Source organism: Alnus glutinosa, chromosome 14 (genome assembly GCF_958979055.1).
Source record: "Alnus glutinosa chromosome 14, dhAlnGlut1.1, whole genome shotgun sequence".
Taxonomy (NCBI): Eukaryota; Viridiplantae; Streptophyta; class Magnoliopsida; order Fagales; family Betulaceae; genus Alnus; species Alnus glutinosa.
The window spans coordinates 3040224-3095476 of NC_084899.1; the positions used below are offsets into that span (position 1 = coordinate 3040224).

A 55253-nucleotide genomic window follows, 5' to 3' on the forward strand; every position below is an offset into this window, starting at 1 on the left:
AGACTCAAGAAGAAAAAGAATGTTGCTCTAATACAACAACGTCATACATGTAAAAGGGAATCTCCTCTATCCAAACCTTATCTAATACAACAGACTCTTAAAGGATTTATATATAGAGAGTAAAGTAATGTTACTCTTTACACTTATTTATTATATTCATTTTACGCCGACTGATGTATCGTGTTTTAAGCCACTTAAAACATAGCACGCCAGCCGATGTGAAATGTGTGTGAAGAAAATTAGGAAAAATATACAGACCCCCTTTGAACTACCACGCAATTTGCGATGTCTCCCCTCCCTCCCAAAAAAAAAAAAAACTACTAAGAAATTGCAATGCACTCCTTTTGTCCCGCAAAAACACAAAAATACTCCTATAAATTTGAAAAAGAAAAAGCCACATTGGCCATGGGTTATGCATGCACGCAATTTTTTTTTTTTTTTTTTAAATCTAATTTATTATTTTTTTTAATTAACTGTATTTTTGTAATTTTTAACGAATGTGGCATGTTGTCTTTTAATGACACTCTTAGAAAATAGACGTGATACACATATTTTTTGTACATCTTTTTTATTTAAAATTAATTATTGAATCTGTAGAATTTAAAGATTAAATATAATTAACTTAAATAAAAATTACAAATTAACTGTATTTTTTGTAATTTTTAATGAATATGGTATGTTGTAATTATTGAATTTGTAGAATTTAAAGATTAAATATAATTAACTTGAAAAAATTACAAAAAATATAGGGAAAATTGCACCGTTGGTCCCTGTGGTATGCCATAATTATTTTTTACTCCCTATGGTTTAAAAAGTTCATAGGAAGTCCTCGTGGTATGCAATAATTACAAATCGATCCCTGGCGTCAAATTCTGTTAAAATTATTAACAGATTCCGTCAAATGCCACGTCAGCGACACGTGTCGCCAATAAGATGGCGACACGTGTCCATCTTAATAAAAAAAATATAAATTTATTAAAAAATAAATAAAAAATACTTAATTTTTTTTTTTTTAAAAAAAAAGATTAAAATTCAAAAAAAAAAAAAAAAAAAAGTTGAAAGGGTGGCCGCGCTCCACCCCCAATGGCCGTAGGGGGTGGCCTTCGGGCCACCCCTGGAAGATCTGGGGGTGGCCTTTATTTATTTTTATTTTTTAAAAAAAAATAAGTATTTTTATTTATTTTTTAATAAATTTATATTTTTTTATTAAGATGGATACGTGTCGCTAGCGTGGCATTTGATGGAATCTGTTAAAAATTTTAACAGAATTCGACGCCAGGGATCGATTTGTAATTATTATATACCACGAGGACCTCTTATGAACTTTTTAAACCATAAGGAGTGAAAAATAATTATGGCATACCACAGGGACCAACGGTGCAATTTTCCCAAAAATATATAATACATATAAAAAATCATTTCTCTTTAAAAAAAAATAGATAACACTCTTAAAAAACAGCTAGTTTAAAAGAATTCCTACCAACCACCGACGGCGTAATACTAAAAGTCGATAGTAGAAATCATGGGAAATGATAGACAGGGGACGGTTGTCCGTCCCCTGTCCATGTTTTAATATTAAAATAATATATTATATAAACAAAAAATCAAAAAATCAAAAAGGATAAATGAAAAAAAAATATATAATATATTATTTTAATATTAAAAGATGGACAAGGGATGGACAACCGTCCCCTGTCTATCATTTTCCAATAATCACACTTATCCAACTGGAAAAAGAAGAAGATGTCGACTACAGTTAAAAAAAAAAATCCAAGTGAAAAACCAAAAGCAAAAGCAAAAGCAAGTTGCTTGACTTGACTTGACTCGGCCCTCAGACAAGATTTTGTCGAAGTTACCAGGCATTTAATTTTTGCCAATTTTTAATTTTTTGGGTTTGTTTGAAAAATATAATGCAACACCAAAAAAAAAATATAAAATCAAAAAAGAAAAGAAAAGAATGATAGATATGATCTCAAAATATTCATAGTAATCAATGCTCACAAGATATACCCTTATGTTTTTTATCTCATGATTTAATGAGCATAACAATCAAGCCAACATACATTAAAAAAAACATAAATTATAAAACCAACACACACACACACACACACACACACACACACACACACACACACACACACACATATATATATATATCTTCATTATTATTATATCTCTTCACACACTCACCTTCTCGTTCTCATCTCATTATTATCACTTGCTTCCGTTTTCCAATCTTTAAGCCTTATTAGAAAGAAAAGTTCATTGATGGATTACCTTCATTATTTGCTCACAAAATTAAAGATGAACTTGTTGATCCTATCACTGGATCTATTGATTATGAAGACTTAACTTATGGTGATTTGTTTTCAATTATTAAAAAACTTGGCATTAAAATGTGTGTTGATCAGAAAATGATAAGACAACAATTAAAAAATGCTAAAAAAGCTAAGTATGAAATGAGTAATTTCTGTGAACAATTTGGTTTGCCTCCCATTACTCCCTCTAGGAGACATAGAAAGAAACCAGATAAGTTTCTAAGAAAAAGATCACATCATACTAAAAGACGTTATGTTAAGTCTGAAAGACCTAATAAAATATTTAGAAAGCATAGGCGGTCAAAAAATGTTAAACCTTCTAAAGGGAGATGTTTTAATTGTGGTAAAAAAAAAAAAAAAAACACACACACACACACACATATATAAAGGGTGCATTCACATACTTAAAATCACTATTCGCATCTGTACTTGCGAATAGTATTTTTGTTAACCGCATTCATATGCGCGGATAGCAAATACGAGCAGTTAATATCTGCACGCATATACACTCCTAATTATGAGCATCCTAAAATTATTTTAACTAAACATAGTTGCATAAATGCACTAGCAGCAGTTACCCAACCATTTTCTCTAAATTTAGGGAACAAAATTACTTTTTGCTTCCCTATAAAAAAAATTTCACAATAAATTCCCTTACCTTTCCCTATATCAATTAAATACTCTTTTTTACTCTTATTTTACTCTTTTTTCTCTTTCCTACTTTTTGTCATTTTATTCTACCAACCAACTATTTTTTCTCTTTTTGACTTCTTGTCAATTTTTTATTATTATAAAGTATATTGGGTAGCTACGATGCTACCCAATACATAGGGAAACATTGTAACTACCCAAAGGAAGCATGTATAATTAGGACATTTGCTATGGGAGCTATTTTGAACCTTTTTCTTAATTTTTTTTTAATTTTAATTTTAATTTATATTTAGGGAAGGGAATCATTATAGGGCATCTACTACTAGTATTTTAAGGAAATGGTGTTAACGCGAAAGACTAAAAAGCAAATAATGTATCTCTCCATTCCTCGAATTTCTTCATTTCACATTATGCAATGATTGCATTGAATAGGCTCCTCTTTATTTCATTTGGACAATTTTAACCCCCCCCCCCCCCCCCCCCCCACACACACACACACACACAAAAGAAATATGGTAGTCCGCATTTTTTTTTTTGAAGATGAAAGCCACGCGAGAGTTCACATTTTAGTTGCTAAGATAAAATAAATGTCAATGAGCTGTCACATTAATTTGTAAACGTAATAATTGTCGTAATCTATTACATAACGTTGCAATCCACATTTTAGTGTTGCCACATAAACTAACATGTTAATTTATAAATATTTTATAGTAAAAATTGTAATACTTTTAGTGATAATTATGATCGATCTTATATATAGACTCAGAGTACAAAGAGATAATTGAAACTTAAAAACTGTAAATAATATCTCATCAACCCTTATCAAATCCTAAAGATTCTATCACATCAACTAAACCAGACATCTCACCTTATGGTATATACTCTATCATGCTCCATGAAACACACGGTAATTTGCAAGATTAGCATGTTTTTCTTTAAAAAATAAAACATAAAAGAAAAATTGTTGTCGCCACAAGCAACAATATATAGGGCAATAGTAAAGAATTTGGCGGTGGTAACTCAATGGTCACTGAAAAGATCCACCGAAAAAATCAAATCAAAATGATTGCAAATACTCAAATGATAAATTTTGCCGCTAAAACTAATAAATTCTGCTTTTAATAAATAAATAAATAAATAAAAGATTTAAGACACATGTAAAATATTTGAATAATTAGTGATTCTATTGATATGCCTAATATAAAACAGACTCAAGAAGAAAGAGCATGTTGCTCTAATGCAACAACGTCATACATGTAAAGGGGAATCTTCTCTATGTATTATCACCCAAGTTGACCACTGTCATTATGGCAGGATTCTAGTCAGAATGGTCGTCTTCCGGCCTATTGGTTGGAATCCAGACGTTCTGTGCCAGATTTCGGCACAAATGCCAGATTCCAGCCACTTTTACTGAAATCCGGCCAACCAGATTCTGACGAAAACTGTCCGGATTCTGGCTATAGTGGCCAAAATCCGGTGAAAGTGGCCGGAATCCTGCCAATCGATGACGAAATCTTGTCACCAGTAATTTTTATATTATTTTACATTAAGATTTATATGTTCCGCATAAAAATTAATTTTTATAAGTTAATATGATTGAATGAAAATATAAAAAATATTTGTGATTTTTCATACACGCTAAACATCGAAAAATACTTTCGGCGAAAAACATTTTCTTGGAAAATGCGACGGAAACCATTTTACATCGAAACAAACGGAGCATTAATATCTCTTTCCTTGGAAGTTCATGATCAATGCAATGTTTGTGCCTTTGTTCACCTCAAGTTCAATAAGTTTAATTGAAATTGATAATATCTATTTTAGAATTAAGATTTGAAAATTGGTTAATGTATATTTACATTGGTGAGCCAGAAATGACTTTAGTAGGGGTGACATTAAAATAATGAAATAATATTTTTATTTTTATATATTATGTTTTAATAATATATATAAAAATATGATAAATACAATTTATAATAAAAATAAAATATTTTATAACACAATATATCTCTTCACAATATAAAATATTGAGAAAAATGATAGGTACCACTATCTTGCCCGTTTTATGTACATTTCCAAACATTGGATGATCAAATTCAATGATGAATTTGTAAAAATGATGAATAAAAGTGTACAAGCAGTTGATATTGTGGTTGTTACATGTTAATAACCGTTTCGTTATACATTCTTAGAGATAAATAGAAAATGGGTAAAAGAATGATGTGTAACAACTCTCAAATATTTATCCTTTATGAAGCTTATATGACCCATAATTTATTTGATGCTTATCCTTTTATCCTTTATGAAGTTTATATGACCCATAGTTTATTTGATGCTTATCCTTTTATCCTTTATGAAGCTTATATGACCCATAATTTATTTGATGCTTATCCTTTAGACCTTGCTTTATTTTTGTCCACTCAAATTTACTGCCGTCCAAAAACCCTAAGTTTCATTTGTACAAACTCAATCGACCAAATTTACTGCCACAAATTGTTTTAATTCTTAATTAACCGAATTAATTGACTTAAAAAATTCAATTTTTCCCTCACCTATATAAGTCTTTTGAGCCATGATTTTCATAAGATGTGAAGGTAGAGGTGAAACCATACACCCTTTAGGTTGGGGCACTAGCACCCCAAAATTTTAAAATATCTTTTAAATTTTTATATTTTTCAACGAGATGGACTCGATCTTCAAAATTAATTAACTTTTGCCTTCCATATTTTTCTATTTAGTTTTACCTTCCCAAGCCTAAACTCAAACACAAACCTTCCCTTTATACTCATTAAATCACAGAAAAACTTTCAGCCATCAAAGTTTCGAGTTGTAGAGAAAATTCTATAGAAGAAAGGTCAGAATTTTGGAACTACTGCATTACTAGACAATCAAATCGTTTATCGAGTATAAGTCAAGTTCTTTATTTCAAAGGTTTAGTAAGTATAGACGGGTTGCATGTAATTGTAATTGTAATTTATTTTTTATTTTTTATAATTGATAATTCCATGCGGTTGGCTAACACTAGAGTGATATTAATTTCTTTTCAAGAATTCAAGTCAAATCCTGAGCTTACTGCCTTTATTGTTCGTATATTTCCAGTTGAAGATGTTTTGAACGATCTTGGATTTTTTATTTCAAATTTTTATAATACTGGGTTTGAAAAGAGATACGTTGCACATTATTGATAGAAGACTCAGTGATCTACCCATCATCCACCAACGAAGATACTCAAAGATTATAGTAAATTTGAATAATTTGCATAGGCAAGGAGTTCTCCTCTCATCTCCAACACTATCATCCACCTACTACGAAGATACTTAAGATCAGTGTTAGATTCAAAGTTACTTTGATCTTGTGTATCTTCGTTGATGCATGCAGATGAGGTGCACTCCTTGTCTATCACTGAATCTTCAATATAATACACATCATTATCTTAAGTAGATATGGGACGCACAACAACCCCAATCAACAATTAAAAAGATGATGATCATGAATACTACTTTTCCACAACAATCCAACCAAAAGTCAGGACTTGACTTGACCCGGTCCATACGCCTTTTTAATATTATATTTTAATGGCAGATTGCTTTTCCTTCTCCCCCCACACGAAATTCAAAAAATAAAAAATAAGGTCATTTTTTAATAGAAAAAAGACAAAGGATAATTTTGGTTTCTCAATTATCAAAATAAGATTATTTTCAAAATATTTTGGTCAAATTTAATTTTTCATCTAATATAACTGTCAAAACTGACGGATAGATAAAGTTGCAACAGATTGCCAGTTTAAAGGATTTTTTTTCTTTCTTTCTTTCTAATTATCAAATTATAACACTTATTAGTTCACACAAGCTTTTTTTTAATATTGAGTTTGTTAAGTGTAATAGCCTCACTTAACGGCAGAATTTATTAAGCATATAATCCCATTTAAATGCAAGGTTGTTGAGTGTTTATTAATAACTACCACTCAACTACTTGGATCATGAAATAAACCCTTTTCTCAAACTTTTTTTTTTTTTTTTTTCATTTTACAAAACCTATTCTTTTCCTTCTAAAACCTTATTTCCTTTAAAACCTCTTTTATTTCAAAATTCCTTTTTCTTTGGGTAGCAGGCTCCAATTTGGTAGAAGAAATCCAAGAAACGATTGGAGAAATGGCAGCACTAGAGCATTTGAATTTGTCAAGGAACAATCTGAGGGGGAAAATCCCGAGCGGTTTGTTTATGCCAAACAATTTGAGTAAAGTGTACATTTACAATAACAAATTGTCTGGGAAGATTCCTCGGGTGGTTGAGGCTTCAAACATAGATTGTATTGATCTATCCGAGAATTACTTGATTGGGACAATACCCGATGATTTTGGAAGACTTGCCAAATTGTCGGGTCTGAGTTTGTTTATCAATCAATTATTTGGAAAAATTCCAGATAGCATAAGTCGTCTTCCGGGCTGATAAATATTAAACTGTTTAACAACAATTTATCAAGTACTTTGTCTCAGGACTTTGGGAGGTATTCTATGCTTGAAGAGTTTCAGGTGTCATTCAATAGGCTTACTGGCCGGTTGCCAGAACACTTGGGTGATAATGGAAGATTGGTAGGAGTGGTAGCTTTCAACAACGACCTCAATAGTCAACTGCCCCAGTCGCTTGGAAATTGCAACAATTTGATAGTTCTTAATGTTCATAATAATAGGTTTTCGGGGAATGTTCCTAATGGCCTATGGACATTATTGAATTTGAGCATCTTGATGTTAAGCAACAATTTTTTTACAGGTGAGCTTCGTGAGAGATTGTCACGCAATCTTTTTCAATTAGAGATCAATCATAATAGGTTTTCGAGTAATATTCCCACAAGACCGTACAATGTCTTCCTGGAAAAATTTGGTGTATTTCGACGCCAGCAATAACCTCTTAAATGGTACAATTCCTCGAGAGCTAACAACCCTTCCTCTTTTAATAACTCTTTTTTTTGATAAAAACAAACTCTCAGGTAAAATCCTGACTTGAGTGTTTTCCTGAAAGAATTTGGTGATTTTCAACGCTAGTAATAACCCCTTAGATGGCCCAATTCCTCAAGAAATAGCAGTTCTTTCTCAATTAACTTCTCTTTCGCTTGCTAACAACCAACTCTCGGGTAAGACTCCGACAGGAAGTTCTCGACGTTAATAATAACCTCCTAAATGGCACAATTTCTCAAGAAATAACAGCTCTTCCTAATTTTACTATCCTTTTGCTTGATCAAAATCGACTCTCAGGCTCTCTTAATTCCTTCAAATATTCTATCATGGAAATCGCTGACTACCCTAAACCTTTGCAGAAATGCAATCTCTGGACAAATTCCAGAGGACTTTGGTTCATTAGCAGGCCTTACTGATTTGGACTTGTCAGAAAACCAAATGTCTGGTCAAAATCCAGTGCACCTTGGCCGCCTAACAGGGATTTTTCTCAATCTCTCTTCCAATCATTTGACTGGGAGGATCCCAATTGGATTCGATAATGATTAATGATGTATATGCAAGAAGCTTCTTGAACAATCCTGGTCTTTGTGCTTATAGCTCATCAGTAAACATTGACAAATGCAATTCCAAATCAAGCAAAATTTCTGTTCGATTTTTTGTTTTGATAATATGTTCGGTGATAGCAACACTTCTACTAGCTTTATTCTTCGTGATCAGCATTTTCATGAGAAGAAAGCAAGGATTGGATTTGACTTGGGAGCTCGCCTCATTCAACAGGCTGAATTTTACGGGATCAGACATTATGTCAGGAATGACAGAAAATAACGTGATAGGCCGAAGTGGATCAGGGATGGTATACCGTGTTGCAGTGAATCCTTCACGTGATATTGTTGCTGTGAATCCTTCGCGTGCTATTGTTTCTGTGAATCCTTCGCATGATATTGTTGCTGTGAAGAGGATTTGGAATAGTGGAATGCTAGAACAGAGGCTTGAAAAACAATTTCTTGCAGAAGTTAAAACACTGTGTTCCATACGACATTCCAAGATGGTGAAGTTGCTCTGTTTTATCTCCAGTGAGGATTCAAAACTTCTTGTCTACAAGTATTTGGAAAATGGTAGCTTGGATCTATGGCTGCATAGGAAGAGTGGAGCATCAACTTTCTCAGATTCAGTCCAGCAAGTCAACCTGGATTGGCCTAAGAGGTTGCAGATAGCAGTTGGTGTTGCCCGTGGACTCTCCTATATGCATCATGACTGCTTACAACCCATTGTTCATCGAGATGTGAAGTCAAGCAACATTCTTTTAGATTCCGAGTTTAATGCAAAACTCGCTGATTTTGGTCTTGCCAAGATGTTAATCAAACAGAGAGAATCTGCTACAACGTCAACTGTGGCTAGCTCTTTCGGCTACATAGCTCCAGGTGTGTGACATAATAATTTTTAAGCTCTATTTTGAGGTGTTTGTTTCTCCATTTTTTCCATCAGCAGGAGTTGAAGTTAGGTGTTTGATGTTTGTTGTTGACTTGAATGCCAGAGTATGCTCAAACGGGACGAGTTAATAAGAAGATTGACGTTTATAGCTTTGGGGTTGTCCTTCTGGAACTGTCAACTGGAAGAAAAGCTTATGATGGTGATGAAAACACATCACTTGTCCAATGGGCATGGCGACAGATTCAGGACAGCAAGACTATAGTTGATGTCTTGGACGAGGAGGTAATTAGGAAACCCTGCAACTTGGATGAAATGTGCTTCGTCTTCAAACTTGGAATCTTGTGTACATGTACGAATCCTTCTAAAAGGCCGTCCATGAAAGAGGTTTTGAAGAATCTGCTCCGACCAAACCCAGCCCCAAATCGTGGCTCTTCAGGTCCAAATGAACCGCACAGTAGATCGGGCCAAAGGCCCACCTGTCAAGTATGTGGCAGATTGGGCCACCCAGCTTTGGTCTGCTACCACAGGTTTGATCAAACCTATCAAGCTGATGGGTCAATCCCACAGCCGACACTGCTGCCACGGCACAATCTTGGGACCTAAAATGCTACCCGAACATCGGTGCTACCCACCACATCCCCTCCGATCTAAGCAACCTAAGTATTCACTCGGAGGAATATGATGGCCTCGATCAAATTCAAGTAGGCAATGATACTGAACTGACGCAGAAAAATCAGTAGTTAAGTTATCAAATACTGAATTAATGACAAATATTTCAGTGACATTAAAAATAATTTTGGCTTCTTTTTTTTTTTTTTTTTTTTTTTGGAAGTTTAAACATATTTCTTTTCCACCTGTGATGTGAGATGCTAGTTGTCTCTCTTGATTGGGTTTTTCAATTATTAGTTTGTTTTTGTTTTTGTTTATCTGTTTCTTATTTCCTGTAATTTGTTCCTTCTGGAGTACTTATTAAAAAAAAAAAAAAAAAAAAAAAAAGGGCATTTGCAAAAGACTTTCGTATGAAGATTATTTGTTCCCTTTGGAATCGATGCATAAAAAGAATTTTTCTCTGAATTTGGCAGAATTTATTGGTCATAGTAGGCATTGATTTTTGGTGCAAAGATGAATTATTGATTTGTCCTGATAATATTATTTTTGAGGCTAAAGAATAGAAATAGTTGAAGAGGGGCACTTGAACAAAAGATCAAATGACGGTTTGGAAGATTAGTAAAAGAAAAAGATAATACGTTGAACACTATTATTCAAATCACACTTGCTAATTATTTTGTCATGAAATTTTCTTCTCATACATTATTTAGTTTCCTGCATCACTTATTTATAGTGAGTAAAGGGAAAACATATTGGAAAACTGCTATCCGCATATGAGGTAACACCAAAAACGTCATTTTAGTGAATTTAATTAAATATATATTATATATAAAAGGTATGTGAATGCGGTTAATAACTTCATCCGCATACCCTAAAAACTGTTATGCGAACGATTATTTTTGTTAATCACATCCACACATTAGAATAATAAATACGTGCAGATAGCATATGCAAGCAATTATTATCGGCCACAATTTCACTCTACCTAATATAACGTGAACAATGGAAAAGGTGGCATTTAACATTCAAAGGAAAGAGACACTTGGGATGGACTAGGACGGAAGCCTTTGTGGAAACATGGAAGTTCGACAAAAATTGGTGGGAGACTTCAATTCCACGCACTTTTAACTGGCACACGTTTGTTTCACCACTTTTCCAGTCAAATTTTTGTTTGTATTAATACATTTCCAGTCAATTTTCACCTTTCTCCCCCCCTAAAAAAGATACAAAAAGTTAAAATAAGATGACCACTTCTATTCATTCCTTTAGTATCAAAATAGAAATGATTACAATACCCTAATTCTAAAAGTCATATCCAAAAAAAAAGAAAAAAAATGATTTTTTTTTTGAGAAAATGATCTTTAGAGCTATTCCATTTTCAACAGATAGCTATTTCTACCCGAAGGAGAGTAGAGGGTTGCCAAATGGTGCCGATATCTCTCGGCACAGCAGCTTGCAGGAGGCATTAAAAGCAGGGCTAAAAAGCTGTATCAACCACAACAAAATTCAAACAACACCCAAATCAGGAATCAACTAACCCAAAACCAAGCGAGAACTAAATACACAAGCCAGAGTTATAGCTACCCACAAATTAAGCAAAATATGATCAGATATATATACCCTAATTAATTAAGAACTGAAAATACATGTATTAACATAACAACTGACAATAATTAATCTTCATGCACGAGCTAGTGGAATTGTTGTTAGAAAAAAGTTAACTAGTCAAGCACTTAGAAAGAACTAGTAATTCAATTTTCATACCTTTATTTGAGTGTTGAGTCCAATTTGCCACATTCTACACCCCTCGAAATAAAAACATATTTATAACAGAAGATTGAATTGAGTGGATTTTCTTCTTTCTTGATACTAATTAACGGGGCATCATGAAAATGATTAGTTTGTCTTACTAGAAGAAGCCTATTGGCTAGACCCTCCCCGTAGTTAGGGATCCTCAAAACCTTCCAAAATAAACACTTGTGGAATTATTTCCAAAGATTACTAGCACCGGACCAAAGATACAACAACTTGATGTAATTGAGTTATAAGGTTTTGATTTTGGGTTGAGTTGGTGTCAAGTGTGCGCGGTTCAAGAAAATTATAAAAACGAAACTAATGAACTAGGGATTAGGATCTCACATTTGAGATTCAGTTAAGCATTTATATCATATGGACAGTTGACACATTGTGAGCAGTTAAATATAAAGTATGGCTAGAATTTAACAATTTGAGAATCTCAAATGTTTAAAAGATTTGAGGGGATCCTAATCCAATGAAGTAGCTAGGTTTAAGAGAAGCCATTAGTCAAACAGTGAAACAACTGTAATTGAGTAATAGCCAAGAGGATAACGGAATTACCTGGCCAATTAATTAATTTTAAGAAAAGTGAGGTATGCTACATGCATGGGAGCTAGCTAGTGGGTGATTACCTATGAAGTAGTGTTAATTAGGATTAAGAAAAAAATTCAGCTACCAAAGTTTCAAGTAATTAAGAAAATTCTATAAAAGAAAGGATAGAGTTTTGAAACTACTACAAAAGCGGACAAACAAATGTTTGTTGGGCAGAGTCAGTTTCTTTATTTCGAAATTTTTGTAGGTATTGACCGATTGTTATGAAACTTTTTTTTTCTTTTTCAAATGCTTTTTTACTAATGGGTTTCAAAAGAGATACGTTGCACATCATTATCTTATCTTAAATAGATATGTGACGCACAACAACCCCAATCAACACTTAAAAAAGAGGATGAATACTTCTTTTTCCACAACAATTTCCACGACAATACAACCAAAAGTCACGACTTGACTTGACCCGGTCTATAAGCCTTCTAATTAATATTATATTTTAATACCAGATTGCTTTTCCCTCTCCCTACCCCAGACGAAAATAATAATAATAAATTAAATACAATTTAACACTCCTAATACTAACACTAATTTTTCATAAAACACCATGAGCTAACAAATGTTACATTTCGAACATCCAAATTGCCAATTTATTATAACTTAGCTCATTCTATCAGTTTTGACTATTATGTTGAATAAAAAATTAAATTTGACTAAAATATTTCAAAAATACCTTTATTTTGATCATTGAAAAACCAAAATTACCCTTTTATCTTCTTCCTTCTAATTAATAATGAAATAGAGCAATTTTGGTTTTTCAATTGTCAAAATAAGAGTATTTTCGAAATATTTTAATCAAATTTGATTTTTCATCCAATATAATGGTCAAAACTGATATAAAGGGCTAAGTTGCAATAGATTGACCGTTTGAAAGACCAAATCATAATACTTTACTGTTTACACAAGCCTCCTTTTAATATTAGGTTTGTTAAGCATGCATAATAATCCTCATTTAACAGCTGAGTTTGTTAAGCGTATAACGTACCCTTATTTAACCGCAGGATTGTTGAGTGGTTAATAACTCCCACTCAACTCCTTGGATCGTGGAAAAAAAACCTTTTCTCAAAACCTTTTTTTTCATTTCACAAAACTTTTCTTTTCCTTTTAAATTAACTTATTTCCTTTAAAACCTGATCATTTATTTCAAAATTCCTTTTTCTTTTTAGAATCCATTTCCTTCCAACTTATGTAATATACAGTTCTATACATGAACATATTTAAATTCACGTGACTCATTATCACTAGCTAATAAAGTATGCAAAGCAGTACTTCATGGTATATCATATGGGATGTAAAACAATTTACTAGATGTCGGTCAATTAGTTTTTTTACGTACACTTTCGTCTATCTACATCCTCGTTAAACCTTCAACGTACCTGTGTCACGTGATTGCTTGAAATTTATTATATTGCATTATATATTAGTCGTGATTAAATTTCTTAATCCCTAAACAGTACTACTTCATCGCTAGGTAATCACCCTCTTGCTCCCATGCATGTAGCAAACCTCGCTTTTCTTAAAGGCTTCTCTTAAACCTAGTTCATTAGTTTCATTTCTTCATTAAAATTTAAAACCTAATTAAGCTCTAACTTATATATTTTACCCTTTACCAACACGTGTCACGTGATCATGCGTACTAGTAGCTAATTATTACGTTTGTTAATTAGCTAGGCTTTTTAGGTAGCTAGGCCGTTTTAATTATATTAAAATTAAGGGTGTAAATCCGGGCCGGTTATAACTGGACCGGAACCGGATCCGGATCCGGGCACTAACTGAGCCCGAAAAATAGGGAAACCGGTAATCGGGTAGGTACCCGATTTTTTAAAACCGGGTACCCGGGGTACTCGGTCCTGGTCCCGGGTTCTTGATTTCACAAGACCCGATTATACCTGGGAACCCGGGACCGGGTCTTATACTTAATTAAATTTTAAAAAAAAAAAACCCTTTTGTTTCGTCCTTGCACCGTAAAAACTAAAAAAACCTACATTTTCCTTTTGTTTCTTTTGGACCTTACCCCCCGGTAGTCCCTGCGCCGCTCCAGCCTCCAGCACCATTCCTCTTTGGACAAACACACATCATTCCTCTTTCTTCTTTGCTACCGGAACCTTCTTACCTTTCTCTTCCTTCTTTCTTTCATTTATCTTTCTTGCTTTCCTTTGTTCGACTGAGAAAGAGATCAGGAGTGACCGAGAGATTAAGACAGAGAGGAGATCGGGGAGGGAGATCGTGAACCCAAAAAGCAAAAGTGAGACCCGTTCATCCACAGGTCGTCAGTTACCGAAGTAGACGACGCAGTGATGACGGAGAAGACTCGTGACCCGTCGAACACAAGAGAAACCAAAGTAGACCCAATTCTTCAGTGGGTCAAGCCAATCGGCAATGGGTCGACTTCGGTGGAGTAGGGGTTGTGACTTCCGGCGATTCATTCAGTAACTAGTTCAACACATTTTTTGGTAGATTTTCCAGGTAAATCCTCAAAATAGTAATCCTTGTAAAATAGTTGATTTGATTTATTATTGTTGATTTATTTTGATAAAATCCCATGTTTTTTATTGGAGTGGCCAAATGGAGTTCATGTTGGGAGTTGTTGGAATTGTGGTGTTTTGGTTCTCATGGATATGTTAGTCGTGTCTCCCAAACCATTTCCTGAATTGCCTGATCTTATCCACTTCCACTATTTTCTCCACCATCAGGCTCAAGCATTCATGAACGATTGCAACCGCCCGTTTCTCCAATGCCCTCACTCCAACCTTAGAGCTCTTCTTCTCTCCAATCTCCTCATACGGCCCCACATACGGCAACCTCTGCCATTCCTTAATCTTGGCCCTAAAATTTGTTGAGGCAGTGAGGTGAGAGCGGTCGTGCAGGTTCAGGCAATTGGTTGTGGTTTTTTTTAAAAAAAAATTACCCGATCTGGAAAACCTGGTAACCGGGTAAAAACCGGTTAACCGGGGTACCCAGTTCCGGTTCCGGTTACTAAAATCTAATAATCGGGGACCCCGATTCTGGTTCTCAGTTTTGGCCAATAACCAGGGACCCTGGTTCTGGTTCTCAGTTTTGGCCAATAACCGAGAACCAGGACCGGATTTACACCCCTAATTAAAATTCTAAACCCCTACGAAAAGAGTAACGCTAGAAGTTCTCTTTATGTTTCTCTTGTGTTTCTTCAAAAATTATATTTTTTAAAATATTGATTTGTGATAGATCACTATTAAATTTTAATCTAATGATAATTTTAAAAGCCAGCCAAATCATTTTTAGAGAAACACTAAAATAATATAAAAAAGACTTCTAACATTACGTACTCTGAATGAAAACTTCACCACTCTCATGTTCCTTGAAAAATACCCTACTCCTCAAACTTAAAACGGTTTTATTTGAGCAGGTTGTGAATGCAAGGGTTGACTCGTTCGAGAACAAGAAAGTAAACTTTGAACAATTAAACTTTAATTTGCCGCTAAAACTGATAAATTGTGCTTTCAATAAAAATAAAAATAAAATGTTTTGATACACGTAAAGTACTGCTTGAAATAGTTAATTTTATTGATAAATGATAATGGTTTAAGATAACAACAATGAAAAAGCATTCTCCAACACGTACAACATGTTGAACGTGCGGACGTTTTCGTCGTTGCATTTGATTGAAAAAGCATCAAACAGTGGATGTCAAAGTTGCAGCATTCTTCTTCTCTCCATAAACGAGTGGTTGGTTGCATCGGAGCAAAACCTTCAGAACCTCTTTCATGGACGGCCTGGTAGAAGGCAGAGTACCAGCTGTACAAATGATTCCAAGTTCGAAGACACAACACATTTCATCCAAGTAACAGAGTTCCTTCACCTCCTCATCCAAGGCATCAACTATAGGCCCGCCTTCTTGAAACTGTCGCCATGCCCATTCAGCAAGGGATGTGTGTTCATCACCATCACAAGCTTTTCTTCCAGTTGCAAGCTCCAGAAGGATAACCCCAAAGCTATAAACGTCAATCTTCTCATTGACTCGTGTTGTGCGAGCATACTCTACAGTAGTTCAAGTTCACGACAAGAAAAAAAACAAAAACTAAAACTAAAAATCCTGCCGATAGAAAAAGGAGACAAACCAACATCATAATTATCAAAATGAAACTTGGGGAATTTGATGTCACACACCTGGGGCCATATAGCCGAAAGAGCCGGCCACATCTGACATTGTAGCACATTCTCCCTGCTTGATCAACATCTTGGCTAGACCAAAATCAGCGATTTTTGCATTAAACTCAGAATCTAAAAGGATGTTGCTTGACTTCACATCTCGATGAACGATGGGTGGTGAGCAGTCATGGTGCATATAGGAGAGCCCCCGAGCAGCCCCAACGGCTATCTGAAACCTCTTAGGCCAATCCAGGACGACATGTTGGACTGAACCTGAGATAGTTGATGCTCTACTACTCTTCCTATGCAGCCACAGATCTAAGCTACGATTTTCCAAATACTCGTAGACAAGGAGTTTTGAATTTTCACTAGAGATACAACAGAGCAACTTCACTATGTTGGAATGTCGAATTGAACTTAGTATTTTGACTTCTGCAAGAAATTCTTTTTCGAGCTTCTGTTCTAGCTTTTTCTTATTCCATATCCTCTTAACAGCAACAATATCACTTGAAGGATTAACAGCAACACGGTATACCTTCCCTGATCCACCAGAACCAATCATGTTATTTTCTTTGATTCTTGACAAAATGTCAGATTCTGTGAAATTTAGCCTCTGGAATGAAGTGAGCTCCCACGTCAAATCCAATCCATGCTTTCTCTTCATATACTTTGCAACCACGAAAAATGAAGCTGGCAAACCTAGTAGAATTGCTATAACCAAACCTATAATCCAAGCAAGTAATATGAATGAATTTTTGCTTGAATTTTGGTTTTTGGAATTGCATTTGGCAATGTTAAGTGACAGCCTATTAGCACAGAGATGAGGATTGTTCAAGAAGCTGCTGGCATATGCATCATTTTCGAATTCAATTGGTATCCTCCCAGTCAAATGATTTGAAGAGAGATTGAGTGAAGTGTGCTTCAGGAGGCCAAGTTCTCGTGGAATTTCACCAAAAAGTTGGTTTTCAGAGAGGTCCAAAACAGTAAGTCCTGGTAAAGAACCAAATGCCTCTGGAATTTGTCCAGAGATTGCATTTCGGCTAAGGTTTAGAAGAGCAAGCGATTTCCATGATATAATTTCTGATGGAAGGAAGCCTGTAAGTCGGTTGTGATCAAGCAAAAGAGTCGTTAAAAGTGGAAGAACAGTTAATTCTTGAGGAATTGTACCATTTAAGAGGTTATTGCTGGCGTCAAGATGCGCCAAATTCCACAAGGAAGACACTCCCCCCGGAATTTTACCTGAAAACTTATTGTGACTCATCTCCAATCGAGAAAGATTCAATGACAATCTTTCAGGAAGCTCACCGGTGAAAGAATTGTTACTTAACAGCAACTTGCTCAAATTCGATAATGTCCATAGGCCATTAGGAACATTCCCAGAAAACCTATTATTATAAACACTAAGAATTATCAAACTATTGCAATTTCCAAGAGATTGGGGCAGTTGACCACTAAAGTCATTATTGAAAGCTACCACTCCTACCAACCTTCCATTATCACCCAAGTGTTGTGGCAGCTGGCCAGTAAGCTTATTGGACGACACCTGAAACTCTTCAAGCATAGAATATCGCCCAAGGTCTGGAGGTAGAGTACCTGATAAATTGTTACTAAACAAATTAAAATTTATCAGCCTCGGAAGATGGCCTATGCTAACTGGAATTTTTCCAGATAATTGATTGATAAACAAAGCCAGACCCGATAGTTTGGTTAGTCTTCCAAAATCATCGGGTATTGTTCCGGTCAAATTATTCTCAGATAGATCAACAACGTCTATATTTAAAGCCTCAACCACCTGAGGAATTTCACCGGACAATTTGTTTTTGTAAAGGTACACTATACTCAAATTCTTCAGCAAAAACAAATCGCCCGGGATTTTACCACTGAGATTGTTCCTTGACAAATCCAAATGCTCCAATGCCGCCATTTCTCCAATTGTGTCTGGGATTTCTCCTACCAAATTGGAGCCTGTCACCCAAAGATACTTCAGTTTCTTCAACTTTGTGAACTCCGAAGGCAACTTTGCTGGCATGATCGTCGTCATGTAGGCCAATTCTAGTCGTTCAAGATTGGACAAGTTGCCAATTTCTGGTGGGAAAGAACCGTTAAACAGACACGCGAAAAGCTGAAGTGACCTCAGCTCTGTTAACCGCCCGATAGATGTTGTGATGTTACCAGAGAAGTTGTTGGCTCCAAGGTTGAGCTCACGAAGCCGAGACATAAGGTGAATATCATCAGGGATTGTGCCAACAAAGGAGTTCTGCGAGAGGTCGAGGTTTTGGAGATTGGAGCAGTTGTAGAGGGCTCGTGGGAACTCATTAGAGGTCAGATAGTTTAATGAAAGGTCAAGGGTTGTGAGGTTCTTGAGGTCACACATGAAGGGTGGGACTGTTCCGGTGATATTCATGTTTTGGAAGGATAGTCCGGTGACTGAGCCATCGGTGCAGTTGATCTCTGGCCAAGAACAGTGGGAGGCTGAGTTTGACGGGGTCCAGTGGCCGAGAGGCTGTGGGTTTTGCCAGTGTTGCTTTAGGTTCAGTAGGACTGCTTGTTCTTGATCATTGAGCTCAGAGTTTGCATGACTGAAGAGTAGGAGGAGAAGGAGGAAGGAGATGGTGTAGAAAGAGAACTGGATAAGCGGTAATAAGGTTGTTTTCCTCATGTCGAGGTTGAGTTCGTCAGTTCTGGTTTGAACTCGATCAGCTCAACGATGGGCTGACAAGCGGGATAAACCGTAGTATGAAAGGCACAATAAGGAAACCACAGTTCTGCTTTTTCTCTTTCTTTTTTTATTTTTTATTTTTTTTATTTTTTATTTTTTATTATTATTATTATTAACTTAAGGTTTTAAGATGATTGGTTGCCCAACTTACAGTGTCAATTTTTAATTTTTTTTTTTTTTTTTTTTTTTTTTTTGTTTCCTGGTGAGGACGATCGTTGACCAATAAAGCTCTTAAGTCTTGCTGAGCTGATGAATAGGTAGGATTGGAACTTAACTCGGCTGGATTTAACTAATTGAAAAAAATAAAAAATAAAAAATATTTTTCGTATAAAATTAGTAGAGAGTTAATCCAATGTACTAGGTGGAAATCAACTGGCAATATATATTATATTAATGAAATATCTGAATATTTCATTGATCGTTCAAAGATTACGAGTATAAAATTTTTGTATAACAAAATATAAAGTTTTGCAAAATCATAGCAGCGGTCGTGTAGGATATGAATGACACAACACAGAAGTAGATGAATAGATGCATAGTAAAATGACCAAAATTGTAGATCTAGTCAGATAACACCTATAAACAAAAGAAAAAACCAAAATAAAAGGAGATGGTAGAAAAGAAAAAAGAAAGGAGAAAGGAATAGTTCTGTTTTTTTAGAGTTGTTTTTTTTTTTTTTTTTTTTTGTGGCCGGCTAACAGGCTAGCTAATTAATTCCCCTCCTCTACCATTTCGTTCATATGACCTCTCATGTTGAAGTATATTAATTATAATTAGTGTGACAGTTATATTGTGTTGAAGTCCCTGATTTTATCGCAAAAAAAAAAGACTTTGTAGTTCCGTCTTCCGGTGAAAATATGGTGAAGGTTTCTGTTTACTTGAACCTTGATTAGAAATAGAAATTAAAGAGAAAAAAAAGACCTCCCATGTAATTAAGATTAAAAGGAGAAGCCTAAAGTGCCCTTTTTTTTTTTTTTTTTTTGGTAGTTTCAGTTTCGGACTTTTATAATACTTTGACTACTTCAGTCTCTTTCGGGTGGTTGTTGTTGATCTCAAGTAGGACTTTTATTTGTCTAATTTCCTACTTTTTTGTATAAATTTTAACACTGTTTTGGTTTTTTTTTTTTTTTTTTTATTATTATTATTAACTTCAGGTTTTAAGATGATGGGTTGCCCAACCTACAGTTGTCAATTTTTTATTTTTCTTTTTATTTTTTATTTCTTCTGGTGAGGACGATCGTTGACCAATAAAGTTCTAAGGCCTCGTTTGGTTTGCAGAATAGATCCATAGAATAGAATAGAATAGCTATTCCTATAGAATAATCATTCTTATGTTTGATATGAGTTTATTCTTTTACGAAGAGGAATAACTATTTCTTGAGGTAAATGCAATATTTTTCAGAAAAAAAAAAAAAAAAAAAAAAAAAAAAAAAAAAACCCATTTATTTTATATTTTTTTTTATTTTTTTTTAAAAAGAAGCCAAACCTTACACTGGCTGGTCGGCCACCCCATATATGAAGCCGGAGGTGACCACTCCTAGCGCTTTTGGAGGTGGTCGTGGCCACCCCCATAGCCCCTCGGGGGTGGCAAGCCACCCCCAACGGTTATTTTGGGGGCGGCCTGGCCACCCCGATTTGCTTCGTGGGTGGCCGCGGCCACCCCCTGCTCTTGGTGGGCGGCTGACCACCCCAATGGGTGGTCGACCACCCATGGGTTTTCTTCTTCTTTAATAATTTGATTTTATTTTTATTTTTTTAAAAAAAAAAATGTGGGATTTTTTTAGTAATTTTGATTATATTCCAATTAAAATATATAAGTTCTTACCAAACTAAAGAGTAGGAATAATCATTCAATTTCGTCACATTTTATTCTTAGAAATAGCTATTCCTTTTTCTTAATGGAATAGTCATTCCGCAAACCAAACGAGACCTAAGTCTTGCTGAGCTGATGAATAAGTAGGATTGGAACTTATCTCGGCTGGATTTAATAACTAACTGAAAAAAAAAAAAAAAAAAAAAAAAAAAAAAAACTTTTTGGTATAAAATTAGTAGAGTTAATCCAATGTACTAGGTGGAAATTACCAGGCAAGATATATATATATATTTTTTTAATAAAAAATTTGAATATTTCATTGATCAAAGATAACGAGCATAAAGCTCTAATATCATAAAGTATAAAGCTTTGCAAATGCAATACTGACTAACACATTAGTCAATTGCTTCCCCAGTGATACACTTCCTACAGTTTCTCTTATGAGGTTGGGTTTTTGGATGGCAGTAAATTTGGGTGGAAAAAAAAAAAAAAAAAAAAAAGCAAGATTTATGATCAATTTATTTTGGTGTAAAATATTTTTTGAAAAATTTTAATATTTTTTAGTGTTGTGTGGAGGCGAAAATAATAGTCAATCCAAAAATAATTTTACGACGAAAACTATTTTACGTTGAAACAAATAGAGCATTAAAGGACCTATATAAAATTAAAAAAAAAATAAAAAATAGAGCATTAAAGGATAAGCATCAAATAATACGGGTCATATAGGCTTCATAAAAGATAAAGATAAATATTTTAGAGTTGTTACGCATCATTTCTTTACCATGGTCTATTTATCTCTAAGTGAGATTGTTATAATTAAGAGGTGACAACTACAATCGTAACCGCTTACACCAATCATTACTGCTACAAATTCATCGTTAGATTTGCTCATCCACTGTAAGAAAATGTATAGAAAATGGGAAAGAGACATTAATCTGAGTGGAATAAGGACGCCTTTGTTTGTGCCTATGGAAAGTAAGACAAAAGTAGTGGAAGACTCACTTTTCTTGCGCACATTTTCCAGTCAATTTTTATAACGAGAATGGGAATATGCAGTTAGATTCTCACCCATGATCATAATAATCTATTATTTAATCTCGAATATAGATTTAAATAGTAATTTAAAATACTCATTACCTCATATGTGGATTGCAAATAATAACCACATTTAATAAACGCAATAATTGTACGAATGCAGATAATAATTACATTATACAGATGCAGATAGTAATCACATTATGCAGATGCAGATACGGATACCTAAAAGTGATAATCTCATTATGCATACGGATATTACTAATAGCCACATCCGTAGCCATTGGGTGAGTCATCATATTTTGAAACACAAAAAAAAAAAAAAAAAAAAAAAAGAGTGAGGACAGAGAAAGACGAGGAAGGAGAAGAGAGTTTTTTTATTATTATTATTCAATATATATATATATATATAGAGAGAGAGAGAGAGAGAGAGAGAGAGTTGAGACCAGAGAAAAATGTAAAAAAAATTAAAGGCAAAATTTAAAGTGGTCCATACTCGTTCACGTTGAGAGGGAGAGTTGAGAGATTGATGATCCATGGCACGGCTTTTTAAAAAATAAAAGAAAACTTAAAATTTAAAAAATAACAAAAAGGAAAGAAACTTCAATTTTAATTTTGGGAGAACTCCCGCCCATTACGTCCCTTCCCTCCAAATAACAAATAGGAATGTGGTTTATTTGTCACGTGGTCAATTGGCGATGTGGGAAAAAATCACGTGGTTAAAATTTTATATTCTAAAAAAAAAAAAAAAATTAAGAAATTAACCACGTGGCCAATAAAACATGTGGTTAAAATTTCAAATCTTCAAAAAAAATTAAAAAAATTTCAATTCTTGAAAAAATTAAGAAAAATATGAATATTTTAGCCATGTGGCTAATTGGCGATGTGACAATAAGTCACGTGGCTAATTAGCTAGCGAAGTAGAAAATTCACGTGACTAATTTCCTACGCAAAACATTTTGCTGCGTGATGGATTATCTACATGACAAAATAACGATGTGGGTAATTTATCACATAGCAAAATCGCCATGCGGCTACAATATCAGTTACCGTAGCCACATGGCGAAATGTCAAATTTTTTGTAATGTGCTCTTACACATGCCTCTCACCTGGTGTTTTTACAGTTTATGTAGAGTTGTTTGCTTAGTTATAGTTCCCTTGCATCATTTTTTTTATTGCGTATTTCTTTTCACATCATTGTCGATTTGTGGTTACTAGAGATCTTTGTGTGCTTAAGCATGTGTCTATGTAGTTTCTCTTTTACACGGCATTATCTCGGGAAGACATTAATATATATATACTACTTCTGACCTTTGTTTTGTGCCATAAATTTTTTGTAGTCAATATTCATCTGCTTGGACTTGGAGCATGTTTGGGCATCTATTGAATTGTAACTGATTAAATTATAACTGTTTGCGAATGTGGATGATAATCGTTAACTTGGACTATCAGACTAGTTGGAAGTCATAATTAGAAGTTCTATATATCAGTAAGTTGAGTTGAATAGCATCTCCAGAAGACAATATCTGGAACTGTAATGTCTAATAATTTTCTACTAAACAACCAGCCTTTTCTGAATTATAATGGGATATGCCTTGTTAATTTCGAAAGAGTTTTGTATTCAGTTATTTCCTTGGGATTACGTGCTTGTCTCATTTCGATTGAGCTGTAAATTCTTGATGGGGTTAAAAAATAATCAGCGCAGAGAGTTAGATCCAACCAAGGGAGTAACGTTTTAAACATTTTTGTCTCTCAAACGTTTTAAACATTTAGACATGGAGTACTTGCTTGAATAAAAATGTTTAAAACGTTACTCCCTCTCAAGCCGATCCCAATAAGTTGTGTTTATGGCTTAGTTGAGTTGAATAGCATCTCTCGTAGTTTGTATTGTAGATTATTGCTGAGAAGGTGTTATGCAACTATTTTGCAGGGAGAACTTGTTTTTGATGACTTGGTTGTTGGCATCATAGATGAAGCTCTTAAGAAGCCTTCATGTCAAAAAGGTTTCATTCTTGATGGATTTCCAAGGACTGTGGTCCAAGCACAGAAGGTGTCATATTACATTGTCACCTGGATATTGATTAATTTTGCCACTCCTTGATATTTTTCTGTTCGAATGTGTTTGTGTATAATTGCACTTTAACAATGCTTTTGTTTTCTTCTTTATTTAGCTTGATGAGACGATGGAAAAGAAGGGAGTCAAAGTTGATAAGGTACTCAACTTTGCCATTGATGATACTGGTCGCTGGGTACACCCATCCAGTGGTAGAACCTATCACACAAAATTTGCACCTCCCAAAGTTTCAGGCGTTGATGATGCAAGGCTATATCCTTTTTAATTATTTTGTTTCAAAAATGTCATTGATGCAACTAGAAATCTTATCAACATCGAAGGAGCTCTCATAAGACACGGGCACCAATAAGTTTAGTGCTGAAAACACTGAAGTTGTAAAAGCCTCTTTTTACTAATCATCAGTGTATTAATCTGGTTTAGAATGCCATGTTTATTTTAATATGCTCGCCATGATGATTCTTCTTATGAGCTCTATTACTACATTTTAATGCAATATATGAATTTTTATTCGTAAATAATGTACTCTGCAGCTGTCCTCAAGTCAAAGACTGGAGGCATTTCATAAGCAAATGAACCGGTGTACTTTCTATATGCTCTTCCTAGTTGTAAGGAAGCTGCTGTGAAAGCTCTAACCCATGCAAAATCTGCACAAGATTGATGGTCATAAAAACCTATTATTTAATCTTGAATATAAATTTAGATAGTAATTTAAAACGCTGGTTACATCATCTACAAATAGCCGCATTTAATAAATGTAATAACCGCAATGATACGAATGCGTGCGGATATCTAAAAGTGATAACCTCATTATGCAGATGTGGATATTGCTAATAGCCGCATCCGCATTTTCGTCCCTACTTTCAACAATTTCCTTTTGATTTTTTATAAATTTAGGGAACAAAACTACTTTTTAATTTCCTATTCAAATACGTACATTGCACAATATCTTCACTTATCTTTTCATATACCATTAAAATATTATTTCTTTACAAAATACAAGTTTCCTACCTACCCTCACATTTTTTATAAAATTTCAATACAATCCCCAAAGAAAGGCAAAGAGAACACAAAAAAATATTTTGTGTTAAAAAGTAGAACCTATAATTTGCTACAAACTCTTACCAAAACCTAATCGCAAGCTTAACAATAACTCTTAATAGTCCCAGAAGGTTTAACAATCACCATCTATCAGTGTTAGGGATAAAATTAACCCTAGAGACACGTGGATTCAGAAAACATCTCGGAGTTACATCTCGGACATTTGTTCCGCCCAGCAAAGAAAAGATCGTCTAGGCATAAAGACGTCTCGGAGGTATAACGACATCTCGAAGGTATATAAAATATCCCGAGATCTCCTAGTCTGAACGGAGCGAACATATCTCGGATATTTGTGTCTCGGAGTATTAACGCCTCGAGGGTGATGTCGAGTCGGTGCGATATCGCTTCGGGGCGATATCAATTCGGTGTAACAACATCTACGTCTCGGAATAACTACATCTCGGCCTTACACAACCCTGTTATGGTGCGGCGATACCCCGAGATCTCCAAGTCGGAGCGAACATATCTCGGGTATCATCACCTCGGAGGTTGGCTGAAGAAGGCCGCAGTTGTCTCAAAATGCGATAAGGATAGAATCCCAGAAGATCAGGGATAAATCACAATTCCATAATTAATGGGATAAGGTAGTTATTGCTACGAAATCAAGTTTAAAGAGGTACAAACGCAATCGACTTCAGACTCTACAATCCCATTCGAATTCCCTGAAGATATGGTTAAGATTCAACTAAGCTAGGACTCAAACTCCTAATCCAACTAGGCGTCAAGAATTCTGGTAAGATTGCAAGTCTAGTAAGACCGCAAGCCCAGCCTATAAATAAAGATCACTGCACCAGGTATGAGATGACGCATTCTCTGAGCTCTTGAGATTGAAATACTCTTCAGAAAATTGATTTGAACTGACTTAGGCATCGGAGTGGGCGTAGTCGGCACCCCCGACGAGTTGTTTGTTATTTTTGCAGGATTGGAGTAGTAGATCAGAATCCAGTAGCGAATCACCAGGTGACACGTCACCATACCGGAAACTGTACCAACAATCAGGTTATAACGTAAGGGCAAGCATTATCCATTCCATAAAACATCTACAATCGGTAAATTTTTTCATTAAATCTCCTCTTACCCAGTATCAAATCTAACTTATAATAACTCATGGGTTTACAGCTAACATCTCAATATATATATAGTAAGCAAATCATGCAAGCTAGAGTAACAAAATGTCATATATATATATATATATATATATATATATATATGCTTATTGAAACCTAATCTACCTAGTTGTTAACCAACATCAACCTTACAATATTTACCTTAGAAATTAAACTTAAAACCACAAACCTATATGTAAAATTACGAATATACAACTAATTACACAATAGCTAACTATAAGAAAAACATGCTTATAACAACATATAGAATAAAATTGTAGTAGGAGGTTACCTCTCTTGAGCTAAGGGGGCGACAAAATTGGCGTTATTGGATGTAAGAATGCTTAAATAGGCCTCCCATGCACGCACAAAAGGTCTGAAGTGGTGAATTTTAATTGCTTCTAGATCGATGGTCATTCAAGCTCAAGGATCCAATGATCAATGGGAACTATGCATCGAACGTTCGAAGTGGGGTTCATTGATCAATGACAGCTGTACATTGATGGTTCAACTTGGGATTGATAGTTAGGGATTTGAAATTCATTTTGAATATTTATTTTGTTAAAACACTTTTAAAAACAATTTATTATGAAGCATTGGCTTATGCATTGATATTTTAAATATTTTGTTAAGGATTAATTTTTTTTTTATACGTAAATTATTTTAAAATATCTAAAGATCTTGGAGTTTGTACACTATTATTATACGTATTTTTAAATATTTGGTACGTGTCTAAGCGGGGTGTTACAAAAATATGCACGTGTAGCTTATGTATGCCATTTTCGGTTAATGTTAATACCAATAGCTAATGGAGAAGTCCTTCTGCTAATTTGAGTAGCTCGATCAACTTTTATAAATAGTAGCATATGATCTTCTCATTTTGTTTTGATTTTTGAATTTTATTTTTATTTTTATTTTCCCAGTTGTTGAGTGTTTAACCCCTTCCTTAACGTTTTGGGTCATGCTTCTTTTTTTTCTTCTTATAATGAACCTTCTATTTCATTTCACAAGTATTATAAATATTTGGTTATTACAAATCCCCTCTTCACAGCAACAATTTCGCGTAAAGGACTGATAGCAACACGATATACCAGAACCAATCAATCCAGACAAAATGTCAGATTCTGTGAAATTCAGCCTTTGGAATGAGGTGAGCTCCCACGTCAAATCCAATACATGCTCTCTCTTTCTGTAAGTTCTGATGACAAGGGATGAAGCTTTGCTTTAAGCCTTCTTATTGGGTCTCCTTTTATTGGTTCCATTTGCAAAGATAATGGATCAAACTTTGCTTAAGCCTTCCTACACCTTAGGAATTTGTAAACGTCCATAAACTAATGCTGCATCGATATCTGTATGTACACGCACTACAAAAAATTTGCTCATTAGCGGCCAACAAATTTGGCCGCTAATGATGTTATTTTGGGCCGCTAATAGTCCAACGCTAAAGACTATTAGCGGCCACTTTTTTGTGTTCGCCGCTAATAATTGCTTTATAGCGGCCACTAAGTTCGCCGCTAAAAGTAATTTTGTCCGCCGCTAATAATTGTCAACTGAGTCTAAAGTCGCCGCTAATACTAGACTATTAGCGGCGACACGTATGTGGCCGCTAATAGTTAAACAGTTGGATATTATTAGCGGCCACATTTGTGGCCGCTAATAATCTAGTATTAGCGGCCACATGTGTGGCCGCTATATAATACCCATTTGTTTTAACTATTAGCGGCCACACATGCGGCCATTATTACTATTAAAAAAATATATATACTCAGATCCACCCATCCTCCCTTATGAATTAAATCTTTACATGCATATTGCAATATCTACTCATGAATAAAAATATCAGATAAATTTATCTACATAACTCATGACAAACATATAAAAGAGCATAAAAAAGGAAATCAAGCAAGGCGTGCCATGTATGTAAAATATCTACTCATGAACACATCAGCAAGTTGGGATGGGGATAAGAGACAAACCAATATTTGGAGAATGCATTCTTTAGCGTTGAAGGAGATGACTGTCCACAAACTGATGATAATATGGCAAATGGATCTAACTGATCATGATCCAATGAAGCTGTTGTTGACGCCAGGGAGAGTTTCTTAACAGCAACTTCTAGATGTTCACAATCCTCATGACCCTCACTCACTGACACTGCATTTCTCCTTTGAAAATTTTTTGTTTGATTCTTGAGAAAATGCCGAACTACACAACAAACCAAATACTTCCTTGGTCGAAATTCAACAAAAGAAAAAAGAAAGAAACAGAGAGAGAGAGAAAGAGAGCGAATCTCTTTTCGCACCATATATAAATAAATAAATTACCAATGCAAGATGGGCGAGAGATCTTACCAGACTTCATATCCACTCTCTCAACCTTCCTATATCTACTGAAAAGCCGTTCCAGATCAGATGGTCGTGCGTCATACTCAAAATTTCCACAGAAGATGGGCTTCATTTTTCCTGCAACACTATAAGAAAGCACCATCATTATTTGATATATCTTGGACTCAATAAGAAGTAAACTTGGTCAAGCAACTGAAATTCGTGCATCTAACTGAAAGTAAGCATGACCACAGCATAATAACCCAGGGAATATCGTCTGCACATAAAATGCAAGTCAACTTATATATAATATGCTTATAACAGGATGCCATCTAAAACTACACAGATTGAGAGTTCGGAGTGGAAATTATGGCTCTTTTTCTGAAAATGAAACTAAAACCAGGGTAATTATATTTTCTTTTCCAATTGACCAAAATTTTTACAAGTCAAGCTTGTAGTAACCCATAATTCAACAGAGAAAAACCCATAAATCCACCCATCAATATGCAACAACCTCAAATTTGTAAATGCTTTCTCGAAATAAACCAAATATTCAACTTAACACATTAGGAGTCACTACCCGCAGTCAAGGAGTAACAAAACACATTCAGATTGAATGAGGCTCATACACCAAAATTAGTTTGTGTCTAGGGTGTGAATACTATGGTTGTTGATGGTTACCCGAATATTCCCCATTTACCTCTGCTCCTTTTCTTGAGTTTTCTCACCAATCAAACAAAATCCAAATAAAACACACCCAAATAAAACGAAATCCAGAGCCCTAATCTATAATACCATAGTAGCACAAACAAAAATCTTAAAAATGAACTATAATGAAATAAACACCGCCTCACGCTTAAAATTTAAAAAACACATCAAGGATTAAGATTTGAGTATTACCTTGAAAAACTCTTTTCTTCCTATTTCTTCTTCCCACACTCTCCCTCTCTCTCTCTCTCTCACTCTCTCTCGGCCTCTCGGTGAATCTCTCTCTCTCGATCTCAGAATCTCTCTTTCTCTCTTACTTTCTCTCTCTCTCTCTCTTGCTGGATCTCTGTTTAGTCTCTGAAAAAAAAAAAAAAGGCGACAAGAAGAATGGGAGAAAGTGAGAAGAGGGGCGGGAGATTAAAAAAAAAAATTGTGCGAAAATTTCACCTCCCGCTTTAGTTTCAGTCTCCCGCTTATTATTTGGACAAAAAAAGATACCGTTTTATATCAGCGGCGACGCTAATAATCATGAATAAAAATTAGTCTAATCAAAATTTTTTTTTAAAAAAAAAAATTAATTAATTTTAATTAAAACCTATACAAAAAAAAAAAGGTTAAATATTATTTAGCCTTATAACAACAGTTTTTTATGAAGCACTAGGAACTGACAAGTATCATGATTTTGCCCTTCAAACTGTCAATCTGTTGATTTAACCTCATCCATCAATCTTGACCATTATGATTAATATTAAATTAAAATTGATCAAAATGTTCCGAAAATACCCTTACTTTGACAGTTGAAAAATCAAAATTACCCTTTTATTTATTAATTAATAGAAAAAGACAGTGTAATTTTGGTTTCTAAATGGTCAAACTAATGATCTATTGGTCCTATTGATTGATCAGAATCGATCGGATGATCTATCGGTCCTATTAATTGATCACGATCGATCGGATGATCTATCGGTCCTATTGATCAATCACAATCAATCGGATGATCTATCAATCCTATTGATCAATCACGATCGATCAGATGATCTATCGATCCTATAGATCAATCACGATCGATCGGATTCATGATCGATCGGATGATCTATCGATCTCATAGATCGATCGGATGATCTATCGATCCTATAGATCAATCACAATCGATCGGATTCACGATCGATCGACTGATCTATCGATCGCGATCGATCAGATGATCTATCTATCGATCATATTGATCAATCACAATCAATCAGATGATCTATCAATCCTATTGATCCATCACGATCGATCGAATGATCTATCGATCCTATAGATCGATCGGACGATCTATCGATCATATAGATCAATCACAATCGATCGGATGATCTATCGATCCTATAGATCGATCAGATGATCTATCTATCAATCATATTGATCAATCAAATGATCTATCAATCCAATTGATCAATCACGATCGATCGAATGATCTATCGATCCTATAGATCAATCACGATCGATCGGATTCACGATCAATCGGTTGATCTATCGATCCTATAGATCATCGCGATCGATCGGATGATCTATCAATCCTATTGATCAATCACGATCGATCAGATGATCTATCGATCCTAGGATAATATTAAATACTTAGATCAGATTATCTATCGGTCCTATTGATTAATCATGATTGATCGGATGATCTATCGGTCCTATCAATCGATCGCAATCGATTGGATGATCTATCAATCCTATTGGTATATCAAGATCGATCGGATGAACTATCGATCCTATTGATCGATCAGATGATCTATCGGTCCTATTGATCCATCACGATCGATCGGATGATCTATGGATCATATTGGTCTATCAAAATCGATCAATAGGATCGATAGATCATCCGATCGATCGTGATCGATCAATAAGACCGATAGATCATCAAATCGATTGTGATCGATTTATAGGATCGATAGATCATCCGATCGATCTTAATAGACCAATTCGATCTTGATAGACCTATAGGATCGATAGATCATCCGATCGATCTTGATAGACCAATTCGATCTTGATAGACCTATAGGATCGATAGATCATCCAATCGATCTTGGTAGACCTATAGGATTGATAGATCATCAAATCGATCGTGATAAATCAATATATCAATAGATTATTCGATCGATCGTGATCGATCAATAGAATTGATAGATCATCCGATCGATCTTGATAGACCAATAGAATCGATAGATCATCCGATCGATCGTGATCGATCAATAGGACTGATAGATCATCCGATCAATCGTGATCGATCAATAGGACCGATAGATCATCTGATCGATCGTGATCGATCAATAAGACCGATAGATCATTCGATCGATCTTGATAGACTAATAGGATCGATAGGACCGATAAATCATCCGATCGATCTTGATCAATCACTAGGACCAATAGATCATCCGATCGATCAATATGATCAATAGATCATTCAATCAATCTTAATAGACCAATAGGATCGATAGATCATTTGATCGATCATGATAGAGTTCGACAGATCAGACTTCACACAATGAAGGTTTGATCTATTAATATGATTGATAAACTATCTGATCGACCATAGTGCATTAATTATGAAAACAATTTTTTATATTTTCTTTTTAAAAAAACCTAGTTTTCTATTAATTTTTTTTAAAAAAAAGGAAAAAGTACGATTTTTTTTTTGTTTTGTTGAAAGAAAAACCAAAAATTAACTTCTTTTTTTAAAAAAATAAAAAATAAAACCAATTTTTAGGAAAAAAAAAATAGTTTTTACAAACAAATTAAAAAAATTAAAGAAAAACAAACAAAAAAAACTGAAAATTTTGAAAACATAAAAAAAAAAAACGAAAAAAGAAAAAAAGTAAAAATATTAGTGGCCGCTAATAATCTATTATTAGCGGCCACATAAAAAAGTGGCCACTAATAATTGATTATTAGCGGCCAAAAAAGTGGCCGCTAATAGTTCTGGAAAACAATTTTTTTTTTTTAAAAAAAAACAAACGAAAAAATAAAAAAAATAAAAAAAATAAAAAAGAAAAAATAATTTTCTATTAATCTCTTTTTTTTAAAAAAAAAAAATAAAAGGAAAAAGAACGATTTTTTTTTTTGTTGATAGAAAAACCAAAAATTAACTTTTCTTTTTACAATTTTTAAAAAACCAATTTTTTTTTTAAAAAAATATTTTTTACAAACAAATTAAAAAAATTAAAGAAAAAAAAAATTAAGAATGAAAAATATATATTTAAAATAAAAACAAACAAAAAAAAATAAAATTTTTGAAAACATTAAAAAAAAAAAACGAAAAAAGTTAGCACATATTATTTTGAAAACATAAAAAAAAAAAAAAAACGCTAAATATTATTAGCGGCCACATAAAAAAGTGGCCGCTAATAGTTCTGGATAACAATTTTTTTTTTTTTTTAAAAAAAACAAACGAAAAAATAAAAAAAAAATAAAAAAGAAAAACTAGTTTTCTATTAATCTCTTTTTTTTTTTTTTAAAAAAAAAAAAGGAAAAAGAACCATTTTTTTTTTGTTGATAGAAAAACCAAAAATTAACTTTTCTTTTTATTATTTTAAAAAAACCAATTTTTTTAAAAAATAATTTTTACAACCAAATTAAAAAAATTAAAGAAAAACAAAAAAAAATTAAGAATGAAAAATATATATTTAAAATAAAAACATTAAAAAAATGAAATTTTTGAATTTTTTTTTTTAAAAAAAAAGGAAAAAAGTTAGCACATATTATTTTGAAAACATAAAAAAAACGCTAAATATTATTAGCGGCCACATAAAAAAGTGGCCACTAATAAATGATTATTAGCGGCCATATAAAAAAGTGGCCGCTAATAATCAATTATTAGCGGCCACTGTTTTGGCCGCTAATATTTTTATTATTAGCGGCGACATTAGTCGCCGCTAATAGTTTTTCGAAATTTTCCGCACCTCCCCGCCAAGTTATTAGCGGCCACAATTAGGTGGCCGCTAATAGTTTACAAATAACGGCGACTATTAGCGGCCAATTGTGTTTGGCCGCTAATAGTGTATTATTAGCGGCCACTTTTAAAAGTGGCCGTTAATAATATGATCATTAGTGGCCACTATGCGTTGGCCGCTAATGATTAAATTTCTTATAGTGACGCAGCGGTGGAGTCAGAATTTTGATTTACAACAGGCAAGATTTAAAATTAAAAATATTAAACGAAAATTAATTAAAAATATAACTAACGAAATAAATAAACAATTCAATAAATTTTAATTATAGCTTAAAACATTTAAATGTAACTTGCAATTTATTTTGTCATGCCTAACGTTAATTTATCTCATTGTCCTCAACAGGTTTTCATATTACATATTTGCTAAATCTACTGTGACACGAATTCATTCAAAATTTGATTGAAACTCAATGAAATCTTTGTTATTCTCCTCAAATAACTATAATTTTAAATTTCATTAATTCCTCCAAATATTGATCAATGATTAATCAAATGACAAAGGAAAATTTTAGAAGCTGTTTTTTAAAAAAAAATTAATATGGCCTCACAATTTGATATTTTTCTCAAATCTATAAAGAGACAATATTTGTTTTAAATAAAAATTTCGGACATTTACGAAATTTTACCCATTATTATTATTATATTATTTTCAGTATATTAAAAATACCTCTCATTTCATCTAAACCTTAAAAATAAAAGAAGAGAGAATGAGATAAAACCCTAACCCATATATATATATATCCAATAGCCGACATTCTTTTCCCCTCACCGCATAAATTTTCCACAAGCTGCCTCTTCCTTTCACTGTGCGTACAAAGGTCGGTAGACTGCAGGTATATTACCTTATTTACATTGCAATATAAATAAGGAAAAATATTCTTGCACAACTTGTGCACAACACAATATACATAGAGTAGGACCCACCACATGAGTCCCACTCCATGTGTCTTGTGCTGTGCACAAGTATACCAATCACTTCTTTATAAATAATATATATTAGGTTCCCAACTCCCAAGACATGCCAACGTAAGCACTAAGGCTAAACGCAGCGTTTACTAAAAAAAAAACTAAACCCAGCTTTTTATCAACTAAAAGTCTAAAAGTATTGTCCGGAAAGTATTGCACGCTACCCGTTTTGTTAAAAAAAAAAAAAGTTAATGAAACAGAGCATTTTTTCAAAAATGTAAACACACCGTTTTGTTTGTCTCCTTCCTTTGAAGAGCCCAGACTAATCTAAAAGTTTATGAAACTTGAGAAACCTGAAATGGTGAAAGCATAAAACACTAAATTTTGGTACTGCTAGCCTTGGAAATGCTTTGCCCGTATAACGTAGATGCCCTTTGATGAGTGGTTGAGGGTGGACAACCAAAGTATTTGAAAAAAATCCACCGGGATCAAAGAAAAATTTTAGGGATCGAGGGGGGAGCGAGCGCTCCCTCTCTCGAACCCCTGCCTCCGCCCCTGCGTAACATACCATTATATTTGAAATGGTTATTAATTTTATTGATATGCTAGTTAAGATAACTACAGCGAAGAAGCCCTCATATATACAACATTCTACAAATCCCATAAGCTTTCTTTACTTAACTCCACCTTCGAAATGTAAGTCATCATTTTCTCTGAAACAATGTTGAAAACGTACGTTTCTGCTCGTGGTATTTGGAAAAGCATCAAACAGTGGATGTCAAACTTGCAGTATTCTTCAAAATATTCAAAACCTCTTTCATGGAGGGCCTGGTAGAAGGCAGAGTACCTGTACAAATGATTCCAAGTTTGAAAACAAAGCACATTTCATCCAAGTAACGGGGTTCCTTCACCTCCTCATCCAAGGCATCAACTACAGGGACCCCTTGTTGAAAGTGCCGCCATGCCCATTCAGCAAGGGATGTGTGCTCATCACCATCAGTAGCTTTTCTTCCAGTTGCAAGCTCCAGAAGGATAACCCCAAAGCTGTAAACGTCAATCTTCTCACTGACTCGTGTCGTCTGAGCATACTCTGCAGTTCAAGTTAACAACAAAAACTAAAACTGAAATTCCTACTGAGGGAAAAGAAGAAAACATGCGAATTTCGAACATCATGAATTCATGATCAAAGTGAATCTTAGAAATTTCATGTCACGCACCTGGAGCTATATAGCCGAAAGAGCCAGCTACAGCTGACATTGTAGCAGATTCTCCATGCTTGATCAACATCTTGGCTAGACCAAAATCTGCAATTTTTGCATTAAACCCAGAATCTAAAAGGATGTTGCTTGACTTCACATCTCGATGAACAATGGGTGGTGAGCAGTCATGGTGCATATAGGAGAGTCCCCGGGCAGTCCCAACTGCTATTTGAAACCTCTTAGGCCAATCTAGGACGACATGCTGGACTGAACCTGAGATAGTTGATGCTCTACTACTCTTCCTATGCAGCCATAGATCTAAGCTACGATTTTCCAAATACTCGTAGACAAGGAGTTTTGAATTATCACTAGAGATACAACAGAGCAGCTTCACTATGTTGGAATGTCGAATTGAACTCAGTATTTTTATTTCTGCCAGAAATTCTTTTTCAAGCTTCTGTTCTAGCTTTTTCTTATTCCATATCTTCTTCACAGCGACAATTTCACCAGATGGATTAATAGCAACACGATATACCTTTCCCGATCCACCGCTACCAATCACATTATTATCTATCAGTCTAGACAAAATGTCAGATTCTGTGAAATTCAGCCTCTGGAATGAGGTGAGCTCCCACGTCAAATCCAATACCTGCTCTCTCTTTCGATATATCCTAATCACAAGGAATGAAGCTACCAAACCTAGTAAAGCTGCTGGTAAAACTATAATCCAAGCAAGTAATTTGGATGAAATTTTTCTTGAATTTTGGGGTTTGGAATTGCATTTGGCAATGTTAAGTGACGGCCTATTAGCACAGAGACGAGGATTGTTCAAGAAGCTGCTGGCATATGCATCATTTTCGAATTCACTTGGTATCCTCCCAGTCAAATGATTCGAAGAGAGATTGAGTGAAGTGAGCTTCAGGAGGCCAAGTTCTCTTGGAATTTCACCAAACAGTTGGTTTTCTGAGAGGTCCAAAACAGTAAGTCCTGGTAAAGAACCAAATGCCTCTGGAATTTGTCCAGAGATTGCATTTCGGCTAAGGTTTAGCATACTTAGCGATTTCCATGATAAAAAATCTGGTGGAAGGGAGCCTGAGAGTCGATTGTGATCAAGCAAAAGAGTTGTTAAACGTGGAAGAGCGGTTAGTTCTCGAGGAATTGAACCATTTAAGAGATTATTACTGGCGTCTAGAAACACCAAATTCCTCCAGAAAGAAACTCCCGCCAGAATTTTACCCGAAAACCTATTGTGACTAATTTCTAATCGAGAAAGATTGCGTGACAATCTTTCAGGAAGCTCACCCGTAAACAAATTGTTGCTTAACAGCAAGCTGCCCATATTCAATAATGTCCATAGGCCACTAGGAATATTCCCGAAAAACCTATTATTCTGAACATCAAGAAATATCAAATTATTGCAATTTTCAAGCGACTTGGGCAGTTGACCACTGAGGTTGTTGTCGGAAGCTACCACTCGTACTAACCTTCCATTATCACCCAAGTGTTGTGGTAGCTGGCCAGTAAGCCTATAATTGGACGCCACCTGAAAAACTTCAAGCATAGAGTACCGCCCCAGGTCTGGAGGTAGAGTACCTGATAAATTATTGTTGAACAGTTTAAGATTTATCAGTCCTGGAAGACGACCTATGCTATCTGGAATTTTTTCAGATAATTGATTTTTAAATAAACTCAAACCCGACAATTTGGTGAGTCTTCCGAAATCATCAGGTATTGTCCCGATCAAGTAATTCTCGGAGAGATCAATAACATCTATGTTTGAAGCCTCAACCACCCGAGGAATCTCCCCAGACAATTTGTTTTTGTAAAGAAACACTTTACTCAAATTCTTCAGCATAAACAAACCACTCGGGATTTTCCCGCTCAGATTGTTCCTCGACAAATCCAAATTCTTCAGTGCCGCCATTTCTCCAATCGTGTTTGGGATTTCTCCTACCAAATTGGAGCCTGCCACCCAAAGATACTTCAGTTTCTTCAGTCTTGTGAACTCCGAAGGCAACGTTGTTGTGATCCTCGTCATCCAGGCCAATTCTAGTTGTTCGAGATTGGACAAGTTGCCAATTTCTGGCGGGAAAGAACCGTTAAATGGAACCTGGAAGAGCTGAAGTGATCTCAACTCTGTTAGTTGCCCGATGGATGCTGGGATGTTTCCGGAGAAGATGTTGGCTCCAAGGTTGAGCAGACGAAGCTGAGCCATGCGGTGAATGTCATCAGGGACTGTGCCGGCGAAGTAGTTCTGCGACAGGTCGAGGTATTGGAGATTGGAGCAGTTGTAGAGAGGTCGTGGGAACTCATTTGAGGTCATATAGTTGTATGAAAGGTCAAGGGTTGTGAGGTTGTTGAGGTCACAGATGAAGGGTGGGACTGTTCCGTTGATACTCATGTTTTGGAGGGATAGTCCTGTGACTGATGAGCCATCGGTACTGCAGGTGATCTCTGGCCAGATACAGTGGGAGGAGTTTGATGAGGTACTCCATCGGCTGAGAGACTGTGGGTTTTTCCAGTGTTGCTTCAGTTTCAGTAGGACTGCTTGCTCTTGATCATTGAGCTGATGAGGGTTTGCGTGGCTCAAGAAGAGGAGGTGGAGGAGGATGGTGTAGAAAGAAAATTGGATGAATTTTAGGATTGTTTTCGTCATTTGGAGGTTGAGCTTTAGTTCTTGTTTTAACTCTGATCTCAACATTGCCCAAAGGAGCCATTTATGTAACTAAAATATGGACTATAATGTGATATTACAAGTGACTAGCTACATTTGAGTCTTATTCTTGGTGGTATAATGTGAAAGTGAAGTCAATAAATTTTTCGATGTGTTAAATCCTTTATGTCGTGGCTTTCAAGTTTTTTTTGTAGTTACAATAAACACGTGTATATTTAAACAACCCATCTACTGATCTGTCTAAAAATTATCGTTTTCAACTACCCCTTTCATTTTTGGCCTTTTCTCAAATGTTAGGTTTTATTTTGCACTGAAATTTCCCTTTATTTTATTAATAAAATTTCACTTGCCCAAGGCCACCCTTGTGTGGCGCCACACAGATAGCTTGCTCAACAACAAAAGAGCCAGGCTAAACGTTTACCCGAGGGAAAACTATATACATTTATCCTTGAACTTACACTTTAATTACAACGTTATCCTCAAACTTTAAAAAGTTGTAATTAACTTCTCAAATTATTAGCCCCCTTAGCGCTGCCATTATAATTTTTTGTTAACTTGGATTGCAAACACATGAAATGTCTATTATACCCTTTATAAAATGTGTGAAAATAATGCCCTTGAATTGAAATAAAATAAAAAATTCTACAAAGACCAAACCATAGCCATCCGCCGTGGGTCCCCTCTTCCCTAATGATTGAGTCTCTATATATACCATGGTGACCTACGGCCGACGTGAGTCTCCACTCCATAAGTACCCAACGACTTGGTCTCCTCCATGGATACCCAAAGGCCACAGCCAGCCATGGGTCTCCTGGCGACCACATTTTTCTAAAATAAATTTTTAAAAAAGGTGTATTATTGTTATTTTATGTCACCTGTATATCAAATGACCAATTTTCCATATAACTTAACCAAAAATCTTAATGATGGAGGGTTAAATAAAATAGGCTAATAGTTTGAAGGGTCAATTATAACTTTTTAAAATTTAAGAGAGTTTGCAATTTAGGTACGTATAAAGTAGCATGAGAAAATGGGGAAGATATCATTTTTTTTTTTTTAGTACATTAACAAAAGAATTATAATAAAGAAGAATAAAAGGGCTGAGTAACCCAACAAAAAGTTACAAAATAACTTCATCAGTGCAAGTAAATAAAAAATAAAAGATAATGCATTAAATAAATGACGCAGCCCTAAAAATTCTTAACACGAATACCAAAAAAATTGGCCGTCAATTAAAGCGGTTTGACAAGACGCACCAAAAATGGCACAACCTAAAGGCACAAGAAATAAAAAAACAACTGTAACAATACACCCGAAGGAGAATCACCACAGCAGATAAAACACTGATGAAAGTTAAATTGGAGACAACAAGAGGAAAACAAAAAGAAATACAGAAATTTAAGAACAATAATATTACAAGAAGGAGCCCAGAAAACACAGATGGCATTGAACATTGATGGAAGAGGCATTCCTTTTTTTTCTTTTTTTCTTTTTCTTTTTTTCTCATGAGAAACGAAAGATTCCTTGTGATAGAAGACTAAGACGCCTTCGAGGAAACATGGAAGTTGGAAAAAAACAGGTGGAAGACTTGGACGTACGCACTTTCAATGGTAAGCGTTTGTTTAACGTACACACATTTTGCAGTAAATTTCCACAACAAGAATCTTCTTTTTCCGATCAATTTCCACCACGAATCGGCATATCATTTCTCAAAGATAATTAATTGCTGATAGTGACTTCGACGGTCACTAAGGGAATATATAGTTTTTTTCTCGTCTCTTTAACAACTTTTCCAAGTGGAAGTATTGGTGTTAGAAAAAGTTTTAGTCAATGAGAACCAATTCCTCCGTCCATTCAGATGCAGTGGTTGGAATCATTGAACCAAAATATATTTAGTGCATAAGATTCAATACTACATTCGATTTAATTAGGGACCAAATTGTCTTCCAATGAGAAGTCAATTCTTGTCATTATCTCATATACTTCTCGCATGCTAATAGCACGCAAGCGACTCTTTTGAAAATTGGGTCGAAAAAATGTTTTACAACCCAATTTGTTGAAAAAATTTGTACTCGTGGTTGTTGGTGTGTTGTGCACTTAGAGAAAGGGAGGTGGACCAAAGACCAAAATAAATATTGATCTCTTGTGGTTGTTGCTGTTTTCATGTGGGGTACAATTAGGTTTGTCCAAATCTATTTTTTTATTTTAGCTTTTCAAACCGCATTGTGCGGCACATTAAGAGGACCGAGTCATTTGTCATATCTGAACTTTGTAATTATTTCAGTGTTGTCTTAATTGTTGTTGTTTTCATGTGGGGTACAATTAGGTTTGTCCAAATCTATTTTTTTATTTTAGCTTTTCAAACCGCATTGTGCGGCACATTAACAGAACCGAGTCATTTGTCATATCTAAACTTTGTAATTATTTCAGTGCTGTCTTAATTTGGTTTGGGTCTATTGTTGGGAGCCCACTCCTTTTTCATTAGTAAATTCGTTCGCTTCTTCTTTCTTTTGAATCAAAAGTAAGAATGATTCTCTCATTGTAACTTTTTTTTTATTCAATTAAGAAAAAATAAAAAATAAAAAATAAAAGAAAGACGGTAACCTTCTTTGTTGGGGCCGTTTGCAAAGATAACGGAAATCCATTTACACACCACCTAGTTTTAGACGCCTATACCTTTAGGAATTTGGGAACTTCCATAAACTAATTCTGCACAAAAGACAGAACTATAACCACAAAAACAAAGCCGTCAAGTTTTTTGTTTTGGTTTTCTCGTATCCCACATTCCTAAAACGTTTTATGCTTTCTCGTCCTGGTGAATTCAATCCTAACAATTTTGGAATCTCAATATTGTTGCCTGCCATGATGTCTGACTATGGCAAAAAAAAAAAAAAAACTAGTCGTCATGAAAGCAAAGCAAGGGCTCTCAAGAAATCATGAGACCAATTGCCTCACAAATTATGTAGAACTAGCTCAATAATATGTTGAGTAAGGATGTATATGCAGACGCGGATGCGGTTAATCCGCATCCACTCGGTTATTATTCGATTTTCACAAATAGGTAATAAATCTATTTTAAAAGCTTTCAAAAATAATTTTGACCAATTTTAATTTTTTGGGTTTGTTTTGAAAATATAATGCAATACAAAAAATATGTAAAATCGAGAAAAAAAAAAAAGAGAAGATTTTTATGTTTTTTATCTCATGATTCAATGAGCATAACAAACAAGCCAGCAAACATTAAAAAAATATAAATTATAAATCCAACACACACACACACACATATATATAAGGTGCATTCACGTACCTAAAACCGTTATTCGCATCTGCACATGCGAATGGTATTTTTTGCTAACCGCATTCACATGCGTAGATTACAAATACGAATAGTTAATATTTGCATGCATATACACTCCTAATTTTGAGCATTCTAAAATCATTTTAACTAAACATAATTGCCTAAGGAAAAGGGTGTTAGCGCAAAAGACTATAGAGCAAATAATGTATCTCTCCATTCCTCGATTTCTTTATTTCACATTAAGCAATGATTGCATTGAATAGGCTCCTTTCTATTTCATTTGGACAATTTTGCCCCCTAAAATAAAGGACTATGGCTAGTTGAACATAAAATTAAAGCAATATGGCGGTTCGAATTCTTTTGGAAATGAAAGTCACGTGATAAACTATCACATTTTAGTAGCTAACATAATAAATGTCATGTGAACTGTCAGGTCAAGTAACGTCTTTTAAGCCATTTAAAACACATCACGTCAACCGATGTAAAATGGGTGTGAAAAATAACATTATTTATAAATATAATACATAGAGATAATTCAAACATAAAAACAATACGACAATGTTATCCTCCAGCTTTAAAAGAGAAATGTTAGATACTATAATTCTATATAATATTCATCCAACAATGCTGACTTGGCACTACCAACCAATCATCGAATCTTTTTATTATTATTATTATTTAACAATGATTAATCCAAATGTTAGTTGGGAGTGTCATGTCAGCATTATTGAATGAATATCAGATAAAATTATAATATCTAGCATTTTTTGAGAAGTCATCAAACAATGGATGCCAAAGTTGCATCATTATTTTCTAATACCCTCTCGCGCTTTGAATTCCTGAGGATGGAAGAAGCACGTACTCGGAAATCCAGAAACAAGTGGCTGGCTGCATCGGAGCAAAATTTTGAGAACCTCTTTCATGGAGGGTCTGGAAGAAGGCAGAGTATCTGTACAAATGATTCCAAGTTGGAAAACACAGCACATTTCATCCAAGTAACAGAGCTCCTTGACCTCCTCGTCCAAGGCATCAACTATAGGCTTGCTTTCCTGAATCTGTCGCCAAGCCCATTGGACAAGTGATGTGTGTTCGTCACTCTCACTAGCATTTCTTCCAGTTGCCAGTTCCAAAAGGATGACCCCAAAGCTATAAACATCAATCTTCTCATTTAGTCGTATCGTGTGAGCATACTCTGCAGTTTAAGTTAATTACAATTAAGAAGCAACAAATTAAAACTCCTGCTGATGATAAAAGGGAGACAATTACCAACATTAATTATAATAAAAATGAAACTTGCAAAATTTTATGTCACACACCTGGAACTATGTAGCCGAAAGAGCCAACCACAGCTGACATTGTAGCAGATTCTCCCTGCTTGATCATCATCTTGGCTAGACCGAAATCGGCGATTTTTGCATTAAACTCGGAATCTAATAGGATGTTGCTTGACTTGAGATCTCGATGAACAATGGGTGGTGAGCAGTCGTGGTGCATATAGGAGAGCCCCTGGGCAGCCCCAACTGCTACCTTCATCCTCTTAGGCCAATCCAAGACATCGTTATGGACTGAACCCGAGACAGTTGATGCTCCACTCTTCCTATGCAGCCATAGATCCAAGCTGCGGTTTTCCAAATACTCGTAGACAAGAAGTTTTGAATTATCACTGGAGATACAACAGAGCAACTTCACTATGTTGGAATGTCGAATTGAACTCAGTATTTTGACTTCTGCCAGAAATTCTTTTTCAAGCTTCTGTTCTAGCTTTTTCTTATTCCATATCTTCTTCACAGCGACAATTTCACCAGATGGATTAATAGCAACACGATATACCTTTCCCGATCCACCGCTACCAATCACATTATTATCTATCAGTCTAGACAAAATGTCAGATTCTGTGAAATTCAGCGTCTGGAATGAGGTGAGCTCCCACGTCAAATCCAATACATGCTTTCTCTTCCTATAAATTCTGATCACAAGCAATGAAGCTACCAAACCCAGGAAAGCTGCTGGTAAAACTATAATCCAAGCAAGTAATTTGGAAGAAATTTTGCTTGAATTTTGGGGTTTGGAATTGCATTTGGCAATGTTAAGTGACGGCCTATTAGCACAGAGACGAGGATTGTTCAAGAAGCTGTTGGCATATGCATCATTTTCGAATTCACTTGGTATCCTCCCAGTCAAATGATTCGAAGAGAGGTTGAGTGAAGTGAGCTTCAGGAGGCCAAGTTCGCTTGGAATTTCACCAAACAGTTGGTTTTCTGAGAGGTCCAAAACAATGAGTCCTGGTAAAGAACCAAATGCCTCTGGAATTTGTCCAGAGATTGCATTTCGGCTAAGGTTTAGCATATTTAGCGATTTCCATGATAAAAAATCTGATGGAAGGGAGCCTGAGAGTTGATTCTGATCAAGAAAAAGAGTTATTAAAAGAGGAAGAGCTGTTAGTTCTCGAGGAATTGTACCGTTTAAGAGGTTATTGCTGGCCTCGAGATGCACCAAATTCCTCCAGGAAGACACTCCTGCTGGAATTTTACCCGAAAACTTGTTATGATTGATCTCTAATCGAGAAAGATTCCGTGACACTCTCTCGGGAAGCTCACCTGTAAATGAATTGTTGCTTAACATCAAGATGCTCAAATTGAATAATGTCCATAGGCCACTAGGAACATTCCCAGAAAACCTATTATTATGAACTCTAAGACTTATCAAATTGCCGCAATTTCCAAGCGATTGGGGCAGTTCACCACTGAGGTTGTTGTTGAAAGCTACCACTCTTACCAACCTTCCATTATCACCCAAGTGTTGTGGCAGCTGGCCAGTAAGCCAATTGGACGACACCAGAAACTCTTCAAGCATAGAATATCGCCCAAAGTCCGAAGACATAGTACCTGATAAATTGTTGTCAAACAGTTTAAGATTTATCAGCCCCGGAAGACGACCTATGTTGTCTGGAATTTTTTCAGATAATTGATTGAGAAACAAACTCAGACCCGACAATTTGGTGAGTCTTCCAAAATCATCGGGTATTGTTCCGGTCAAATGATTCTCGGAGAGATCAACAACCTCTATATTTAAAGCCTCAACCACTCGAGGAATCTCTCCGGACAATTTGTTTTTGTAAAGGAACACTTTACTCAAATTCTTTAGCATAAACAAACCGCTCGGGATTTTCCCCCTCAAATTGTTCTTCGACAAATCCAAATGCTCCAGTGCTGCCATTTCTCCAATCATGTCTGGGATTTCTCCTACCAAATTGGAGCCTGCCACCCAAAGATACTTCAGTTTGTTTAGCCTTGTGAATTCCGAAGGCAACATTGTTGTGATTCTCGTCATATAGGCCAATTTTAGTTGTTCGAGATTGGACAAGTTGCCAATTCCTAGCGGGAAAGAACCGTTAAACTGACATGCAAAAAGCTGAAGTGACCTCAACTCTGTTAATCGCCCGATGGATGCTGGGATGTTTCCGGAGAAGCTGTTGGCTCCAAGGTTGAGCTGGCGAAGCTGAGCCATGAGGTGAATGTCATCAGGGACCGTGCCGACGAAGTAATTCTGCGAGAGGTCGAGATATTGGAGATTAAAGCATTTGTAGAGGGCTCGTGGGAACTCATTAGAGGTTATACAGTTGTATGAAAGGTCAAGCGTTGTGAGGTTCTTGAGGTCACACATGAAGGGTGGGACTGTTCCGGTGATATTCATGGATATAATTCATGGATAAAATTATTGCAAATTTTAAAACTCGCAAGCGCACGAATCGTTTGCAATATAGTGTGTGTGCAAGTGCGAGGTCGATCCCACAGGGAATTGTGTTGCAAAAATTAATATCTATTTAAACTAATTCTATTTTAACCTAGTTCCGAATTTGGTGAATAATAGAAAAATAAAATAAAATAAAGGGAAAAGAAAAGAGAAATGTACTAAGGTTTTAGAATCCACACCCACCAAATCACAGCAACACATTCTCATGTTCGTTAATACACATCCGAAGTTCTCACCGTAAAAATCTTATGAATGTTCTACTATGCTTCAAAAATTAATTAAATCATTCAATGAATCCGTTCTTTTGCACAAATCACAAAAGATATCCGGTTTTTAACCAAATCATCAAATGTATCCGTAGAACGAAACACAATGAATATCCAATGTTTTGACAAGTTAAAAATCCAAGCAATCAATTAAATGAGACTATTCTCAAATCATCACTTGTATCCGGAAATCACAAGAGATACCCAAGTATTCATCTCAACAATTGAAAAGAAGTAGAATATTGGAAATATTAAATCTAATTAAATCGGATGGTATTCACTCACATAAAAATATAATTGCTCTTCAAAGGTGAGGTTTCATCCTCAACCTTAGTTGAGAAATTAGCTACTCATGGATAAAAATAACTACAACTTAAAACATTAAATCAAAAGCATAAAAATCAAAGAGTTACAAAAGGAAAGAAAATAATCTACAAGAAGGAGAGAAGCAGAGAGGCTCACGCCTCTACTCCCACCTACTCTCACAAGAGAAACAACAAATATATATAGTGCAAGCTCTAGGGCATCAGCCCTCTCTCAATCACGTGTGTTTTGCTGCCAGGTATGGGAAGAAATTGGCGCTCTCTTTGCTGTCAAGTGTGCAAGTTGGTGCTGTCCATGCTGCCTTCACGTGATGCCCTTGGCGCCTGCTGCAGGTGGCGTGGAGATAGGTGCTGCTGAGAATGGAAGGAAAGATGAGAAGTGTGTGCATTGTTTTGGCCGAGTAAGTGGAAGTGGGGAGAGATGATTATTTTATGTGTGAGTGGGGAAGGATGATGAGTGGTATTATTTTATGGAGTTTAGTGGAAGGAAGGAATGAGTGATGGCCGAATGTGTGCTTGGGGATGAAGGAGTGAGTGTATTTAATTATGGGAATGATGATTGAGTGGGATTATTTTTATGTTGGAGTGGAAAGAGTGAGTGATTATTTTATGGAGTGATGGAAGTGGTGTGATTATTTAATGTGGTTTAGTGGAAGTGGTGATGGAAAGATGTTATTTTATGTTGAGTGGGGATTGATTGCATTTGATGTTTGGCCGAGTAGCATGGTGCAGCCAGGCGTGGAGAGGTGCTGGTGATGTGGGGTGAGGATGGGGCTTGGATGGACGTGCTGCCCAGCTTTGGGGAGACAAGAAATGGGACAAAAATATTAAGAGAGACGGTTCCGGAATTTCGGAATGCTCCGACGACTAAAATTAAAACAGCCATATCTTTTTCTATGCATCTCCAAACTGGCTGAAACTTGTTGCGTTGGAAAGCTGACATCTTGAACTTTAATTTAGACCTAAGAAACTCTCAAAACGGATATTGTTTGGTCCTGTTATGATAGGTCTAAATCTAGTGGTCTGCTGCATCCGAATTTCCTTGTATTTTGCTTGAATTATATCATTTCTCTCTTATTGTCCTACAAAAATATAAAAATACTAAAACTAACCAAAGCATTAGAAAATAACAAAGCTAAAGGTTTAACTAATATAAATTAAGGGGTCCAAATATACACTTTTTGGCACTCATCAGTGAACAGTGAAAAAAATCACTATTCATGAATAGTACTTTGTCATGGGCCGACAGAGAATAATGTCTTAGTTGTCTTCTTGTACCGACAGGGACAAAAGCTTAGTAGTAGTCACAACTTAGGTCATACCCATCAAAGGGGTCCTGAGCATCTTGAAAAAGATCGAACTGGCTTCTGGGGACTGAAGACTCTGCAGTAGATTCTTCATCTGAATTTTCTTCATTTTGCTCATAAAACTGCTCAGCAAGGGCAAAGGCAAAAGCCTTGAAATCCTTCTTAGCAGGCCTTTTTCCTTTGAAGGATGTGGGCGACTCAGACTTAAGAGCTTGCTCAGTGATAGGTTCTGGTGGCTGCTGTGATTGAGTCATTATAGTTTGTATCATCTGAAGGGCTTCTTTCTTGAGAGGGTACTCATGATGGAGGCAAGATTGGACTCTGGAGAAGTCAAACTTATCCCACCACTTAACAAAGAACTGTTTTGCAATGCTTGTCTTCCAATGCAGGAATGACTGTTCTAGCTTATGACATACTGCCATTTTAAAATCCACGAAATCTTATACTGGGCAAAGAAATTGATTGTAATGAGCAGTTGGGCTTCTTGATGAGACAATTTTCTTACGGTAGAGAAATACCTTATGGCTTCTTGTACTTCTTCTGAAAGGATCTCATTAACTGGGCCATGAACTTGCCACCACCTGTGAAACCACAAAGGAATAAATCCTTTGAAGTTTTTATCAAAATTGATGAACCAGGAGTGGGAAAATTACTCATTTTGGTACAGGAAAACTTTGTACCAGGCTTCAATATAGTCATGGTAGCTATATTGGACTTTTCTGTTACTTAAGCTTTTGAGAGCATAAGGAGGCATTCCCTAGTCTTTTTGGGAAATGAACTTCATAATAAAAAGAGAATGGAATGCAACTTTTCCTGGAATTCTTTGGCAAGGGATGGGGTTGATTTGTCCAGACTTAGTTGTAAGAAGGACATCTCTATAAAACTCAATGGGCTTATCAGGGTGAATAGCTGGAAAATGCCAGCGAGAGGGAAAGTAGGCTTTGGCAATTTCTTCAGGAGATTTTAGATGACTAAAATCTGGCTCAATGAAAAACAAATTATGGCTTGGGAGCTTAGTAAAATATGGTGAGGTTTTTGGGAAACTTCTGGGCGCTCTTTGTGGCTTAATGCTTTCAAAGGGATCATAATGGCTTGGGCTTACTAAGGCAGACTGGAAAGTCGGCCTTGGACTTAGAGTACTACCTAAGGTAGTAAAGCGATTCACCAATTGGATTGATGGACTTCTTGGGACCAGATCTCTGGAACTTAATTGGCTTGGGGTAACAAGCTCAAAGGGCTTAGATTTTGGACTTAAGTTCGACTTCTTAGTAGGGATCTTTTCTTTCTTTTTATCCGCCATTCTTTCCCTGCAAAAATTCACGGGTTAAGAAATCAGGGATTGAATTTTGACTCCCCTTGATGTACTCAATGATGAAATCCTTAAGAAAACCCAACTACAAAGGTTCCTTGAATCTCTCAATTATGTTGCTGATTTTTATAAAAATCTTCGTAAAAAATGCAAGCCATTATTTGATAGACTTCAAAAAAATCCTCCTCCATGGACTGAAATCCATACTTCTGTTGTCAAAGAAGTTAAGCTCCATGTCCAGATACTGCCCTGTCTTGGCATTCCAACTATTGATTCTTTTAAGATCGTTGAGACTGATGCCTCCGACATTGGGTACGGTGGTATTCTCAAACAGCAAGTCCATTCCAACCATCCTGAACAAATTGTTTGTTTCCATTCAAGTGTTTGGAATTCAGCTCAGAGAAACTATAGTACTATTAAGAAAGAGATTTTATCTATAGTACTATGCATTTCAAAGTTTCAAGATGATCTTTTTAATAAAAAGTTTTTAATAAGGGTTCATTTGAGTGAGAACTAGAGAGACCCCTCTGAAAAAGTTTTGTAACCCAAAACACTTGTAATCCCTCTCTGCAAACACTTGTAATGCCTCTACTAAGTCTTAAGTCTAAGCTTGTAATTATCAGAGCCCCTCTGGACTAAATTTATTTGTAAGTTTTCAAGTTTATGTTTAATTAAGCATTACTTTACTTTGAAGTTTTCATGATCTTTGAATACTCTGTTATTTTGTATTCGGATTTTGATTTTGAAGTTCTTGCCTCCATCATGAGTACCCTCTCAAGAAAGAAGCCCCTCAGATGATACAAACTATGAACATACCTAAGGTTCCCAGTAAAGAAATTATATATATATATATATATTGTTGGACAAAAGTGGTGGAAGAAGACTCACTTTTTCTAGTCAATTTCCACAACGAGAATCTTCTTCCTTTTTTTTTTTTTTTTTTTTTTTTTTTTTTTTTATCTTTTATCTTTTTTTTTTTTTTTTAATTGTTGGAGCAATTTCCACAACGAGAATAGGAATATGCAGTTGGATTCTAACCCATGCAAAATCAGCTCAAGAGTGATGGTCATAATAACCTATTATTTAATCTTGAATGTAAATTTAGATTGTGGAAGATATACATATATATGGAAAGTAAGACAAAAGTGGTGGAAGAAGACTCACTTTTTCCAGTCAATTTCCACAACGAGAATCTTTTTATTTTTTATTTTTTTTGGTTTTCTTAATATTGTCAGAGCAATTTCCACAACGAGAATGGGAATATGCAGTTGGATTCTAACCCATGCAAAATCCGCGCAAGATTGATGGTCGTAATAACCTATTATTTAATCTTGAATATAAATTTAGACCGTGAAAGATATATATATATATATATATATATATATATATATATATATATATATATATATATATTGGAGCAATTTCCACAACAAGAATGTGAATATGCAGTCGGATTCTAACCCATGCAAAATCCGCGCAAGATTAATGGTCATAATAACCTGTTATTTAATCTTGAATATAAATTTAGATTGTGTAAGATATATATATGGAAAGTAAGACAAAAGTGGTGGAAGAAGACTCACTTTTTCTAGTCAATTTCCACAACGAGAATCTTCTTCCTCTTTTTTTTTTATCTTTTTTTTTAAAAAAAATTGTTGGAGCAATTTCCACAACGAAAATAGGAATATGCAATCGGATTCTAACCCATGCAAAATCAGGGCAAGAGTGATGGTCATAATAACCTATTATTTAATCTTGAATATAAATTTAGATTGTGGAAGATATACATATATTTGAAAAGTAAGACAAAAGTGGTGGAAGAAGACTCACTTTTTCCAATCAATTTCCACAACGAGAATCTTCTTCTTCTTCTTCTTCTTCTTCTTTTATTTTTTATTTTTTATTTTTTATTTTATTTTATTTATATATATATATATTGCCGGAGAAATTTCCACGACGAGAATGGGAATTGAATATGCAGTCAGATTCTAACCCATGCAAAATCCGCTCAAGATTGACGATCATAATAACCTATTATTTAATCTTGAATATAAATTTATATAGTAATTTAAAACGCTCATTATCTCATATACGGATAGCAAATAATAACCGTACTGATGCGAATGCACGCGGATATCTAAAAGTGATAATCTCATTATGCGGATGTGGATATTGCTAATAGCCGCATCCGCATTTTCACCCCTACTTTCAACAATTTCCTTTTGATTTTTTATAGTTTAGGAAAAAAAACTACTTTTTAATTTCCTATCCAAATACGTACATTGCACAATAACTTCACTTATCTTTTCATATACCATTAAAATATTATTTCTTTACAAAATACAAGTTTCCTACCTACCTTCACATTTTTTACAAAATTTCAATACAATCCCCAACGAAAGGCAAAGAGAGAACAGAGAATATTTTGTGTTAAAAAGTAGAACCTATAATTTGTTACAAACTCTTATGAAAACCTAATCCCAAGCTTAACAATAACTCCTAACGGTCCTAGAAGGTTTAACAATCATCATCTATCAGGTTATAACGTAAAAGCTAAGCAAGCATTATCCATTCCATTAAACATCTACAATTGGTAAAAAATTTATAAAATCTCCTCTTACCCATTATCAAATCAAACTAATAATAACTCATGGGTTTACATCTAACATCTCAATATATATAGTAAGAAAATCATGCAAGCTAGAGTAACAAAATGTCATATGTATGCTTATTGAAACCTAATCTACCTAGTTGTTAACCAACATCACAAACCTATATGTAAAATTATGAATATACACAATAGCTAACTATAAGAAAAACATGCTTATAACAACATATAGAATAAAATTGTAGTAGGAGGTTACCTCTCTTAAGCTAAGGGGGCGACAAAATGGGAGTTATGGGATGTAAGAATGCTTAAATAGGCCTTCATTGTGATGACCCAAATTTTTTTTTTTTTTGAAAACATGCATATAGCGTAAAATGAATCCTCACAATGGCACGACTACTTGTTGCTCAGCCAACATAATATACACGTCCCATAACCTGTACCTGATATTCAGAGTAACATCTAACACAACGGAATATATTATGATACCAATCAGTCATAATGGAAAGCACATCTATAACTAGTCTGTAATCCATACAAAAGAGCCAATTGCCCATGTCTATCTGTTTAAGGCTTACAACATATACCACGATTACAAAAGAATGGTTATACCAAAAATACGTGACACATGCTGATGTATTTTAAATTGTACTCGCAAGTGCACGAATCGTTATGCAATATAGCGTATTGCAAGTGCGAGGTCGATCCCACAGGGAATTGTGTTGCGAAAATTAATCTCTATTCAAACTAATCCTATTTTAACCTAGTTCCAAATTTAGGGTTTTGTTCTAAAGGAAAACATAAACAAAAATAATGAAGATAAAGGGGTCTAGGGTTTCGGAATCCACACTCACCAAATCACAATAACCTAATCTCATGCTCATCACACATATTTTGAGGTTGTCACATATAAATCTTAGGTATGCTCTACATTGCTTCAAAAATCATTTGAAACATTCAATGATTCTGTTCATAGCACAAATCACAAAGAGTACCAATTGAAATCAAAACATCCAATGTATCATTCAATCACAATGGATATCATCATTCAAACCGATAAAACAATGTATTAGTCGAACGACGCACAATGAATATCCAATGTTTTGATAGATCAAACACCAAGCAATCAATTTTAATGAGACTTATTCCACATCATCACTTGTATCCGGAAACCACAAGAGATATCAAAACATCATCTCATAAAAATCGAAGTAGAACAATGAGAAATCAAACCCATAAACTCAAATAGCATGAACAAGCAAGAAACTCGGTTTCTCTTCAATGGTGAGGTTTCATCCTCAACCCCAAACGAAAATATTAGCTACACATGATAAAATAACTACAACTTAAAACATTAAATTAAAAGCATAAAAATCAAAGAGTTGCAAAAGGAAAGAAATAAGCTATAAGAAGAAGAGAAGCAAGAAGTTATGTACAAAGAGGCTCATGCCTCTCCTCCCCCCTTTGATTTTCAGCCTTGGTCTCCTTTTATAGCCAAGTGGTTTGTGTGGAATGGGTGAGTGGATGTTATTTTATGTATGAGTGGAGAGATGAGTGATGAGTGTTTTATGGAATGATGGTATTTTATGTTGAGTGGAGAGATGAGTGATGAGTGTTTTATGGAATGATGTTGAGTGGAAAAAAAGGTGATTAAGTGGCTGAGAATGTGGAGAAAAACGTGTATTGGCTCTAGCTTTGGGGAGACAAGGAATGAAGCAAAAGAAAAATAATAAGAGAGATGGTTCCGGATTTTCGGGATGATCCGACGACTGAAATTCAAACAGCCATATCTTTTTCCATGCATCTCCAAATTGGTTGAAACTTGTTGCGTTGGAAATATGACATCTTGAACTTCAATTTAGACCTAAGAAACTCCCAAAACGGATATCGTTTGGTCCTGTTATGATCAGTCTAAATGTAGTGGTCTGCTGCATCCGAATTTCCTTGTATTTTGCTTGAATTGTATCATTTCTCTCTTATTGTCCTACAAAATATAAAAACACTAAAACTAACCAAAGCATTAGAAAATAACAAAACTAAAGGTTTAACTAATGTAAATTAAGGGGTCCAAATATACACTTTTTGGCACTCATCACATGCGTTATAAGCCATATACAAAAATTTCCAAAAGACAGATGACTCCGTAGTCCAACACATTACAATCGTCGTTGTGGGCTTCAATCGTAATACCCCAAATATAAAGCCACTAGGTCATCATCTAGCTCAGGAGTACCTGCAATCACAGCATCAGAATCTGCACGGTTGCGGGGGTTGCTGCATCCGCACAGGTGAAATTATGAGTCCACCGTCTTAGCATAAATAAATACACTAACACCTCAGAGGTATACTATTCACTGAGTTTTCGCAAAGAACCAACTTTTCATTTCTTTTTTTAGTTTAGCATACATTATAACAGCTACCAATTTATAATCTTTTGTTTGAAAACCCTCATAGCTGATAAAGCAAACAACGACTAATAGAAAACATTTAAAGCATACTATGTAGTTGTGAACATATATGGAAGTTCCAATCATCCCACTTTGGAAGCTTCTTCATATCAACCCATCTACAATATATTACTTTTAATCGGTGGCTCAGTCATACATGTATGCGAGTAATCTCAAGCATACAAACACGTCTAAGCTGTACTAAGACATCCACATTCCCTGAATTAGGCAACACTAAGTCTAATCCCGTACACTCATTGCCTTTGCAGGACAACTCGCGCGATATTACATAGACATTAGCATTCCATAACACCATGCCTAATTCCGTACACTTATTGCCTTTGCAAGACAACTCGTGCGGTATTACATAGACAATGGCATCTCTAACTCTAGGCAATGCAACCATCTTCGCACTTTCAAACTCAATGCATTTAAATCATGCAACTCATACGTCTAGCATAAAAACTATAATACATATCATGAAAACAGCATACACAAATATGACACTATACAAGTATGCATATGCAATGTTCCCAGAGCCCCTGGCTTAAGAAACCGAGTCCCTGACTCAAGAAGCCGTGTCCCAGACACAAATTGCTGAGTCCCAAACTCATTTAGCCGAGTCTTAGACTCAAATGGTCGTGTCCCAGACACAAATAACTGAGTCCCAGACTCAATTAGCCGAGTCCCAGACTCAAATACTCGAGTCCCCAAGATTGCATGACTATGCACCAATGCAATATGTTCCTAAAACAGTTTATGATAACATTTCCAAAATCCATAAACATATTACAACACCAATTTCTCAAACTCCAATTACAATATTCAAAACATCATCATAATTTCAATATACTCAAAAGTATTCAAATCATCCAAAACAATTATAATCAACATACAGTTGGTTCAAGTTATGTAAAACAATGTATATTTTGCAAACTATTATATATGAAAATAATAATTTCTCAGTGAGTAGAATACTCACATTGGATTGCTCGTACTCCCGATTCCAACAATCCTAGGTTTGACCCGCAAAGTGCCGCTCTAATCACAACACAATGCACCATTTAGTTATATAACCACAACCATAACAATTAACACTTTGAATCGCTTAAAGGCTACGACACAAGTTTCCCGCTAATTAACAAAACCTATACATGGAAATATTCCTAAATTTACAATTAAAATCTCCAATTTATACTAATTACTATTTTTAGGACCTAATTCCATAAACACCTATTTTTCATGAAACTCATAGATGATTTGGAATTAATTAATACTTCATATGCAATTAATCCATAAATTCACAATCTATGTTTTAAACACTTCAAAACCCCAAATTAATTAACTCATCAAATTAAGATTTCCCAAACTTAACCCATAATTATAAAACACTACCATAATCACAATATCATTAACCCATAGCATTTACTAAGGGTTAATCTCCTAAAATACAACTAAAATCAAATAACTAAAAATTAGGGTTTGAGGAAAACTCACCACAAGATTACCAAACCAAAACCCAAGGTTTGGGTAGCTTCAAGCAATTTTCAACAAGCACAAATACTTAAAGAACATAGAGGATTAAACTCATTTATAGGATTTTATCCAAAAATCACAAAACCATGAGTTTAGTGTTTTACCTCAAAGATCCGAGTGCAAGGATCACGTTTGAAGATCGAACTGTTGGATCTTCGTAGATCACGATTTTTGTATATATAGGAAAATGAGAAATCTCCCTCTCCCCCCTTTTCTCTTCTCTCGGCCTTACAGGAAAGAGGCACACTGCCTCTTTCCTTTCTTT

The 55253-nt window shown here is 35.1% G+C and overlaps 4 protein-coding genes, 1 long non-coding RNA gene and 1 pseudogene across 5 annotated transcripts in view; 2 read left to right on the forward strand and 4 right to left on the reverse strand.

The window, feature by feature from the left end:
* The first annotated feature begins 7108 nt into the window (after positions 1–7108).
* On the forward strand, positions 7109–10075 carry LOC133856648 (receptor-like protein kinase 5; annotated as a pseudogene).
* Positions 10076–15973: 5898 nt separating this feature from the next.
* LOC133857498 (receptor-like protein kinase 5) lies at positions 15974–19153 on the reverse strand. The gene is made up of 2 exons (XM_062292764.1): positions 16513–19153; positions 15974–16383 (listed from the first exon to the last, which is right to left on the reverse strand). Exons 1-2 carry the CDS (start codon positions 19151–19153, stop codon positions 16019–16021), a joined length of 3006 nt encoding a protein of 1001 aa, XP_062148748.1. The 3' UTR covers positions 15974–16018.
* Positions 19154–22270: 3117 nt separating this feature from the next.
* LOC133857499 (adenylate kinase 4-like) lies at positions 22271–24400 on the forward strand. Its single transcript, XM_062292765.1, has 3 exons — positions 22271–22348; positions 23992–24111; positions 24233–24400. Exons 1-3 carry the CDS (start codon positions 22271–22273, stop codon positions 24398–24400), a joined length of 366 nt encoding a protein of 121 aa, XP_062148749.1.
* A 10472-nt stretch (positions 24401–34872) lies between these two features.
* LOC133857842 (receptor-like protein kinase 5) lies at positions 34873–38158 on the reverse strand. Its single transcript, XM_062293195.1, has 2 exons — positions 35486–38158; positions 34873–35358 (listed from the first exon to the last, which is right to left on the reverse strand). The coding sequence occupies exons 1-2, from the start codon at positions 38121–38123 to the stop codon at positions 35033–35035; spliced, it is 2964 nt and encodes a 987-aa protein (XP_062149179.1). The 5' UTR covers positions 38124–38158; the 3' UTR covers positions 34873–35032.
* Positions 38159–42138: 3980 nt separating this feature from the next.
* LOC133857739 (receptor-like protein kinase 5) lies at positions 42139–45132 on the reverse strand. Its single transcript, XM_062293069.1, has 2 exons — positions 42756–45132; positions 42139–42631 (listed from the first exon to the last, which is right to left on the reverse strand). Exons 1-2 carry the CDS (start codon positions 45130–45132, stop codon positions 42246–42248), a joined length of 2763 nt encoding a protein of 920 aa, XP_062149053.1. The 3' UTR covers positions 42139–42245.
* Positions 45133–53265: 8133 nt separating this feature from the next.
* LOC133857116 (uncharacterized) overlaps positions 53266–55253 on the reverse strand; it is a 4263-nt gene continuing 2275 nt past the window's right edge. The window contains exons 2-3 of the long non-coding RNA XR_009898305.1: positions 54435–54493; positions 53266–53279 (exon numbers count right to left, since the gene is read on the reverse strand). This is a non-coding gene — a long non-coding RNA (uncharacterized LOC133857116). The remainder of the gene's footprint in view (positions 53280–54434; positions 54494–55253) is intronic.

Excerpts from the sequence above, each read along its gene's own strand:
- LOC133857498 (XM_062292764.1), bottom strand. The coding sequence starts at position 19,153 with ATGAGGAAAACAACCTTATTACCGCTTATCCAGTTCTCTTTCTACACC. Across the intron at positions 16,384-16,512 it reads TTTCGGCTATATGGCCCCAG|AGTATGCTCGCACAACACGA; the intron begins GTGTGTGACATC and ends GAACTACTGTAG.
- LOC133857842 (XM_062293195.1), bottom strand. The coding sequence starts at position 38,123 with ATGACGAAAACAATCCTAAAATTCATCCAATTTTCTTTCTACACCATC. Across the intron at positions 35,359-35,485 it reads TTTCGGCTATATAGCTCCAG|AGTATGCTCAGACGACACGA; the intron begins GTGCGTGACATG and ends CTTGAACTGCAG.
- LOC133857499 (XM_062292765.1), top strand. The coding sequence starts at position 22,271 with ATGCAGATACGGATACCTAAAAGTGATAATCTCATTATGCATACGGAT. Across the intron at positions 22,349-23,991 it reads GCCACATCCGTAGCCATTGG|GGAGAACTTGTTTTTGATGA; the intron begins GTGAGTCATCAT and ends ACTATTTTGCAG. Across the intron at positions 24,112-24,232 it reads CTGTGGTCCAAGCACAGAAG|CTTGATGAGACGATGGAAAA; the intron begins GTGTCATATTAC and ends TTCTTTATTTAG.
- LOC133857739 (XM_062293069.1), bottom strand. The coding sequence starts at position 45,132 with ATGAATATCACCGGAACAGTCCCACCCTTCATGTGTGACCTCAAGAAC. Across the intron at positions 42,632-42,755 it reads TTTCGGCTACATAGTTCCAG|AGTATGCTCACACGATACGA; the intron begins GTGTGTGACATA and ends CTTAAACTGCAG.